This window comes from Zingiber officinale, chromosome 2B (genome assembly GCF_018446385.1).
Source record: "Zingiber officinale cultivar Zhangliang chromosome 2B, Zo_v1.1, whole genome shotgun sequence".
NCBI classification, from domain to species: domain Eukaryota; kingdom Viridiplantae; phylum Streptophyta; class Magnoliopsida; order Zingiberales; family Zingiberaceae; genus Zingiber; species Zingiber officinale.
In genome coordinates, this window is record NC_055989.1 from 108162643 (window position 1) to 108234731 (window position 72089).

The 72089-nt window shown below is 37.9% G+C and overlaps 4 protein-coding genes across 8 annotated transcripts; 2 read left to right on the top strand and 2 right to left on the bottom strand.

The window, feature by feature from the left end:
* Nucleotides 1-14921: 14921 nt before the first annotated feature.
* LOC122049402 (peroxidase P7-like) lies at nucleotides 14922-16140 on the bottom strand. Its single transcript, XM_042610787.1, has 2 exons — nucleotides 15880-16140; nucleotides 14922-15802 (listed from the first exon to the last, which is right to left on the bottom strand). The coding sequence occupies exons 1-2, from the start codon at nucleotides 16087-16089 to the stop codon at nucleotides 15059-15061; spliced, it is 954 nt and encodes a 317-aa protein (XP_042466721.1). The 5' UTR covers nucleotides 16090-16140; the 3' UTR covers nucleotides 14922-15058.
* Nucleotides 16141-17968: 1828 nt separating this feature from the next.
* Nucleotides 17969-22744, bottom strand: LOC122046725 (WAT1-related protein At4g19185-like). 3 transcript variants are annotated; one of them, XM_042607552.1, is made up of 7 exons: nucleotides 22437-22744; nucleotides 20843-20905; nucleotides 20647-20763; nucleotides 20278-20563; nucleotides 19567-19722; nucleotides 18516-18667; nucleotides 17969-18354 (listed from the first exon to the last, which is right to left on the bottom strand). In XM_042607552.1, the coding sequence occupies exons 1-7, from the start codon at nucleotides 22631-22633 to the stop codon at nucleotides 18162-18164; spliced, it is 1164 nt and encodes a 387-aa protein (XP_042463486.1). In that variant the 5' UTR covers nucleotides 22634-22744; the 3' UTR covers nucleotides 17969-18161. The 3 variants fall into 3 exon arrangements, with proteins under 3 accessions (XP_042463486.1, XP_042463485.1, XP_042463487.1); XM_042607551.1 differs by having other exon boundaries at nucleotides 20843-20914; XM_042607553.1 differs by having other exon boundaries at nucleotides 18212-18354; nucleotides 18516-18609; nucleotides 20843-20914.
* An 18025-nt stretch (nucleotides 22745-40769) lies between these two features.
* Nucleotides 40770-45475, top strand: LOC122046726 (ruBisCO large subunit-binding protein subunit beta, chloroplastic). Of its 3 annotated transcripts, none has more exons than XM_042607555.1 (16): nucleotides 40777-40917; nucleotides 41212-41275; nucleotides 41647-41895; nucleotides 41993-42118; nucleotides 42852-42989; nucleotides 43068-43163; nucleotides 43280-43522; nucleotides 43642-43876; nucleotides 43975-44144; nucleotides 44225-44302; nucleotides 44396-44467; nucleotides 44556-44660; nucleotides 44765-44857; nucleotides 44923-45015; nucleotides 45093-45216; nucleotides 45282-45475. In XM_042607555.1, exons 3-16 carry the CDS (start codon nucleotides 41653-41655, stop codon nucleotides 45293-45295), a joined length of 1830 nt encoding a protein of 609 aa, XP_042463489.1. In that variant the 5' UTR covers nucleotides 40777-40917; nucleotides 41212-41275; nucleotides 41647-41652; the 3' UTR covers nucleotides 45296-45475. The 3 variants fall into 3 exon arrangements, with proteins under 3 accessions (XP_042463490.1, XP_042463489.1, XP_042463488.1); XM_042607554.1 differs by having other exon boundaries at nucleotides 41650-41895; XM_042607556.1 differs by lacking the exon at nucleotides 41212-41275 and having other exon boundaries at nucleotides 40770-40917; nucleotides 41650-41895.
* Nucleotides 45476-45741: 266 nt separating this feature from the next.
* LOC122046727 (heat stress transcription factor A-1-like) lies at nucleotides 45742-56268 on the top strand. The gene is made up of 2 exons (XM_042607557.1): nucleotides 45742-46155; nucleotides 54796-56268. The coding sequence occupies exons 1-2, from the start codon at nucleotides 45883-45885 to the stop codon at nucleotides 56017-56019; spliced, it is 1497 nt and encodes a 498-aa protein (XP_042463491.1). The 5' UTR covers nucleotides 45742-45882; the 3' UTR covers nucleotides 56020-56268.
* Nucleotides 56269-72089: the final 15821 nt, after the last annotated feature.

The following is a 72089-nucleotide window of genomic DNA, read 5'->3' on the forward strand; positions in this document are numbered from 1 at the left end:
CTGGCTTCCACGATCTACTAAGTCTTTCCTGCCTAGCTTCTAACTAGGGCTTTCCCGGTTGAGTAAACAGCTTGCACACTTGGACAACTTGTTAGATCATAATAAGACTTAACTTAAACCTTTGGCAACATCAAAACTTAGGTTTGATTCTGGTGTAACCTACACTAACACGAAGTCCCGACAGGTTAAGGTTTATCATATGCTAGGCATGAGAAAGTCACAACAAGTCACAGTTTACCGAATATTGGGCAAGGGAACTCTAAACTTAAGCAAGTTAAGGTTAGTAAATTGATCAGTTGATTGATTGAGAAACTACTGCGAGCAAAGGCAGACCAATCGATCAGTTGATCAATTGTGGAGAAATTACGAGAGCACAGTGTGCTCCTTAATCAGCCAGTAGATTGATTGGACTACTCCAATCGATCAGCCAATCGATTGGAGCTGATTTTCTCACGATAACGCGAGGTAGTTGGAATCGATTGGTTAATCGATTCTAGAGTTTTTTTGTGAGAGCACAGAAGACATCTAGATCAATCAGTTGATTGATCTAGATGCCTCAATCGATCAGACGATCGATTGGGAGATGACAGTTGCGCAGGTTGTGACTTTTGGACGGCTGGGATTGCTTGGATCTCACATGGTAATATATTGGGAGTAACCAGTCGATTGGGAGCCCTAGATCATGAAGAATAAAGCCGTTAGCGAGGTTTAAACTCAACGACTCTTCAAACGATTCATCTTCAACACTCACCGCCGGTTCTTGAAGGTTTTTGGAGTAAAGTGTTGTTGCATTTCCAAATATCAAGAGGCACTTCCAGATAAGAAGAGAGCAAGCTAGGGTTTATTGTTATAAATCTTGTAAGATTTTATTTGTATTAGCTTATTATTTTCTTATGGTTGTATGTAAGTTTATATGAGATTTCTCCACCTCCAGATTATTCTGAGAATGAGTGTTTTCATAGTAGAGAGTGTACTTGGGTGTGGATCCTTGGATTAGTCACCTCTTCTTGAGCTGGATATCAAGTAAATCCTTGTATTAGCATTGGAGAAGTTCACTTCGAGGTTATCCGCTGTAAATCATCTTCGACAAAGCGAGATGAGCTATTTACCCCTCTCTAGCTCCAGGGTGTCCTTGTTGGTTGCTACTCGGAAAACCTATAGGTTCCACTGTACAAAAATTTTGTACAAAGGTCTGAACCTTTTCCTAGCTACCATGTGTTCTTTTAAATTAAATTTTGGATCGCCTGCGGAACTTAACACGTTTGATCCAAAACTTAATCTATTTGTTCTTTTAGGTTTTGACTTGGATCTCCTGCGGAACTTAACATGTTCGACCCAAGTCTCCTTAAGTTATTAATTCCATTAAATATTAATTTCCATAAAAGGTTCCCAGTACTGACGTGGCGAGGCACATGGCCTTCTTGGATATGGGAGCAACCACCACCGACTAGACAAAACTTTTAATAGAAAGCTAATATTTAATTTCCTAAAATAACTTTAGGTTAACCAAAGAGAACAATCAAATCACAAGGAAAAGAAAGAAACAAAAGAACACAACATCGAAAAACATATTCGAAATACTAGAACGTAAGCCTCTTGTATTTGGTATTATTTCCATAAATAACTAGCATGATGCGGAAAAGGAAAAACTACTAGTTATACCTTCTAGAAAGACCTCTTGATCTTCTACCGTATTCCTCTTCTAACCTCGGACGTTGTGTGGGCAACGATCTACCAAGATGAGAAACCACCAACCACCTTCTTCTCCTCCAAGCAAGGTTCGGCCACAAAGGAAAACTTCACCAAGGAGAAAAACCAAAATACTAACCAAGCTCCAAGAGATGCTAGCTTCCTCTCCTTCTTCTTCTTCTTCTCCTAGTAGTATCCGGCCACCACAAGAGCTCCAAGGGAGAGGGAGAGGTTCGGCCACCACAAGAGGAAGAGAAGGAGATGATGGCCGGCCACACCAAGGAACAAAAGAGGGAGAGAAATAATAGATGTTGTGTCTCATGAAGGCACCCTCACCCCTTCTTTTATATTCCTTGGCCTAGGCAAATTAGGAAATTTAATTACAATAAAATTTCCTTAATTTTCCTTGACATGAATTAATTGAGAAAAATAAAATAAAATTTCCCAATCAACTTGTAATGGCCGGCCACAATCAAAAGAAGCAAATTAGAAGAGTTTCAATCAACAAATTAAAACTTCCTAATTTGTTTCCGGAAATTTTTAAAATAAAATTTCTATTTAAAAATCTCTTCATGGTTAATAAAAGAAAATTTCTATAACTTTAATTTTATTAACATGTGAATAATTTTAAAGAGAAAATAAAACATCTCTCCAATCTACAAATAAGGAAAGAGATCTAATCTCTTTCTTTAATCTTTTGTAGATCTTTTACAAGAGAGATATTTTAATTTTAATTCTCTTTAAATTATATCTTCCACATAATAATAAAAATTAAAATTAAATTTATTTTTTAATTTAATTTGGCCGGCCCCCACTAGCTTGGGTTCAAGCTAGGGCCGGCCACCCAATGCTAGCTTGGCCGGCCCCCAATTGGTGGGTATAGAAGGTGGGTATAGGTGGGTATAGAACTCTATAAATAAGAGGCTACGATAGGGACCGAGAGGAGGAATTGGTTTTGGTCTCCCGATAAAATTAAGCATCCCGTGTTCACCCCGAACACACAACTTAATTTTATCAATGATAATTCATTCCACTAGAGAACTATCATTGAACTACCGTACCAATCCCAAATTACATTTTTGGGCTCCTTCTTATTATGAGTGTGTTAGTCTCCCTGTGTTTAAGATATCGAATGTCCACTAATTAAGTGAGTTACTGACAACTCATTTAATTAATATCTAAGTCCAAGAGTAGTACCACTCAACCTTATCGTCATGTCGGACTAAGTCCACCTGCAGGGTTTAACATGACAATCCTTATGAGCTCCTCTTGGGGACATTATCAACCTAGTATCTCTAGGACACAATTTCCTTCTATAATCAACAACACACACTATAAGTGATACCATTTCCCAACTTATCGGGTTTATTGATTCATCGAACTAAATCTCACCCATTGATAAATTAAAGAAATAAATATCAAACATATGTGCTTGTTATTATATTAGGATTAAGAGCACACACTTCCATAATAAGCGAGGTCTTTGTTCCTTTATAAAGTCGATAAAAGCGACCTCTAATGGTCCTACTCAATACACTCACAGGTGTACTAGTGTAATTATATAGTCAAGATAAACTAATACCTAATTACACTACAACCTTCTAATGGTTTGTTCCTTTCCATTTTAGTCGTGAAGCTCTGTTTATAATTTATAAGTCTGATAACATCATCTTTCGTATGTGACACCACATACTATGTTATCTACAATATAAATTAAATGAACAACTACAAACAAATGTAGACAATTTGACCAAATGTGATTCTTTATTCATAATGAATGTTTACAAAGCTTAGGCTTTTAGTATACACTCAACAATCTCCACTTATACTAATGACTCTTCAATTCTTCTCCATACATCCGACCATTCTCCTTCCCACTCCTATCTCGTATCTCCAAATCAAACTCCTGGAGGAGAAGCATCCATCTAATCAATCTGGCTTAGCATCTCGCATCTTGAGTACTTGCGCTCTATATGTTTACTTGCCTTATGAGCTCATGGTTCCTTCGAGTTTGCAACTGCACCTATTATCACAATAAATTGTGATGATTTTGGGCAAACCAGAATCACATCTAAGTCCATTAGAAAGTTTCGAGTCATACTGCTTCTTTGAGACTGCCACATACTCGACTTCCATGGTTGAGTCCGAACATTTCGCTTAACACTCCTCCATGAAATGGCTCCACCTCCTAAAGTAAACACATAGCTGATGTAGATTTTATCCCTATCCGATTGGAAATCAATTCGTGTAACCCAGAGGGCGTGTGCTTGGTAAACTAGCATATAATCTCTAGTCCTTCTCGGTACTTTAATATATGCTTTATCCAATGTCCTTGTTAGAACTATATCTACTGACCATGCCCACGGCAAAACAGATATCAGGTCTCGTACATAGCATTGCATACATTAGGCTTCCTACAGCTGAAGCATAAGGAACTACTTTCATGTCCTCAATCTCTTTCGATGTCTTTGGAGACATCTCTTTAGATAGAACTACTCCATGTCTAAAAGGTAAGAAACCTTTCTTGGAATCCTGCATGCTAAAACGAGCAAGGATTGTATCTATATATGAAGCTTGGGATAGACATAACATTCTCTTCTTACGATCCCTTATAACTTTGATCCCAAGAATGTGTGCACAATCTCCTAAGTCCTTCATATCAAATTGTTTGGACAACCATACCCTTACGTCTGATAATACCTTGACATTGTTGCCAATTAACAAAATATCATCTACATATAGTACAAGAAATACCACCACGTTTCCGTTACACTTCTTATATACACAAGACTCATCCGGACTTTGAATAAATCCATATGACTGGATTACTTCATTAAACCGGATGTTCCAAGATCTTAAAGCTTGCTTTAATCCATAAATGGACTGATTGAGCTTGCACACTAGATGCTCTTTGCCTTTTTCAATAAATCCTTCTGGTTGCTTCATATGGATGTTCTCTTCAAGACTTCCATTAAGGAAAGCTGTCTTGACATCCATTTGCCAAATCTCATAATCCATATGATGGATAAGAGTATCCGGATAGACTTAAGCATAGCTCTGGTGAAAAGGTTTCCTCATAATCGATTCCTCTTTACGAGTGTACCCTTTGCAACAAGCCTAGCTTTGATGGTTTCTACCTTCCGTCATCCCTCTTTTCCTTTTGTAGATCCACTTGCATCCAACGGCTTTTACACCATCGGTGGTTCTACAAGCTCGGACCTTATTAGAGTACATAGACTCTATTTGAATTCATTGCCTTTTGCCAAGATCTGCATCTATATTGGAGTGCTTCGTCATATGTTCGTGGATCAGGTTCATGTTTAGCCAAGTCCAAGACTCTCCCAAAACATGAATCTTCTACTTACAACCCTCCCACTCTGACGAGGCACTTTGTCGTGGTTGTGTATCATGTGTGACACGTGTTGCGTCTCTTGTGGTACTTCATCTTGTATTGTCGGTATTGAAGTAGACATGTCCTCTCTAAGTCCTTCTAAAACAACTTTACTCTGGGCTTGTGATCCATTATATAGTCTTCTTAAAAGCGGGCATTGGTGCTAACAATGACCTTCGGTCTTAGGACTATAAAATAAACCACCTTTCGTTCCTTTGGGATATCCTACAAACACGCGAACTTATGTACGAGATTCTAACTTATCATCATCTGCTTTCATGCTGGACTACACCAAATCCGAATATGTCTTAGGCTGGGTTTCCGCCCATTCCACAATTCTATGGGAGTAGAAGCGATTTAGAAGGTACTAAGTTCGGAATATATTCTTGTTTCTAGAGCATATCCCAAAATGAATTTGGTAATTCGAATAACTCATCATCGATCTAACCATCTCCATAAGAGTCCTATTCCTTCGTTCGCTACACCATTCCGTTGGGGTGTTCCAGGATTGAATCCCGGCCTCGATAAGTAATTCCTAAACTCTCCTAAGAGGTATTCGCCACCACGATCGGATCGTAGTGTCTTGATACTTTTACCTAATCGTTTTCCACATCACCTTGTATTCTTTGAACTTATCAAAGCACTCGGATTAGGTAAATATATCCGTATCTTGAATAATCGTCTATGAAAGAGACAAAATATTCAAAACCTCCTCTTGCCTGGACAGACATAGGACCACACAAATCAGAGTGAACCAATGCTAACACTTCTTTGGCTCTATACCCCTTGGCCTTAAAAGGCCTCTTGGTCATTTTACCTTCCAAGCAAGATTCACAAGTTGGAAAATTTTCCAACTCTAATGAACCCAAAAGTCCATCGTCTATAAGCCTCTGAATCCTACTCAAGTTAATATGACCAAGCCTTAGATGCCAAAGATATGTTTGGTTCATTTCTGAAGGTTCTTTTCTCTTATTTGAGTTAGAAGATGAATTATAAATTTCCATGTTTTGCTTTGTGGAAGAAATTGGATTTAAAGTATACAAATTGCCAACTAATGCACGAGCAGATAATCACTTTATTTCTTTTAATAACTACATCGTTCTTGAAAAACCGAATATCCATCTAAAAGCAGTTTAGAAACTGAAATTAAATTCTTTCTAAAAGCTGGGTACATAAAGACAATTTCTTAAAACCAAATTTTATTTCTACTAAAAGATAAGTAGGCGTCTCCCATGCCACCTTAGTAGCATTGCCCATGTAGACGGTAATCTCCCCTTGAGATAGTCGTCGGGTTTCTGGAACCCCTGCAAGGAATTGACATGATCGGTGGCTCCGTATCTACACACAAGGTGTTGGTAGATAACACCGCTAAACATGTTTCAACAACTAGAGCATGAGATATACCTTTGTTTTGGTTCTTACGAGGATCAGCCTTCAATGCCACGCGGATGAAGCACTTTCCCTTGACTTCTTCACTCCGACTTTAAATCACTGAGATTTATTCACTTTCTTTCTTAACCGACTTGTTTCTTCTTCTTCTTTCCTCTCGGTTTAGAAGTAGAACCATTTTCGATAGTGAATTTGAGAATTGTGACGAAATAATCCAAGTTCTGTCAGTGGTTCCCCTAATGAATAAATCCTCTTATTCATATTATAGTTCAGTCAGCTCAAAACTTCTAGGTAGCGTTTGGAGGATCATATCGATCCGGGTTTCCCATCATTTCTCCTCCAAGGATCTGTATCTCGTTCGGATAAGCCATCATCTCTAGGATATGATCCCTGGAGTACCCTCTTGCATGGTGGTTGTCATTATCTTTCTCATAGCTTCTTGTCTAGAAGCCCTATCACGATGACAAAGAGTTCCTTGAGATTGTTCATAATATCATGGGCTGTTATCTTTATGCCGATGTTGCAATACATTTGACATTGAAGCCAAAATGTAACACGCGCCATCATATGCCTTTACCCATCTCTTATGATATTCAATCTCCTCTTGGGTAGATTCACCATGGGTGTATCAGGACAAGGTTCGGTCAAGATCAAATTTATAGCTTTCAGCAGTCGAACAATATCAAGGTTTCTTTTCCAATCTATGTAATTTGGTCCAGTAAGTCTATTTTGTTGAAGTATGATGGACAATGGGTTGAAAGTCATCCTAAGAATCACAAATAACTTTTGGTCGAACTCTAAATTTAGAATAATATTGATTCCTCAAACAATACTATTTTAAATTAACCAACACCTCATAACACCGTGAATTTTGTATGCCACGTTAGTGTGGACGTATACAATTTCAACATTTGTAAAAGGAGGGTTTAACCCATTAATTTTATTATCTTGTCAACCTAACTTTTGACAAATAAAATTAATAGTTGGTATTATTGGTCACACAAATAATAGCAGTGACTCCGTTAGGGAGGATACTATTAGATGTGTCTAAGTGTACACCATTACTTGACACTAAGTCCATTAATAAGATTATGCCCCTTCCGTTGGGAAGATCACACGCTCTTATTTAACTTCCTATAGTCATCCAAAATGGAAGTCTATTCTAGTGATCCACAAACAAGCTCATTCGTTATGGAGGAAGGCACTCGAGCCAACGCGCAAGCTTGTTTGCATCACTTACAAACCAGTAATGGAGACCATGGGATTTACTTAAAATCCTCTCCCACTTAGTTATTTATAAATGAGGAATTTTAACTATGCTAGCCTACTAAACTTGTAAACTAACATGCACACAATATAAAAGCAATAAATAGAAAATCTAATTTTCAACTATTATGGCTTTTATCTTTAATTATCCTCCGTGTGTTGTCATCCAAAGCTGCTGCCATATTTGGCCACCGCCACCGGGTCTAACTGTCACATCCATCTTGCTCCTAGTTCCACTGCGCCTCTGGTCCTTAGAAGGTTCCACGCTTTACAAGATTCGATCCATGACATAAATAGAATTTTACATTTTGATCCTATATTCCATAAAAGGAATGTACATGTATCTAGATCAAAATAAAATCCTAATAAAACTAAATACTCTGCTGTATTTTAATACAATCATGCACACACATATAAATGCCCTTGACATGTCCAAGGGTCCAATCACACACATAATAACTAAAAGTCATAATAGTTGGATCCTGCATCCACAAAGTTAGCACATCCTACTATTAACCTACCTAAATTATGTATGACATGTGCATAATTAAACTAAATACCAAATACACAGAGGTAAAACCCTAGATCTGATACCAATTGTTGGTTGCTACCTATAGGTTCCACTGTACAAAAATTTTGTACAAAGGTCTGAACCTTTCCTAGCTACCATGTGTTCTTTTAAATTAAATTTTGGATCGCCTCGGAACTTAACACGTTTGATCCAAAACTTAATCTATTTGTTCTTTTAGGTTTTGACTTGGATCTCCTGCGGAACTTAACACGTTCGACCCAAGTCTCCTTAAGTTATTAATTCCATTAAATATTAATTTCCATAAAAGGTTCCCAGTACTGACGTGGCGAGGCACATGGCCTTCTTGGATATGGGAGCAACCACCACCGACTAGACAAAACCTTTAATAGAAAGCTAATATTTAATTTCCTAAAATAACTTTAGGTTAACCAAAGAGAACAATCAAATCACAAGGAAAAGAAAGAAACAAAAGAACACAACATCGAAAAACATATTCGAAATACTAGAACGTAAGCCTCTTGTATTTGGTATTATTTCCATAAATAACTAACATGATGCGGAAAGGAAAACTACTAGTTATACCTTCTAGAAAGACCTCTTGATCTGTTATTCCTCTTCTAACCTGGACGTTGCATCTACCAAGATGAGAAACCACCAACCATTCTTCTCCTCCAAGCAAGGTTCGGCCACAAAGGAAAACTTCACCAAGGAGAAAAACCAAAATACTAACCAAGCTCCAAGAGATGCTAGCTTCCTCTCCTTCTTCTTCTTCTTCTCCTAGTAGTATCCGGCCACCACAAGAGCTCCAAGGGAGAGGGAGAGGTTCGGCCACCACAAGAGGAAGAGAAGGAGATGATGGCCGGCCACACCAAGGAACAAAAGAGGGAGAGAAATAATAGATGTTGTGTCTCATGAAGGCACCCTCACCCCTTCTTTTATATTCCTTGGCCTAGGCAAATTAGGAAATTTAATTACAATAAAATTTCCTTAATTTTCCTTGACATGAATTAATTGAGAAAAATAAAATAAAATTTCCCAATCAACTTGTAATGGCCGGCCACAATCAAAAGAAGCAAATTAGGAGAGTTTCAATCAACAAATTAAAACTTCCTAATTTGTTTCCGAAAATTTTAAAAAATAAAATTTCTCTTTAAAATCTCTTCATGGTTAATAAAAGGAAATTTCTATAACTTTAATTTTATTAACATGTGAATAATTTTAAAGAGAAAATAAAACATCTCTCCAATCTACAAATAAGGAAAGAGATCTAATCTCTTTCTTTAATCTTTTGTAGATCTTTTACAAGAGAGATATTTTAATTTTAATTCTCTTTAAATTATATCTTCCACATAATAATAAAAATTAAAATTAAATTTCTTTTTTAATTTAATTTGGCCGGCCCCCACTAGCTTGGGTTCAAGCTAGGGCCGGCCACCCAAAATCATACCTAGGCCGGCCCTAGCTTGGTTCCCAAGCTAGCTTGGCCGGCCCCTTATTGGTGGGTGGGTATAGGTGGGTATAGAACTCTATAAATAAGAGGCTACGATAGGGACCGAGAGGAGGAATTGGTTTTGGTCTCCCGATAAAATTAAGCATCCCGTGTTCGCCCCGAACACACAACTTAATTTTATCAATGATAATTCATTCCACTAGAGAACTATCATTGAACTACCGCACCAATCCCAAATTACATTTTTGGGCTCCTTCTTATTATGAGTGTGTTAGTCTCCTTGTGTTTAAGATATCGAATGTCCACTAATTAAGTGAGTTACTGACAACTCATTTAATTAATATCTAAGTCCAAGAGTAGTACCACTCAACCTTATCGTCATGTCGGACTAAGTCCACCTGCAGGGTTTAACATGACAATCCTTATGAGCTCCTCTTGGGGACATTATCAACATAGTATCTCTAGGACACAGTTTCCTTCTATAATCAACAACACACACTATAAGTGATATCATTTCCCAACTTATCGGGTTTATTGATTCATCGAACTAAATCTCACCCATTGATAAATTAAAGAAATAAATATCAAACATATGTGCTTGTTATTATATTAGGATTAAGAGCACACACTTCCATAATAACTGAGGTCTTTGTTCCTTTATAAAGTCAGTATAAAAGAAACGACCTCTAATGGTCCTACTCAATACACTCTGAGTGTACTAGTGTAATTATATAGTCAAGCTAAACTAATACCTAATTACACTACAACCTTCTAATGGTTTGTTCCTTTCCATTTTAGTCGTGAGCTACTGTTTATAATTTATAAGGTACTGATAACATCATCTTCTGTATGTGACACCACATACTATGTTATCTACAATATAAATTAAATGAACAACTACAAACAAATGTAGACAATTTGACCAAATGTGATTCTTTATTCATAATGAATGTTTACAAAGCTTAGGCTTTCAGTATACACTCCAACAGTCCTAACATTTTATAAAATACTCTGAAAATTCAACAGACTTCAAGTTTTTCAACCTTCAAGTATATCCTTTTTTGAGACTAAAAATGTCAAATTTATTGAGGATAGTAGAACGATAAAGTTAGGAAAATATCATTTGAGAAAAAAATTGGTTATCCTAATATGGTAACCATTAATATAGTGATAGTGAAATGACTATCATTCTATATCCAGTTGAAGTTGCACAACCAGAAGGGATATGAACCATAATATTCCCGTATCGCATTCAATTCAAATGGAGGGGGTGTCAACTCAAATAGAGGTATTTCCTCCAACGATTGAGCACGACTCATAATCACCTCAAGATCAAGTGTCACTAAGGAGATCCATTAGAGATAAGTTATCAACAATGTCTTCTGATTATGTATATCTCCGAGAGCATGAGTTTAACATTAGGTTGGTAGATGATCCCACATCTTTTTAGGAAGTCGAACAATGTCCTCATTCAGAAAAATGAATCGAAACCATGAAGGAAGAGATGAAGTTTATGGCGGACAACAGAACTTATTGAATTGTCTGAAGATATGAAACCTATTGGTTTTAAATGAATAGTTAAAATCAAACGGGATTCACATGACAATGTTGGAAAGTATAAGGCTCGCCTAGTCATAAAGAGATTCATTTAGAAAGAAAAAAACATTGAGTATTAGGAGACTTTTTTGTCAATTTCTACGAAAGATTCTCTTAGGGTAATCGTGGCACCTATATCTCATTATAACCTCGAGCTACATAAATGGGCGTAAAGATTATATTTCTCAATGGAAAGATTGAGGAAACTATATACATTGTGCAGTCAGAGAATTTTAGTCAGGAGATTTAAAGCACCTAGTATGCAAACTAAAAAGTTCATTTATGATTTAAAACAGGCATCTCATCAATGGTACCCAATGTTTGATTAAGTGGTTTCTTGATACAGTTTCAAGGAGAATTCAATTGATCAATATTTGCATATCAACTTCAGTGGAAACAAGTTTATTATACTTATTCTATATATCGATGATATTTTCCTAGTAAGCAATGATAAAGATTTGTTGCTAAAATCAAGTCATTTCTATCGGATGAATTTGAAATAAACGATCTTGGTGATGTATTCTTTGTCTTAGGCATATAGATTATTCATGATCATTTAATGTACACACTTAAACTATCACAAAAGGCTTTTATAAAAAATATGCTCATTCGATATAACATGCAAAATTGTGCTCCTAGTGACATACCTGTGTTAAATGGTGATAGACTTAACTTGCAGCAATATCCGCGTCATGAACTTATGATTAAGAAAATACAATAATTCTCTTATGCATTGGCAATAGGGAGTTTAATATATGCTTAAGTATGTACGCGTCCAGATTTTACGTCCATTATGGGGTTGTTAGACAAATATTTGAGTAACACTGGAATAGAGCATTGAAAAATTGTAAAGTGGGTTATGCGATATTTACAAAGAACTAAGGATTACATGCTCACTTATCAGAGATCGCCTTCATTTGGAGATTATTAGATATTCAGACTCTGATTTTGTTAAATTTTTAGATAGTAGGAGGTCCACTTTAGGTTATGTCTTCATGCTAGTAGAAGGGTTATATTATGGAGCAAGTCAAATAAACGTTAATAGTCACTTCAACTATGGAGCCAAAATTTATAGCCTATTATGAATCTTCCAACCATGAGATATGGATGTCGAATCTTATCACAGGTTTACAAATCATTGGTGGTATGACAAATCATTAAGGATCAACTGTGATAACAAAGTTGCAGAATTATATTCCAAGAATAATCGTAGTTTGTCAAAGTCTAAACTCATCGACATAAAATTTCTGATGGATAAAGAAATAGTTCAGATTGGTCAAATTATAATAGATCATATAATGACATATTTTATATTAGCAAATCTGCTTACCAAGGGTTTGTCATCCAAGATGTTTCATCAGCATGTGCTGAATATAGGGGTTCTTCATTTTGACGAAGTACCCATTTGGTAGGAATCTATATTTGGTATAATGCTCTATATTAAATGAACACATATATTTTTAACTTATTGTACGTACTAAATTTTTTATATGCGTATGAGATTTTGACTCTATAATATAAAGACATTATGATTTACTATTACAATTTTGCATACGATATTTATAAATATGATGTAGAACTCAATTTTGAGTTATAAGGTTGAATCATAATTTATCACTATAGTTTAGTATAAGGTAGTGGTAAATATGATTTAAACCTATTTTAGATCATAAAGAGAACTTATTGAGAATGGACACATACATATCACATTTTGTATCATTCTTATACTACACATTCATATTTTTTTTAGTTGACACTAGACATTCAGCTTACGCAGACTAATCTTAGGGGTGATCGGCCCAACTCGATGGAAGTTTTCCACCGACCACTAAAGTAAATTAGGAAGCGCTAGTAGAGGACGACTCATTAGCTCTGCATTCTAAAACCAACTGTCCATTAAGGAAAATTTATCCATTAATTTATTGAAGCTGAGACTTGATCCTTAGATGACTTGAAACTGAGAAGGCGCCATGTAGCTGCACCATTGCCCCAACGGGTACACATCTATATTTGATCTATGTTATTAATGAAATTAGTATCATGATTACTATTGGATTTTGTTATAGTTATAGTAACTTTAATTTCTTTAATCTTGTACTAATTGAATTAATAGATTAAATTATTTAAACAGGTATTTAACTCATCAAGTTTTGATATATTAAACTGAGCTAAGATGTTGTGTAGTGTATATGATATCACGCATAGCCCAAGTGGAAGATTGAAGGATTAAATCTTCATTTGGTGGGCTAATACGAGATTAATAACAACACACAACAATATTATCATTAATTAACTAAACCTCAATTAAGTAATTTAATATATTTTGTATGAGGGGGGTTGATTCTATTTGGATGTGGATTCAATATGTATATCTAATAATCTGGTTTATTAATATTAATGGACTATTAACGATTATGGGCTTTTACGGTAGATGATCATTTCAAGATGTGCTTGGTATATAAGAAGAGAAGGTTTTTTCAATTGGGCATGTTCTGATTTGGCTCTCTTCTTCTTCCTTAGACTCTTCCTCATTGAGATCAAGCTTTAGTTGTTCCCCACTCCTATAGAAGACTTCCGCTACATTATAATAACTCTTTCGACAACAAGTAAGAGTTACAATTGTTTTAGTGTTGGATTCAGGTCAACATTTGGAATGTCATTGTTTCAAACTTAGTTTAGATTTTGCATTATTGTAAATGATAACTAGATCTTGTAGATGCATCATTAATTTAATTCGACCCACCCCCTAATCAACTTGGCGATCGACTATAACCTAACTCCATGATTTACCTCTCTTCATATAACCTGGGGACGGACTGTGAGGGGCGTCTGAAGTGAGTGTAATAATCTTATGCTACAATTATTGATTTAGTTCGAGCTCCACGGATTGACACAATTGGTATTTACTTATGGTGTTACTGCAATAGGTCACAAGATCAATTTTCAACGTGTGCGAAATAATGTAAAGGGTCATTGTGCTAAGCGAAACCTCTTTAATTTATCTCCCTTTTAAATCGTATGGGATAATCTCGAAGGATCTTCGAGATGAAGGTTATCAAAAAATGATCCACCCATGAATGACACCCTTCAGGGAAAATCCATCTTGGTAAAACACTGGAAGAACCCAAAGAGTCTAGAATGACTCCTCAGGGATTTAAGTTAGTGTTGATTTGAATTTATATAGAAAGGATATAAATAACTCTTTTTGGATTTTGGAGGAGATAAATTACTCTTTCCCACCCCACAACTCTGCATTTCAAACTGGAGAATGATACAAATTGAGCTTTATAGAAGGATCCACTGTTGAAATTATACATGATCTTGTAATATAACGGAACCCGTGATGAGAGATTTTATCAAAGAATTGAAAACTGCATCGGCTAAGTAGTCTAATTGGATGGCTGAGTAGTTCGGTATGACAAAGTAGTTTGAGTCTAATTGGATGGCAAACTAGTTTGAGTGAGGTACGGCTAAAGCTTAAAACCCCCAATAAATGCTGTCGGAGATTTTATCAATGATCCACCGGGTTATCTCCTTTTAGCCGCACTTAATGATTTAGTTGGACGTATCACTATTGATTTAAGTGGCTTCAAGAATTTGACAGAAAAGATGTCAAATAAATAATTTATTGTTCATATGATTTACAAAAACAAATTGCAATTTATCGACACTTCGATCGTGATTTATTGAGAAGAAAGAACTTGCCAAAGAAAGCAAGCAACACTTGATAAAAATAGCAATTCAGTTAATTGATCCTGTTGCACTTCCGCCGGATCTCTCCCTTCGTCCCAGGACGCGGAAGGAGGGCTCCCATCTTGACCATCGCCGCCGCGAAGTCCCTCTCAAACGCCGCCGCGTCGGTGCTGTACCGCCTCACCAGTTTGTCCTGCGACCCGCCGTTGAACAGCTCCTGGTCGGAGTGCAGCAGCCCCCGCTTCGCCACCAGCTCCTGGTAGAACGCGTTGTCGAACCGGTACGGCGTCCGGCTGTCGAGCGGCGCGCGGGCGCCGCCGCGGCCGTTCGCCGGGCAGGTCCTCCGGAGTCGCGCGGCGAAGCCGCCGTCGATGTTGCGGTCCTCGTGGATGCGGGGGGCGTAGGTGAAGCACTGCGCCTGGCCGATGGTGTGCGCCCCGGAGAGGGCGGTCATGTCGCGCGCGTCGAGGCCCTTGGCGCGGAACAGGGCGACGAGCTCCTTCAAGTCGTCGAACGGCGACGGGATTTCCTTGTTGGCGGCGGTCTGGAACGCCGCCCGCGAGTCCCGGCGACCCAACTCCACGGTCCACGTCGGCCCGCCGAGCAAAGCGACGCCTTCCTGCGTGGAGAGCGCGAGCACGTCTGCGCACGAGACGGTGGCCGGGCAAATCGCCTCCACCCTGGCCTTGATGGCGTCGACCAGCTCGAACCCGCGGGCGGAGTTGTTGTTGGGGAGAGCGAACTTCTCGCTGGCGAACGCCGCCGTGCTGTCCAAAAGGATTGATCCATCGCACCCCTGCAAACACACGCACACAGAATAATTAATCGATCTTAACTCATCCCCAAAACTAAACCAATCAATCTTCGGTATACATTGACGAAGCAGTCGTGGAAGAAGAGGCGGATCAGGAAGGCGGCGTTCCTCGGGTTCTGCCGGACGGCCTCGGCCATGGCGGAGCGCACGGTTCGCCGCAATCCGGGGCACGTCGAGGAGTAGAACGTCGGAGACAGGTGGCCGGAAACGAGTGCAGTCGCAGAGACGAGGAGAAGGAGAAGAAGAAGAGACGACGATTTCAGTGCCATTTTTGTGCTCGTGATCGATCGATGGAGGGAATTGGATGTCTAGGGGAGAAGATTGAGGCGTATTATATAGATTATGCTGTGCATCCGCATGCATGGAAATGTTCAGCTTTGTATGGGATACGGAGGAGGAGCAGGTGAGATGGAAACGCCGACTTTTTCAAATATTGACTTAGCTAATCAGTCAACGTTTACAAGTCAATTATATATATTACTGCGATTCCATTAATTTTCCAGGGGTTAGTTAGTTCATGATTGCGTGTATCGTTATCTGAAAGTTACCGAAGGAATGAGTCGCGCACCGTACACGAAGGACAATGAATAAAGTGATCGAGCATTGTCCGTAAAGCGAGTCTCTTAATATTTTAATATTTCAAGTTGATTGTTTAAAATTTTGTTCAAAAATTCAAAGGACGCCTACTGAATTAAGAGACAAATCATGGACTTCTTTAAAAAAAAAATAATCAAAAATATAATCCAGCATAACCGATGAATTTAAAATTTAAGATTTTAAATTTATATCATATAAAAGTTACTGAATAATACTAGTGCTATTCGGTAATTGTTATAATATATTTAAGATAAATTTAATATTTATGATTTAGAGTAGAGTTGTAAGAACATCCAGATCAATTTTTCTATTATTATATCTAAAATTTAGGATAAATAATTCGTTTTATTAAATTTAGATAATCATTTTTCACTACACACTACATCAAATACCTTAAAATATTCATCTATAATTTTTTTATTATTTTCTTCTCTTTCTTTTATTTTTTATTATTATATTTATGGAATGAGTGGAAATGAGAGAGATTGAAAAGATTGAGTGAAAATGAGAGAGATTAAAAAGAAATATTATTTTATTTTTAAGATAGAGGTTTCATTCCCTAAATTTAGAGAATTACTATTCATCAAATTTAAATTTAAGGAATGGATAGAGTAACTGATACAGAGAGTTTTTAATTACCCTATCTAAAATTTAAGGTAAAATTTTTGGATAGAGTAACTGATGTAGATGTTCTAACAATTATAACATAAAAGCTACCTAGTAGTTATTTTAAAATAATTTTGATGATAATTTAAAATTTTTTGATAGCGTTAAATTTTAAATTCTAAATTTGTAGTAGTTACTAGGTAGATTTTACACATTATAATAACTACTAGGTAATTTTTACACAATATAAATCTTAAACACTAAATTTTAAACTCACTCTTAACACTTTATAATAATTACCAGATACCTTCTATATATGTTACAAAAACTACTTGATAACTTCTACATATTATAAACTTTAAATTATAAACCTTAAACTCACTATAAAATTTATAGTGTATCAATCATCGAATAATTTTTATATATTATAAACTTTAAATTTTAAATTATAAAGTTCACTCTAAATATATTATAGCAATTATTCTGTATCTTCTACGTTATAGTAATTAATTGAAAATGAAATGCTCAGGCGACAATTTTGCAAATAATGAACGCCCCTTTAATATTTTACTTAAAATTTTTATATTTTTTAAATTTATTTGATTATATTAAATCTCATACATTGAAACTTATCATTACTTTGTAATTTCAAATTCACGTGTTTAGTCCAAGAAAACTTCAATTTCGATAGTTCTCCCTTCCTGCTGAAGGATGAAGATTAATATATATTATTTGGGTGGCAAATATTAAACTATTATTTCTATTAAAAAGTCGAGATTTCTTCTGCGTTTCACATAATGAATTTTACACTTCGTGAAATAAAAAATGGATAAATTTCTGAAACTAATCATTTAGTTTGACAAGATTTTGTGAGCCCACAAACGAGGACTGACTTCTTGCAGACCAAATCTTTCAGGTTTTTGAGATAAACAAAAGAGAAGAGCATGAAGCAATAACTAACGTGTGTTTGTAACATTCATTATAAAAGTCTTCATAGGAATTGCTCATTGCACATGTTTTGTTGATTTTGTTTCAAAGAGAGAACGAGATTTAGAATCCATGAATAATGTGTAATTTCTTTCTCATGACAGCCCAAAAGCAGAAGAAGAAGAAAAAGAAGTATAAACAAGAACTCTCTTTATGTAAACTCTTGATCTGAAGTAGTATTTAGAGGGATAGAAGAATCATCCTGTTTTTTCTTAAGCGATATCTCTTTGAGAAACGTCACCGTGTCGCCACCGATGAACCCTGGCACTGATTCTGTCATCTCCTTGTAGCGAGCCCATGTGACCAAGTATAAGCCAATAATGATCAGAACTCCTCCCAAAATGCTGTAAAACAAGAAAGAAAAGATCAATATAGTGACCATAAGTTTATTATGAATTCATTGACCAGGAAACCTTATTTTTTTCGTAGTTATAGAAATCTTTTGTGCAGCACATGAAATAGCCAAAAATTGAGTTATATATATATATATATGACTGTGAATTACCTTCCAAGATATATAGCGCTTCCGAGGAAAATCATGGATAATAAAGTGGATGATGCTGGTTGAAGTGGATTGTACAGGGACACCATTGAAGGCCCTAAAATTTTATTGGACCATGTCATTATCCAGTAGTTCATAGCAGAGGCAACAATTCCCTGAAAAAGTTAAATAAATTGCTATAATAAAAGGCTAACTTGAAAGCAATGTAAACCATTAAATAGTATTTCCCTTGTTTGAGTAGTCTTACATAACATGATCGAGCATAGATGTCAGCTATGAGATGTAGTCTAAATGTAAATGGCTATTCCACAATCATTTGTAAGCCAAGAAGAGGAACAGAGAAATACATGCCGATTGAGGAAGTTTGAAGAATATTTGTTCGCTAGAAACCTCATATACATATATTTTTTTCCTATTTTTAAATGTTTCAGAATGTATGGTGAAGAGTATCTGTTTCCTAGAAATCTCTATATACATATTTATTCTATCTTCAAACATGTTAGAACGTAAGGCCCTTTGCCATGCCATGCCGTACAACCAGCAAGGCTTTAATCCTGCAAATTCGATATTGAGCACCCGGATGGGATTAAATCCCTCTATACCTGATTCATGCAGCACAGCTGCATACAGGACATGTAAATACTTGCGGCCCACTCTCCTCAGCTTCACCATTTATGAAATCAGATTATGGCTCCTGTGGTCTAGTTACCCATCTAAACATCCTAAAACATCTACCAAGCCTTTTTTTTTCAGGTACAAGGAAATAGGCAATTACTATCTCAAATGGAAAATGAATAAATTTGACTGAAAGATTCCAATCGTCTTTTTATATAGTTGTTGGCAGCCCTAAGGCTGCAATCAGATTGGTGCTTCTATGGAACATCAAAGATAAATTACAAAGTTACACTGGTTGGAATGCGTGATCCATCAACAGCGCCCCAAGTCATTGTAGGTATATAAAAAAAGAACAGTCCTTAATAGCTTTCAATAAGCAATGCATTTAAATATCCACTAAAAACTTTTGCATAAAAAAGGATCAGAATCTGGGCCTTACAGCATATGTAACAGCAATTATCTCTGGAAGCGTCAACATCCACTCAGTGTAATCACTAGTTGCAAACAACCCAGTGACTACCATCATTATAGCCCCAAAAGCGTACGAGTATGCTGTCAAGGATAAACTAGCGGGATATTTTACCAGCACTGGAGCCTGAATAGTAAACAGCTAGTGAGAAAACAAGTTATACACTAAAATAACACAAAAGAAAACTGTATTAGATACAAACTAATTGTAAGAGAAAAAAAGGGATTGCCATTGACAACCAACTTACAGTTGAACACTAAGATGAGCTCAAGTAAAAGATGTAAGTATATCCTTTACGTGTTCCAAGCACATTGTCATTTTCAACAAGATTTTCACAGAAGATACCTCAAAATAAGTGATAATAATCTTAGATAAGCTGTTTAATGCAGTTTCGTTGGGTAAATATAATCTATATCACATTTTTAGATAGTTTCATGCATCACCATTGGGATATCGTGACAGTTGTCAGTTTTGCATTGTGCAACAATAAGCCATAAATCTCAACTATTTAGGGTGGTTAATGGATCTTAACAACATCCAACTCCATGTATGGCTATTCGGCAACTGCATTTTTGCTTGGGTTTATCATATGTTTTAATTTCCAAAAATGCATAAACAATAAACCCCTAAAACATAATGTATTAATTCCAGTAAGAAAGATCACTGCAACTGCTAAAGTACCTGCAAAACAAAATAGGTAGCCATACAGACACAGTTTCCAATTAAGCATAAAACACCAACATGCCATTTCTCTAGACCAAATCCAAGAAGACCAGATGCTAACAATCCAGCTGGTTCAGGTTGAGACTTCATGCCCACTGCAGTATAATTAGATAGACTATAAATGCTGGATCCAATTATAGCCGGACCACGGTAAAAGACCATCAATATAGCACCAGAAACACAAATAACGGTCCCGACAACCTTCATGCGCCCTTCATTAGCCGTCAAGTTTACTGTCTCAAGACTGAAATATTGAGCATCTAAATAAATATGAAAAACACATACGTTGATGATGGGAAATGCGAAAGAATATAAAAGAGAAATCACCCCAATGCTACTGCCAAGATGAATGTAAATACTGGTATGGAAGGCTGAAAAGCTGATGCATAAGTTGGATTGGTGAAACTAAGGCCAAGAAGAAACAAAAGCTGGTTCGCGTATATCCTGACCAAAGTATATCAGCAAATGATCTCATATTTCAAATAAGCTAAAGTTTACCTCTAATGTGAATAATGGAACTTACCCAGTGAGACCAAGAAGGAAAAATGATGCAAAGAGGCGCTGGTTCAGTTGAAGACGAACACTTCTACCAACACTAACAAATAATTCTCGTCACTTTATGAACTAGAATAGGGTAATAAAGAAAACAATTGTGTAGTGATGAAATGTATTTTAGTGTATGAAGCAATAACTTAATAGGACCAGATTGAAAAGTAATTTGCAGTCCAAAGGAAAAAAACAGGCTCCGGTTTTCAATTTGTTACTGTGGTAAAGATTGAAAAAGTGACATCAAAAAAGTTTCCCATTTGATATTCAAATAGAGAAAGTTTATTTCCTAAATTACTATTTAACAAATAGGTTATGAGTTCAGACAATCTCCTTCTCTGTGTGTTAAGTCTCTGCTAATGTGGCTATGAAGTGCCTGCAACTTGGTCCTTCTCAAGTATAAAGTATCATAGATGAAGGCTTCATTAGGAGATATATTGTCTAGGGTTGATCCAGTGATTATCTTTTCAGCTTACCAAATTCTTCATCTTTAATTTTGTTATTGCATTTCCCAACTGTCAAATTCATTTGAAATTACCATTATTATTGATGATTTAACCAAGAAGATGCATTTTCAACAAAATTTTGATTATATAAGATTCCTAAAACCTTAAAGATCATAAATGAATTAGCCACTAGGCAATCTCTTCGAATTACAAAACATTCCTTGCAATTCACCAGTTGTTTGATGTCACTAGTTCCTCCCAACTGCTACTATAATATAGCAGTCAATGATTGATTGTTTTTTCAGTTCTCTAAGATGGTGTGTTACTCAATAATAGTCCTAATTGCTTCTTATGAGATCATGACCCTTTGTTTTAAATTCCCTTTGCACAATAATTACTTTCATCTATGCCTAAATTGGCAATTCCATCTTTTATTATCTCAAATATCCTAATTATATTGTGTGGTAGGGTGCTGACATTTAATAATACTTACTAGCTTATAGTGCGCCACCCGTTCAAAAAAGAACAGATTTTTTTTACATAGGAATCATGAACCAAGAGCATTGTACTAGCTCTTCTATTTATCTCTGCTTTTCAAAACCTTTCTTTTTTTGAAAGTATCTCCTGAGGCTTAAGGTTGGAAAGTTAACATCTATGTTATTGATATATCCCTTTTCCTAATATTTAAGCAATACCAAACTGATGGAGATTTTCCTCCTGCTTAAATGTGTACCTCTTCTAACAAACCCACCTACCATGATTCCCTATGACGATTACCTGCGCAATCACCAACTTTTAATTCTTGCGTATGAATTTTCCTTCCTCGAAGAAGAATTTTTTTTTTCCCTATAAACCACAATATCCATACAATCTAACCAAGACCCTCAATTTTCACCTAAAAGGCTAACCTTTCGCAAAATAACACTGGAATGCAACAGGCCAATTAACTTCGCCTAAGCTTAAGTAACACGAGATATAGTCTCCTGGTCAGGAAATCAAATCTTTGACAGAAACCAAATGAGTAAAATTATTTTCCTCTCGCAAAATTAACGCACGGATCCAAACACGGAGGGGGGAAAACACTATTCTTTTTGCTCGAAAGTTGGGTAGAAAGAGATAAGAAACCTGCGGTGCTGGAGGAAGGCGAAGGGGCCGAGGATGGCGAGGGCGACGAGATCACGGTAGACGCAAAAGACCACCTCGTTCATGCCGACATTGAGAACGGACTTGGTGAGGACGTGGTAACCGCCGTAGGTCATCTGCACCAGCGCCATGCCCAGGTGCGCCCGCAGCACCTCGTTCCTTCTCGTCAACAGCACCATCACCGTCGTCCCCTCCTTCTCTTCTCTTGTCCAGTAGAGCCTTCACTCGATAGGAAGGTGAAGGCTCTAGGGATTTAAAAAGAGGGACGGTAACTTTGCACCTACGCGTCCTCGTGGGATTGAGGAGAAGGGTTGACATTTATTTACTTGACCTATATATTTACGTAAATTAAAAAAATTTGTAAGTATAAGATCGAGCAAATAAATAATAATATATATACGTCTTAAATATAATATTAATAAAAAAATATATATAATTTTTAAAATTAAATAATAAAAAATAAAATATATTTTTAAAAAAATAGTAGTACCAGTATTAGAAGAAATATACCAGGACTCGAATACGACATGATGTCAAAATTAAAATTAGTAGCTAAGAATATATTTGGTGAGTCGAAAAGATGTACATTACCAAATAAAGAATCTTGATAGTAGAATGAAAATATACGGAAAAAAGTGAAGGAAAAATGAATAACCTATAAGATATTATATATTTATAAGAATAAGAAAAACTTAAAAACATATGTAATACTCAATAAAGAGATTAAGAAAATAGTGAATGAAAATAAAACTTTGAATGTTTATATTGAAAATTGAATGTAAAAAAGGGGGAAAATATTTACAGAATAGTTAAAATAATAAAGAGGATGACAAGAGATCTTATCAAAATAAAATGTATTAAAGATAAATATAATAAAGTACTAACAAATGATGAGAAAATAAAATAATAGTAGAAGATGTATTTTCATAACTTCTTAATGAAAGTTTAGATAACCAATTTAACTTATATAATTTAAATAGGTTAAATGAATAAGAAATTTAAATTTTTATAATAAAATTCAAATTTTAAAAATAAAACAAGCTTTAAATGATATGCAAAACGAAAAAAAAAACAGTTGAATTAGATGATATTTTGATCGAGGTATAAAAGTGTCTAGGGTAATAAAGTATTAAATGACATAAAGTTATTTAACCTGATATTAAAAATGAAAAAAAAATATTTGATCAATGGAGAGTAAGTACGCTAGTTCCTTTACATAAGAACAAAGGAGATGTATAAAATTATGCAAATTATAGGTGTATTAAACTAATGAGTGATACCATGAAACTTTGGAAAAAAGTAATAAAAAAATTAAGATAGGAGACAACGGTGATCAAAAATTAATTTGAATTCATATTTGGAATGTCAAAATAGAAGTCATACATCTTCTCAAGAAATTAATTAAAAAATATTGAGAAGAAAAATAAGATCTACACATGATTTTCGTTGACTAAAAAAAATTATCATAGTATTCTAAGAGAAATTATATGAAAAATTTCAAAAAAGAAATATGTTAGTGTATATATATTGAACTAATTAAAGATATGTATAAAGATATAACAATAAAAGTGAAGACTTCAGATAAATTAATTAAACTTTCCCATAAAGATAGAGTTATATTAAGGATAAACTCTAAATCTCTATCTTCTTATATTAATCATGGACCAACTCACTAAATACGTCTATGAACATGATAAGACATGGTACTATGGTGTATATTGTTTGCAAATGATATTATTTTATTAGATGAGACACATGAAGTAGTAAATGCTAAATTATAGTTTGCATAAGAAAAAGGATTGTTTGGGATAAATTATTAGAGAAATTTTTATTTTAAAATTTCCGGAAACAAATTTAGAAGTTTTAATTCTTGTTAAAACTTTCCTTGTTTGGGATTATGAGGTGGCCAACCACTTGATTTAAGAAAAGGAAATTGTTTTTAATTAATTAAAATTTTCTTTTCATGGCAAAGAAAATAAGAAAGATTTTATTTAATTTTTCCTTATTTGCCAAGACCAAGGATTATAAAAGAGGGGGTAGGGGTAGCTTCATGGCTAACAACTCTATTCTATTTTTCCTCCCTCTCTTCCTTGGTGGTGTAGCCGGCCCTTCTAAGTTTTCCCTTCTTTTTTTCTTTCTTCTCCTTGGCCGAAACTCTTCATCCTTTGGAGCTTGGAAGGTGGCCGGATATTGCTTGGAGAAGAAGGAGAGAAAAGAGGCTTTGTTTCTAGCATCCCTTGGAACTTGGTGGTGGTGGTCGAACCTCACATCTCTTGGAGTTTTTTGTGGTGGCCGAAACTAGCTTGGAGAAGAAGAAGCTTGGGTGGTTCTCGTCTCAGTAGATCGTCGCCTACACGACGTCCGAGATAAGAAGAGGAATACGGTAGAAGATTAAGAGGTCGTTGCATACAAAGAAAGGTATAACTAGTAATTATTTTCCGCATCATACTAGTTTTTCTTTGTATGAATTACAAACACAAGAGACATATGATTCTAGATTTTCGGATTAGATATTCGAATTTGTGTGTTTTTGTTATTTTTCGAATTTGTTATTCGATTGTTCTTTTTGGTTAAACCTAATGTTATTTTAGGAAATTAAATATTAAATTTCTTTAAAAGGCTTTGTCGAGGCAGTGGTGGATGATCTCATACCCAAGAAGGCCTAGTGTCTCGCCATGTTTGACCTGGGAGCCGATTTTAGAAATAAATATTTAATCAACTTTGTAACATAGGTCGGACTTGGATCAATAGTGTTAAGTTTCGCTTGCGATTTAAGTCTAAATCATTAAGAATAGATAAGTTAAATTTGGAATCAATAATGTTAAGTTCCGTTTGTGATTCCTAATTTAATTTCTAAAGAACACAATAGGTTGTTTAGGAAAGGTTCGACACTTGTACAAAATTTTTGTACAGTGGAACCGGTACGATCTTCGTAGGACCAACCAACATCCATAAGACAAGTAAACACAATAGAGCGCAAGTACCACCCAATACAAGACATCGTATAACGAGGAGAAGTTGTTGCCGCCTAGATTGCATCAGGTGATAACCTGAGAGATCCTTTCACTAAGGCCCTTAAGGCAAGAACTTTTGATGGACATGTTGAAGGGATGAGAATCAGATGTATGACAGGGTATATGGCAGCATAGTCTTTTAGTATAAGTGGGAGATTGTTAGAATGTATACTAAAAACCTAGTTTTTGTATAAATATTTACTTAGAAATAAGAATCATATTGGTCAAATATCTATATTTATAAGCTAAGAGTAGTTGTTCAATTAATTTATATTGTAGATAACATAGTGTGTGGTGTCACACACAGAAAATCATGTTATCGGTTCTTTATAAATTATAAACAGTAGCTCACGACTAAGATGGATAGGAACAAACCATTGGAATAGTCGTAGTGTAATTTGATATTAGTTTATCTTAACTATAGAATTACACTAGTACACTCTGAGTGTATTGAGTAGGACCATTTAAGGTAAAAAATTTTTATACTGACTTAATAAAAGAATTAGACCTTAGTTATTATGAAAGTGTGTGCTCTTAATCCTAATATAATAACAAGCACATATATTTAGTATTTATTTCTTTGACTTATCAAAGGATGAGATTTAACTCGATAAATCAAAAGGCCCGATAAGTTAGAAAATGATATTACTTATAGTGTGTGTTGTTGATTATAGAAGGAAACTGTGTTCTAGAAATCTAGATTGATAATATCCCCAAGAGGAGCTCATAAGGATTGTCATGTTAAACCCTGCAGGAGGACTTAGTACGACATGATAATGAAGTTGAGTGGTACTACTCTTGGAGCTGGATATTAATTAAGTGAGTTGTCAGTAACTCATTTAATTAGTGGACATTTTATATCTTAAACATAGGGAGACTAATACACTCATAATAAGAAGGAGCCCAAAATATAATTTGAGATTAGTGCGGTAGTTTAATAATAATTCTTTAGTGGTATGAATTATTATTGATGAAATTAAGTTGGGTGTTCTGGGCGAACACAGGAAGCTTAATTTCATCGGGAGACCAAAACCAATTCCTCCTCTTGGTCTCTATCGTAGCCTCTTAATTATAGAGTATTATATCCACCCATACCCACCTTCTTATACATCCTAGGTGGCCGGCCAAGCCATGTTTGGAGCCCAAGCAAGGGTCGGCCACATAAAGGCTTGGATGGGATGAAGTGTGGCCAGCCCTAGCTTGAACTCAAGCTAGGTGGGCCGACCACAATAAAATTAAAAAGTATTTTATTTTTTAAAATTTTTCTTATGTGGATTCCATGGTTTTAAAAGAGAGTTAAGTGAAAGGTTTGAAATATTTCCTTATTTGTAGTTGAAAGGAAGATTTTAATTTTTGATAAAATTTTCCTTTTATGAAACCATGTTCATGATTTTAAAAGAGAGTTTTAAAATTAAATTTTTTCTTTTATAGTTTCTACAAAAGATTAAGAAAAGATTTGATATCTTTCCTTATTTGTAGATTGAAAGGAGATTTTAATTTTAGAGAAAACATTCCTTTTTGTAAATCATTCACATGTTTTTATAGAGAGATTTTAATTTATAAAAGTTTCTTTTTATAACCAACCATGAAAGGAATTTTTTAAGAGACTTTTTTATTTTAAAAATTTTCGAAAACAAATTAGGAAGTTTTAATTTTGTGTTAAAACTTTCCTTGCTTGAAGGAAGAGAGGTGGCCGACCACATTGATTAATGAAAGGAAATTGTTGAAATTTTCTTTCAATGTCAAAGAGAATAAGGAAGTTTTTATAAAACTTTCCTTATTTGCCAAGACCAAGGAATATAAAAGAGAGGGTAGAGGTGCCTCACCTCACAACTTATGTTCTAGTTTTTCTCTCTTCTATTTCTTTAGTTGGTGGCCGGCCCTTCTCATCTTCTTCCTCTCCTCCTTTTCTTCTTCATTGGTGGCCGACGACATCAACTCTCAAGGAGCTTGTTGGTGGCCGAATTTTGCTTGGAGAAGGAGAGAAAGGAGGTTTTGTTTCTAGCATCCCTTAGAGCTTGGTGGTGTGGTCGAACCTCATCTATTCTTGGAATACTTGTGATGGCCGAAACTCACAAGAAGAAGGAGGTAGCTTGGGTGGTTCTCGTCTCGGTAGATCGCTGCCCACACGACGCCCGAGATAAGTAGAGGAATACGGTAGAAGATCAAGAGGTTGTTGCTTACAAAAGGTATAACTAGTAATTATTTTCTGCATCATGCTAGTTTTTCTTTGTATAAATTCTAAACACAAGAGGCATATAATTCTAGGTTTCGAATTTATGATTTGAGTTTGTGTTTTTTCGAATTTGTGATTCGATTGTTCCTTTTGATTAAACCTAGAGTTATATAAGGAAATTAAATATTAGATTTCTTTAAAAGGCTTTGTCTAGGCGGTGGTGGATGATCTCATACCCAAGAAGGCCTAGTGCCTCGCCATGCAGTCCTGGAAGCCAATTATAGAAATTAATATTTAATTAAATTTATAACATAGGTGGATTTGGATCAATAATGTTAAGCATCGTTGGCGATCCATGTCTAAACCATTAAGAACAGATAAGTTAAATTTGGAATCAATAATGTTAACTTCCGTTTGTGATTCCGAATTTAATTTCTAAAGAACACAATAGGTTGTTAAGAATGGTTTAGGACTTGTACAAAATTTTTGTACAATGGAACCGGTACGATTTTCCTAGGACCAACCAACGGTGGATGGTCGAGGAGAGGAAGGCCTAGCCAATGTAGCTGGTATGGATCCCCCTCCGGATCGATCTCTTTCTTAACCACAGGAGTTTTCCCTCAGTCAAGCCCCGATCGAGCATATGAAGGAATGGAAGGGGCACCCTGGGATTGTGGTTCTGGAACAGATGCTGCAGCTAATAGGGGCACCTAGGTCGTATGGAGGCCCTGGCCCCATGGCCGGCCTTAACAGGCCTGTGCCTCGGCCGACGCAAAAGCGGCTGATCGTCTGAGTCTGACCCCTCTTCCGAAGGAAGAGGGTGACGAGTGAGAGGAACACGAGGAGTTTGCTAAGCAGGTTCAGGGATAGAGCTACCAGGATGTGTCACGGGAGGGGCGGCAGGACGAGATGAAGTACTATCCACGACCATCCCGAGAGCGGTCAGATTGGAAGCAAGGGGCATCGCCTGCTTAGGATTGTTCACCCTTGACGATTTATTTCTAAAGTGCTCAGTGGAAGAGGCACGATCAAAGATGCCCTAGCAAGAGTGTCCACTGTAGCAAAGTGAGGGTTAGGATAAGAAGGCAAAAGCAAATTAGGACAAAGGTAATACTTACCAAGGGAATGTGGAAGCTCCGAAGGAATGACGCTTAGCCTAAACAGGTACAACACATCTTCTATCAGTAGCATGCGCAGGTTGAAGTGCTAGCCCGCTAGTTGTGCCTCTGCTTTCATAAACATAGGGTATGCACGATAATTGCCCAAGAAAGACGCTGAAGGAAGCAAGGACCTTCGCTCGGTGGACTAGTCTACGCCAGAGGAAAAGCGAAGGAAGAAATACTTTACTTTCCACTCAGACCCTAAAGAGGATAAGGGAGTGAAAAGAGTGGTCCTGATGTAGGCCTAGAGGCGAAAAAAGCTCTCGGTAGGACATCGAGGGGAAAAGAAGTAGTAGAACAAGCGAGGGGTCCAACGAAGGTCACATAATTTACAAACAAGAACGAACCCACACAAAATCCGAATGGAGTTAGGGGTAAGCTAACAAAGGGGAATGCAAAAATAGCGACTCACTTCAGAGAGGAAAGGGTGAATAGGAAAATTGAGGCCAGCTACAATCTGTTCTTTGAAAAAAAGTCACATAACCCTGAGGAGGCCAGGAAAATTTATGAACCTTAGACGGTATGATAACGTGCATGGCTACGGACACTTTGTAGTTGAAGCGAAGATCATCCAAATCTACACCGTTGAAGGTCGACACGCCAAGAGCGGGCATAGGTATTGAAAGATCCATGGAGAGCAAAAGGAATGTGAGAAGGCAAAAACACAGAAGGAAGAAGAGAAGGGAGGAGGGCTCAAACTAGCAGTAAAGAGTCCGAAGGAGATGTAGAGTAGACTATTTATAGTTGTCAGGAGGGACGCTAGAATAAATGCCTCGATATCAGCGCCAATAATGCGATCCATAAACAATGTATGTGGTGTCAGGTGTAGGCGCGTAAGTGATGTTGGTCGTTGGATCACTTTAGAATACCGTGTAAAAGGGTCTTGTTAGAAAAAGCTGGGTCGAATGACACATGATAAAAAAAAGGGTTGGAAGTCTTTATGACATCGGAGACAGGCGATGCTACAGTAATCCCTACTCGGACAGGTGGGAGGACCATGGAATCACTGTTGCTTGCGACTGATCGAGTAGTTATACTACGTAACTCATTCGGGAAGATGGAGTGGCCAGTAAGGATTAACGCTCGGTCAGGTGAAATGACCCTTGCTGATGCCTGCCCAGGTGATAACCCGACCAGACATCCACGAAGGGGGCAAACACTTAATAAGTTACTTAATCATATAAGGTGAAATGTCTAAGGGTCTTGGACGGGCCCAATAGACATTTAAGCACCACATTGCATACTGATAACATGTTGATTTACACAACATCTTAAAGGGATTTAAGTTCAAAGTCATGGAGAGGTTTGAAACCTTACATCATCATTCAGAATGGAGGAAGATAATTATAAAATAGCACAAACTACTCAAAAGAAGGAAAGACTTCGTTAGGTAGCTCGTTGAGGAGACGGGCCCGGTCTAGGAAGTTTTCAGGAGGAGTCGACCGGGGCAAACCTTTCTCCTACAGTTGCAACAAAGCCCCTGGGCCACCATAACAAATCATCTAGTCGATGAGATGACCTATCTTAGTTTCAAAATCTTTAGAAGCTAGAAAGGAGATCTTGTGAGTTGCTAGACGAGAGCCCTCGCCCGCCTAGTAGTCTTTCAGCTCTTCCCTGGCCTTGTCTACGTTGTCTCGTGTCAGGGCACACTCTTGGTGGGAATCCGCTGTCTTTTCCTTGGCCGCTGAGAGCTCCGCCTGTATAGACTTGAGGGCAGCCCGAGCCGCATCCAATTGCTTTTGAAGGGGGCCTCCCGATTAGTGCTGGCAGACAGATCTGCTATTTTAGCCGCCAGGTCTGTCCGCAGGGAGGCATGTGCCCTTTGGAGGTCCTGTAGTTGGGAGGAGAGATTGGTAACCTCTATGTCCCTCGCCTCTAAGTCGGCCAGGATTTGAACTCGCCTTATGCCCTTAGACTTAAGCTTGGACTCATTGGTCTTCAGGGCAATCTCCAGGAACTTCACCTTATCGGACTCAACATAGGCTAGGCCCCGAGCAATTCGAGTTTTGTCCTCTATCATCTGTAGGTGGGATTGAATCAAACTCTCACGGGTCCTCAGGTCAAAAGGCGACCCGCGATCAAAGGGGACTCCATCCCCTGAATTCGAATCCTCAAAGACTCATTCTCCCGATGAAGATCGGCTACGTACTAGGAGAGGCCCAGCCCCATGACACATGTCTATAAAAAGTGCGGGCAGGATTAGCAGTATTCCAAGGACGTGGAGAGGGAGCAGATAAAACTTACCGACACTGATCGTTGAGAGAATTGGTCGACCAAGTCCAGTTGGGGGTATTCCAAAATCTGGTCGACATTGCTCTTCCATGAATAGGCCAGGGCACCATGGAGTTGCACCTGACCGTAGTTGGGGGGAGTGCTAGAAGAAGGGGTTGGACCCATCACTTGGAGGGGCGGTAGTTGAAATGAAGAAGTGAAGACATACCTTCCTTTGGATCGCTCCTAGAGGCGAGAAGAGGATGCAGGAGCCGTGGGTGGTTACTGGCTCAAGGATTGAGGAGTAGAGGGTGTAGAAGTCCCGGACTGGCCTTCTACCCGGGAGGTTATCTGCTCTTGGACTGGGATGGAGACAGGAGAGGAGGCTGCAGCCTCCGACGAAGCTGGGGTGCTTACCCGGGCAGGAGTTTTGGTCTTATAGGATGCCCGTGACATAGGAGGCCTCTGGGGGGAAGATTGGACTGATGGAGTAACACGCCGTCTCTTGTGTTGAAGGTGCAAGTGTTGCTCGGGAGCCAGAGAGGAAGCCTTCTTATCGCAAGTTGCCTCGATAGGAAGCTATTCATCTTCAGGGGTCTCATGGTCCCCCGATTGTTGAGAGGAGGTCCCTGCTGAGGCGCTGGCTTGAGGAACCTCTTTGCCGGACATAACCTCTCTGCCTCGCTTCCGCAGGATTTCGCTGGGCATTGCGGAGGAGTAAAGAAAGAAGGTTTAGAACATGATGAGTTATGCAGGTAAAAGAAAATACCTCAGTTAGTGAAGATATGAAAGGAGAGTCGGGTAATCTTACCAAAAGGTGCACTCAAAGATATCTGGATGGGGCTCAACCCGAAAGTGTACAACACACTCTCCTATAGTAGAGAAGAGAGTTGAAGTTGCACTCCATCCAATTTTTTTCAGAAGCAATGAAACAGGCGGGCTGATGTTGATGATCGCTCAATTCAAAAGGAGGGGGAAGATTGTGATACCATTCAACAGGTTAAGTCATAGACTCAGGCAACTGGATATAGAAAAAAATGAGACTTTTAGCCTTTATTGGAAGAAGGCATGTCTCGAAAAATTTATACCCGGTCCTGAATTACACCATGAAAACACCCAACTTTGATCGCTTATGGGAATAGAAATGGTAAAAAAGGTTGAGGAATCAAAGGAATCTCATACAAGCGGCACAGAATTATCATTCCACACATGACACGGAAGGCATTGGGGGCGAACTGGGATAAGGGGATACCAAAATATTGATTCAAGGAGAAAAAGAAGGAAGGGATAGGAAAGCGGAAACTGTCGAGAAGCTGGTCATTGAAGAAGGTCACGAAGCTAGTGGGAAGAGGACAAGGGTCGTCATCGGGTTCTGAAAGGTGAAACTTGTATGCTTTAAAAAGCTACAAGATAGATTGTATCGACCTGAGGTCACTCTTATAAAAATCAGAACGAAAATACGCGTAACACGGTACTATCGTTTCTCCGGTCATTATCAAATCGAAAAATGAAGGAGCAGAAGATGAGGGAGAAGAAACACTTACAAAGGAGATGCACCAAGGAAAAAGTGAACGAGCAGAAACGAACAGAGAAGGAAAGGTCGAAGGAAGACGAAGGACTGATGAACAACTATTGGAGGCCATTAGGGGTTTTAAACCAAAACCCTTAAGGAACATAGGGATTTGAGCCGAACAATCAAAACACCAAGACACACAAGAGCCGTCAGATCAAGGGAGAGAAGAGTCATCGGGTCACATGCAGAAAGCGTGTGTCGGACATCATATCAAGGGAAGTTTGTGTGACATGTGTTAGCTTCCTATGAAGTAGCATTTATGATGGAAAGGACAGGGAAATCATAGAGTTGATATGGGAACAGTGGCACTAAGCCTCACTGGGACCATGCCTCCAGGACCATAAATTCCATACGGCTACCTCGGGAAATGGAGTAGGAGGCGGCGGGAAGCATTGATTAAAATTTATCGCCTCATCCCAACCTCGGAATTAAAGTAAGATTCAAATTTAACTAATATCTTATGTAATACGTTTCATGATCACAGGTGGATTGGGCTAAGTCCACAGGTGCATTTCCTTCAATCTCCAACAACATTTTAGTCGGGATTCCAGACTCTCGCCCTAGCGCAAGTTATAAATGAGAATGCTTTCAATCTCCAACGACCTCTCGGTCGAGACTCCAGACTCTTGCCCTAGCGCGAGTTATAAGTGAGCATGCTCTCACGTCTAACGACCTCTCAGTCGGGACTCTAGACTTTCGTCCAGCACGAATTATAAGTGAGTATGCTCTCACCCCAACGACCTCTCGGTCGGGACTCCAGACTCTCGCTCCAGCGTGAGTTATAAGTGAGCATGCTCTCACACCCAACGACCTCTCGGTCGGGATTCCAGACTCTCATTCCAGTGCAAGTTATAAGTGAGCATGCTCTCACACCCAACAACCTCTCGGTCGACTTTCCAGACTCTCGCATCAACGCGAGTTATAAGTGAGCATGCTCTCATGACCAACGACCTCTCGATCGGCGTCCCAGACTCTCGCCCAGCTCGAGTTATAACTTAGCATGCTCTCACAACTAACGACCTCTCGGTCGACATTCTAGACTCTCGCCCTAACGCAAATTATAAGTGAGCATGCTCTCACGACCAACGACCTCTCGATCGGCGTTCCAAACTCTCGTCTCAACACGAGTTATAAGTGAGCATGCTCTCACGACCAATGACCTCTCGGCTGGTGTTCCAAACTCCCGTCCCAGCACGAGTTATAAGTGAGCATGCTCTCATGATCAACAACCTCTCGGTTGACATTCTATACTCTCGCCCCAACGAGGGTTATAAGCGAGCAAGGCCTTCACCAACTACCTTTTGGTCAGTATTTTAAACTCACCACAGTAGGGGTGATAGACGGGCAGGGCCCTTGCCATAGCTCAGAGAAGTAGTTTTTCGGGGGGGGGGGGGGCACTTAAAGTTGCTATCGTCACGTAATTCATGGATATTCAAAAATGCCCTTTTTATTAAAGACGTCTGCATGAAGCAAGGGAGTTCCAGTGGGAAAAAGGTAAAAGGACATGAGTAAAGATTGAAACCCGATCAGGTCTGTATTTAATTGATAAATTACAGGGGAGCGCTCCTCAAAATCTCATTCTTAAATCAGTGAGAACATAGAGGTCATCTAAGTGCTTAAAATTCTCTGCTAGTGATAGCGGGGATTTGGCACCCTGGGCAAAAGTGTTCTACTTGACTTACTTTTTTAAGATGAAGTTGAGCCTGTGCTACCTTAGCTTGAGTCAACTGAAGAATGCGCCATTGTTGAGCAATTGTTTCATTTTTAATCTTTGCTTCTTTCTACATATGGGACATGGAAGAGGCGTGTTTATCTTTCAAATAGATCATGAATTGAGCCTGACTCTCCAGGTCTGAATAGGCTTTCTGTTTCAGCGCTACCTCAGCACGTGCCCGTGATTTAACAACTAGCAAGAGTTCTTCAATTTTCCTATAAAGGAAAGACTGAAGATCCCTCTTCTGTGCCATCTCGGCTAAGATTGTATCCTTCTGGGCAAGCAGTTGGGTCATATGTGTCAGTTGTTGGCGAATGTGTTGTAGTTCACTAAACTCGACGTTCAACTCCATGAGTAATGGACATTAGTTAAAGGAAAGTATGTATATGTGGGTGAGGGTAAACTCTTTTTAAAGAGGAAGATGGGAAAAGTTGCCTTTTGCAGAGATTAAAGTGGCCCTTCACCTGAGGTTGATTGAGCAATTAAACAAGTTACAATATCGATGGTCTAGGTGTTGGAATATATACTAAAAACCTAGCTTTTTGTATAAACATTTATTTAGAAATAAGAATCACATTGGTCAAATATCTACATTTGTATACAAAGTGTAGTTGTTCAATTAATTTATATTGTAGATAACATGGTGTGTGGTGTCACACACAGAAGATCATGTTATCAATTCCTTATAAATTATAAACAGTAGCTCACGACTAAGTTGGAAGGGAATAAACCATTGGAATAGTCGTAGTGTAATTTAGTATTAGTTTATCTTAACTATAAAATTACACTAGTACACTCTGAGTATATTGAGCATGACTATTTAAGGTAAGTTCTTTTTATACTAACTGAATAAAAGAACTAGACCTTTGTTATTATGGAAGTGTGTGCTCTTAATCTTGATATAATAACAAGCACATATATCTAGTATTTATTTCTTTGACTTATCAATGAGTGAGATTTAGTTCAATAAATCAAGAGGCCCGATAAGTTGGGAAATGATATTATTTATAATGTGTGTGTTGTTGATTATAGAAGGAAATTGTGTCATAGTAATCTAGGTTGATAATGTCCCCAAGAGGAGCTTATAAGGATTGTCATGTAAACACTACAGGTGGACTTAGTCTGACATGACGATAAGGTTGAGTGGTACTACTCTTGGAGCTAGATATTAATTAAGTGAGTTGTCAATAACTCATTTAATTAGTGGGCATTCGATATATTAAACACAGAAACATTAACACACTCATGATAAAGAGGAGCCCATATAGTAATATGGGATTGATGCGGTAGTTCAATAATAACTCTTTAGTGAAATGAGATATTATTGATGAGCTTGAGTTGGGTGTTCGGGGCGAATACGGGAAGCTCAAGTTCATCGGGAGACCAAAATCAATTCCTCCTCTCGGTCTCTGTCATAACCTTTTATTTATAAAGTATTATATCCACTCATATCCACCTTAAGGTGGCCGGCCAAGCATAGCTTGGAGCCCAAGCTAGGGCCGACCAAACCAAGGTGGGTTGGTTACATTAGGTGGCCGACCCTAGCTTGAACCCAAGCTTGGCGTGGGCGGCCACAATGAATTAAAAGGTTTTTTATTTTTTAAAAATCTTTCTTATGTGAAAGCCATGATTTTAAAAGAGAGTTTAAAATTTAAATATTTCCTTTTATAGTTTTCTACAAAAGATTAAGTGAAAGGTTTGATATCTTTCCTTATTTATAGTTAAAAAGAAGATTTTAATTTTTGATAAAACTTTCCTTTTTTGTAACCATCCTCATGATTTAAAAGAGAGTTTTAAAATTAAATCTTTCCTTTTATAGTTTCTACAAAAGATTAAGAAAAGATTTGATATCTTTCTTTATTTGTAGATTGAAAGGAAGATTTTAATTTTAGAGAAAACTTTCCTTTTTGTAAATCATCCACATGTTTTAATAGAGAGATTTTAATTTATAAAAGTTTCCTTTTATAACCAACCATGAAGGGAATTTTCAAAAGAGGAATTTTTATTTAAAAATTTCCGGAAATAAATTAGGAAGTTTTAATTTTGTGTTTAAAACTTTCCTTGTTTGGAGGGATTAAAGTGGCCGGACATATATAAAGTTTGAAAGGGAAATTTTATTAAACTTTCCTTTCATTGGCAAAGAGAATAAGGAAGTTTTAATAAAACTTTCCTTATTTGCCAAGACCAAGAAATATAAAAGAGAGAGTAGAGGTGCCTCACCTCATAACAATATCTCTTCTATTATTTCCTCTCTTCCTTGGTTGGTGGCCGGCCCCTCTCTTCCTCTCCATCTCCTATTCTTCTTCCTTGGCCGGCGACATCTTCATCTCAAGGAGCTTGGTTGTTGGCCGGATCTTGCTAAAGGAAGAAGAAGAGATAGGAGGTCTTGTTTCTTAGCATCCCTTAGAGCTTGGTGGTGGCCGAACCTCATCTTCTCTTGGAGTTCTTATGATAGCCGAAACTTGCTTGGAGAAGAAGGAAGCTTGGGTGGTTCTCGTCTCGGTAGATCGTCGCCCACACAACGTCCGAGATAAGAAGAGGAATACGATAGAAGATCAAGAGGTTGTTGCTTACAAAGAAAGGTATAACTAGTAATTATATTCCACATCATACTAGTTTTCTTTGTATAGATTTTGAAATACCAAACACTAGAGGCATATGATTTTAGGTTTCGAATTTGTGATTCGAGTTTGTATTCTTTTGTTTTTTTCGATCTTGTGATTCAATTGTTTCTTTTTGTTAAACCTAGGATTACTATAAGGAAATTAAATATTAAATTTCGTTGAAAGGCTTTGTCTAGGAAGTGGCGGATGCTCCCATACCCAAGAAGGCATAGTGCCTCGCCATGTTTAACCTGGAAGCCAATATCTGAAATTAATATTTAATTGAATTTGTAAGATGGGTGAATTTGGATCAATAATGTTAAGTATCGTTTGCGATCCAAGTTTAAACCTCTAAGAACAGATAAGTTAAATTTGGAATCAATAATGTTAAGTTTCGCTTGCGATTCCTAATTTAATTTCTAAAGAACACAATAGGTTGTTACGAATGGTTCCGGACTTATACAAAATTTTTGTACAAGAGAACCGATACGATATTCTGAGTATCAACCAACACTAGGAAAAGAAGCAGCATTCATAGTCATAATGGCGAAGTGAATGAAACTCAAGTTTGAGTCTAGTCAGTCGGACTTGAGCCTCCTTCGACTATATTTGGAGGGGAGGCTTGTGATACGATGCATAAAGGTAGGGCCCGATAAGGCCAGACAGTTAGAAGTCAAGGGGACATGACAGTCAAGGGTGGTTAGAAGTCAAAGGGACGTGACAGTTAACAGTTAGGAGGGGAAAGGAGTTAGACCGCCTAACGTTATTGGTCGTATAATTCCCAGTTGGGTACAGACAGAGTGGAGTCTCAGATCTGAGACATAAGATGTAGCCTAGAGTAGTGCCTGACCTACCCTGACTGGTCGGACTTCCTCAGCTCGGGTCGCATAGCTAGGTCTGGTACTTTCAGTAAGATAACTCCCGGTCGACTTTTCAGCGATCCAAGCATGAAAGATGGGGCCCACGCCACAGCTCATCTCCCTCATCAAGACTCAAGTCAAGGGGCTCACTCGAACGGTCATCCCTGTTGGACCCCGTGGTAGTTTTGATGTGATCAACCAAGTTAGTTAGGTCCTGCTGTGTTTGATCCCTGTGTCTGAGTGTGCAGGAGCTTAGGAGCACAGGAAGTCGAGTGGAAGACGCAGCTAGCGAGAAGGACGACACGGGAAGGGAGCCGACGGGCTCGGTGCGTCCGAAGGACGAGAGAGCTGTGGAAGAGTACTCCGGTGGGCGTGAAGAGCGTGCGCGGCGTTCGAGGGACGTTAAGCCGGGACGGAAGGCTGCTCGAGGAGAAGGCCGGGAATTGGGTTCGGGTGAGCCCTATTCTGGTTGGCCGCAATCACCCAAAAGAACGGAGCTTCGGAAGCCAAAGCGAAGAAGAAAAGGAGTCAAAAGAGGCTGGAAATTACTGTAGCAGGTGTAGCTTGAAGGCGCCTTAAACAAGCTTGAAGGCGCCCTTGAAGGCGCCTTCAAGCCTGTTCAAGGCGCCTTCAACAGTCTGTTTTGACCGTTTGCGCTGCGGATAAAGTTTTATCCGCTGACCGAGCTGGAGGCGCCTTAAACCTTGTTGGAGGCGCCTTAGACCCTCGGGATAGACTTTCCAGGAGCTATAAAAGGCCCCTGGAGCTAGGAATTCAATAACAACTTTGACAATCAACTCTGTACTTAATTCCTAGCAATAGTTCTGAGCCGTTAGTGTGTAAAAGGCTTCTCCGCCTTCAGAGAAAGAGATTCTTCTAGTGAGCTTTTTCATCGCCCTGGATTAACAACCTCCTTGGTTGTAACCAGGTTAATTGCTGAGTTTCTTTTTACTTCTGTTAATTTAATTGTTATTATTTTACTATTGCTTTTCTGAGTTGAAATCCGAGGAGGATATTTTTATCTTGTGTTTTCAGCAATTCACCCCCTCTTGCCGGCCTCCGCTGTACCAACAATCCCGAGCTGTCCGTAGCTAAACTAAGGCAGGACAGAAAGCACTAAGCGACAACATAATGTTAGGGAATCGTAACCTCCTATAAGAGAATAACTGTCATGTGTCAAGGAATATTCTAATGGTCTGCTGTTGCCTGCAAATGGAACCTTCCTTCCACCAATAGAAGGTCATCGTACACCTTCTCTCACCTGACAGGCACTGACACCCGACATTCTCTGACAACATGCAGCTCTGATGGTATGCAACGTCATATAAAAAGGGAGGTCATCTCCCTTAGTCAGGTATGCGCACATACACACTCATCTTCTACAATTATTTTTTCCTTTGTACACTGTTCTTTTAGGGAAAAAGTACCTGACTTGAGCGTCGGAGGACCTGCGCCTGAGACTTTTTTCCTAGTTTCTGATCTTTGATGTCCCGTGTGCTTGTCTGAGTGTGTACAGAGCTAAAGTGTTGCCGGTCTTGTTACCACTGTCGAGGAGTACCATGTGGGGGTTCATTTTTCTAGTGCACATACGCTAGGTGTGTCCAAGTCACCTCTCCATCAACGCCAACACTATCTCATTCAGCCTTTGTCTGACTCAGATTCCGGATAGGATCACCGGGCATACCCAGAGATACTTAACTTTATATATAACTTTTAATAGGCGGTCGGTCGGATAGATGCCGAACGAACATGAGGTTCTATGTGAACACTCGGCCGGTCAATGCCCAGGGGGGTCCAAAGGTGCTCAACCTTATATATAATTTTTAATATACGGTCGACCGAGTAAAGCCCGAATGAATTTAAAGACATGTGGCCTTATAAAACTCTTGGTATAAGATCGACCGGACGAAGATTAATCAAACACAAGGCCTCCTTTGTATACCCGACCGGGTAAAGATTGGGCGGGCTTAAAAACGCTTATCCTTAAGAAACTCTACACGTATGCTCGGTCGGACACAGGTCAACGAGGTTTAAGCTAATCTATGTCACATTGTCCTTGAAATAAAGTTATAACGTGCATGATCTGTCACATGATTTCTTGAATAAAACTTTGGTAAATTGTAGGCATTATATTAGTTTCTGAACAAATTTCTACAACATGCAATATATGATAGAGCAGATTGATATTATGGCAACAATACGGTTGGCCTTGTGGACCGACCGATATATATTCAACAGATTAGCAGCAGACAACATTATGACAAACTGTTAAAACTTGTCGGAGAATATTCCTTTAGGATTTTCTTCGAAGGTTATTATGTTTCTCATATTGATTGTAGCAGCATATTCTCTTAACCGTCTCAATAAGGGCACAATGAATAACGACAAAGGAGGTACATCTTGGGTAGAAAAAAGATTTCTTGGATTATACGAAACATTCAGGATGTACTTTCTTTCATTTTCTAACAAACTATGAGGTATCGGGGACCACCTCACGATCGCGGAGGTTATGTGAGGTGGTATAAAAGAGGATCCTTTCCGTTGGCAAAGTATATAAGCATTTGCATCTGAATCCTATCCTCTTGCAAATAGTTTCCTTATTGTTCTTCATCTACCTCTTGTAGTGAGAACTGACTTGAACGTCGAAAGACCTAGTCAAGAATCTCACCTCAATCCTAGGTCACCAATATTTTATTAGATCGTATGATTATACATAAAATTATTGAAGAGTTTTTTTAATCTTAAAAAATCTTCTATCTATCAATAAATTATTCATTAAAATTCTTATATCATCTTCTCAGTCTTGAGATATGATCAAATATACTTTAATTTTAAACTTTACCGAAAGTTAGTAAAAAATTCATACTCTTAATAAAATAATAAGATTTAATAATTCTATGTCCCACCTCAATCCTAAACCCTAAGATGAAATAATTTCATCGACTTTTCTAGATAGTACCACAAATCCATTTAAAGGGATCGTCTCTCGAATCCAACGGCCGAGATGGTTCCGAAGCTTCTCGAGCTGAACCGGAAAGAAAACTGTTTTCTCCCATAAAACCTCATCCGCCTCCCCTTCCGATCTGTGTCGCCGGTGGTGGAACTCTCGCTCAAATCCCACCGGACCCAGGTCTTCAAGCTCGCGTTTTAAGGTGAGATTTTCGCTGCCTTTCCTTCTCTTGGTGAGGTCTTGTGCTCGGTGCTTGCACGGCCTTCTACCTTGATTGCTTAGAGTTTGACCAGACACTTGAGCTGGTCAGCCTTCAGGGTTTTGGTTCAGATTTTTTTCTTAACTCTCTTGACCCCAAAACAAAATTCGATTCTTTTGCCATTTCAGCTCACTGCGAGTGACTTAATGTATGCTTTATTTATCGAAGATATTTTTGGAAATGTTTATGGCTTGTATATGATTCTAAAAGTTACAAATTTGTTGCATTTGATTGCAGAGGGGATTGGTGCTTGAACTTCGTTATGAAATCTCTGCTTCTTGTGTAAAATGAAACGAATTTAGTGAGTATATTACTCAGTAATATTGCTTTGCTCAGTAGGAAACATTTTTGCACTTTATATCTTTTTTGCTTTTTAGCATTGTGCTGTGTCTACCAATTTATTTTAATATATACATTTGTTAAATGGCGTATTCTGCTTCTGTCGTGCGAAATTTGAATATTTTGACGAAGTACTGATATTGCACTACTAGAGATCCTTCTATGAACCACAAAAATAAATAAATAAATGCTTGCACATCATTCCCGGACCACTAGATGCCGCTGTAAATCTGATTTCATATGTTTTTAGATGGCCCTTTAAACAACGTAGTTGGAAATTTTAGAATTTTCCCCTTTATTTTTGAGATAATATAATGTTATGTTTCTCATCAGCAGACGATGGCTTCAACTTTCTATGCAATGTCTACTTTTGGTGCTATTGCTTCTCCTGGAAATTTTGGAGCAGACAAGAAGTTAACTTCTAGACAGAAGCTTTCTTCTGTTGTTTCTATATCACCTAGTTTAGTCATCAGTAGCAGGAGGCAAAGCTTCATTTCTTCGAGGAGAGACAACTTTAAGATTAATGCCATGGCCAAGGAATTATACTTCAATAAAGATGGCTCAACAATTAAAAAGTTACAAGTATGTTATATGGATAGTAAATATTTCCAACTATGTGACTTATTGAGTCCTAAATACGTGCTTTTTTGTTTCTAATACTCCATTCTGGTGTCATCAGACTGGTGTAAACAAGCTTGCTGATCTTGTTGGGGTTACTCTTGGCCCAAAGGGCAGGAATGTTGTATTGGAAAGCAAGTATGGATCACCTAAGATTGTGAATGATGGTGTTACAGTAGCAAAAGAGGTCGGAAATCCTTCACTTGATGATACCTAATGTATCATGTTACTCTCCGCACTTTGTTTGATATAGTGATTATTAACTCATATTCCTGCCTTATGAATGATTCATTTCTGTGAATTTCATATTTGGTTTTGCTTTTTCTTGACAACTGGTCATCATGATCCATGTTAGTTAAGGTGGCGTGGCCTATGCTATTTAATATTTTCTGTATTTTTTGATACAGAAGTCTCTTTTCTCACTACTTTTTAACTTCTCTTGAAGACAAACAAGCCCTGCAATGTTTTCATGCTAAATTTACATGGTCCTTTGCAAGGATACAAATGTCATGTTGGGAACTCATGCATTCTCACAGTTGCAAGAGAAAGAAATTATATCGGATGGTATAGTATGCAATACTGCTCGCTTCATTGAAGAATGTACCTTCTGATATATATGCCACTTAGATGTTGGTCTTTCTGGATTGATACATCTGAATAGGAAACATTGTGTAGTGCAATTTTATTTGTGCTGCTTGAATTCCATGAAAATGCTTTTGATTGATGTGTATTGGCAGCATGACTGACTGTCATAGCTGATTATTCTGCCCATAATATTATAGTTGCTACCCTTCACAAGTGGAATTTTCACTTTTTTGTCCATTTGATGGCAAAACATTTTGATAATTGATGCTTTACTTGTTGTTTGATATTTATTATGTTATGTGATATTTATCCTTTGTAACTCCAATTGAAAATAGGTTGAGTTAGAGGATCCTGTCGAGAACATTGGTGCCAAACTAGTAAGGCAAGCGGCTGCTAAGACTAATGATTTGGCTGGGGATGGGACAACTACATCTGTTGTTCTTGCTCAAGGAATGATTGCTGAAGGTGTTAAGGTACACCATCATGATCAAATTCTGTAGCAGCTTGTGGATTAATTGTCCCAACTGGTCACTTATGTGTACCTCTTTCAGGTAGTTGCAGCTGGTGCTAATCCTGTTCAGATTACCCGTGGTATTGAAAAAATTGCCAAAGCTCTAGTTGCTGAACTTAAGAAGATGTCTAAGGAGGTAAGCTGAGCTTTTTGTCAGATTGTATCAGTCATCTCCAAATGTGAAATCAGACTAGCTAGAAATTATGTTAGCAATGATATCACTAGTTTGAATTATGCAGTCTTGTGATACAGGTTGAAGACAATGAACTTGCAGATGTTGCAGCTGTTAGTGCTGGTAACAATTATGAAATTGGCAATATGATTGCCGACGCAATGAGCAAGGTTGGGAGGAAGGGAGTAGTTACTCTTGAAGAAGGGAAAAGTGCTGAAAATAATCTCTATGTTGTTGAGGGAATGCAATTTGATCGTGGATATATTTCCCCATACTTTGTGACTGACAGTGAAAAGATGACTGCTGAGTATGAGAATTGCAAGGTTTAATCTCATCACAAGTATATATATATCTATATATATTTTGTCATGGAAAGTTCCTTTCTCAGATTAGTGTATGACTGAATGCAGGGTTGCATTAACTTATATTTTGTATTTTTCAGTTGCTTCTTGTTGACAAGAAGATCACAAACGCAAGGGATCTAGTCAATGTCTTGGAAGATGCTATACGAGGGGGGTACCCAGTTGTCATAATCGCAGAGGATATTGAACAAGAAGCTCTAGCAACGCTGGTTGTGAATAAATTAAGAGGGGCATTAAAGATTGCTGCACTTAAAGCCCCTGGATTTGGGGACCGCAAAAGTCAGTACCTTGATGACATCGCAATACTGACGGGAGGTTGATTTATTTGCTTTCCTCATATAATTCAGCTACCATATATTCTGCTTGCAATGCATTATTCTTTCAAAGATTCTTATCTGATTTTGTTTATGCAGGTACTGTGATCAGAGATGAGGTTGGTCTTTCCCTGGATAAAGCTGACAAAGAGGTTTTGGGTACTGCTGCCAAGATTGTGCTTACTAAGGATTCAACCACCATAGTCGGTGATGGGAGTACACAGGAGGAAGTCAATAAAAGAGTCGCACAGATCAGAAACCTGATTGAGGTTGGATTTTAGGGAAACAATATACTTTACTTTTACATAATAAAAAATTCTAAATGAGTAACTGCATTTAATATACACAGGCTGCTGAGCAAGAGTATGAGAAGGAAAAGCTCAACGAGAGAATAGCAAAGCTATCTGGTGGTGTTGCTGTTATTCAGGTAGGCTGAAGCTTGTTTTTAGTTTCTTTTTTTGTGCCTATATGCCTCAATGTTTGACTGGCTTGTTTTACTTTGCTTCTCAAACTTGTGCAGGTTGGAGCACAGACGGAAACAGAACTAAAAGAGAAGAAATTGAGAGTTGAAGATGCCCTTAATGCTACGAAGGTGAATTTTATGGCTGTTTATTTCGCTGTTCTTAGTATGCTCTATGTTTAAGATTGTATTCTAATCACCTTTTGTGCTTTATGTTCAGGCTGCTGTTGAGGAAGGTATTGTAGTTGGTGGCGGTTGCACGTTGTTGAGGCTTTCACTGAAAGTTGATGCCATCAAGGAGTCTCTCGAGAATGATGAGCAAAAGGCAAGCATTCCTCCTGCATAGAAATGCTTCATTCATGTGCATGGGCAACACGAATCATGTCAAGGTCTTCTATGCTAAATCTTTCCTCGCGATACAACTTGCAGGTTGGGGCAGATATAGTAAAGAGGGCTTTGAGCTACCCTCTGAAGTTGATTGCTAAAAATGCTGGTGTCAACGGAAGTGTAGTCACCGAAAAGGTATGCGATGCATTGATTTCCCAAAGCTATTTTTGACCCACTCATGTTTGATTTTCAAGCTTTAGGTCTTGTCAAATGATAACTTCAAATTTGGTTACAACGCCGCAACTGGCATATACGAGGACTTGATGGCTGTGGGGATAATCGACCCCACCAAGGTTTGTTTCTTTTCATGCGATGCACACAACATTCTATTGCTCTCATTGATACACATAAATGCAATACTTAACAACAGGTTGTGAGGTGTTGTTTGGAGCATGCTGCTTCAGTAGCGAAGACTTTCCTCACTTCTGATGTGGTGGTTGTCGACATCAAGGAACCGGAGCCTGTTCCAGCAGGGAACCCAATGGACAACTCAGGTATCAACACTGAAACAAGTTTAGAAACAAGTTGTATGATCTCCTTACGAGTTGCTTGCTGGCAGGTTATGGCTACTAAACAGAGGAAGAAGGACGTAGGGATCATATACACGCTTCATATGCGGAGTAGCTTAGGGCAAAAACCCAACATACGGTTTGGTTTGAGAACCAGTTTGAGCAGAGGGAATTTTTTTTCTTCAGAATGTCGATGACTAGATGTTTTGTTTCCAACTATTTACATTGAGAGAATGTTCGACAATTGGATTTGAGCTTGCTGGCTACGTTATTAGATTGGTCTGTGGGACCCATTTGATCTTCCAATCAGAAGCCAGGGGAAAATCCAAGGAATTTAACGAGGCTCCAGCGGTCTCTCGCTGAACGGGGGCCGGGACAGGATTTTATCCCATCCTAGAACGAATCTCGATCGTCGGTGAGCCACAGCTGCTCCATTCAACGCTCGTGATGCGAATTCTAAAGCGAACTTGCATATCTCCTTGGAGAGGAGCAGTGCCATATATATATAAATATAAACATTAAACAAATCAGTTTTCGGTTCTGAGCTCCGTCGTCTCCTCTGCTGTTCATTTCCTCGTTTTCTAGGGTTTCTCTTTCCCATCTAATATCTCTTCTTAAACCCTAACCCTCCTTTCGATTCTTCCGGGAGGCATGGATGGCGCTGGAGGAGACTTGGTCGGAGACTCTGCGAAGGGAGCCACCGAGACGACGGCCAACGAGGTTCTTAGTGGCGGTGCCCCGCCCCCGTTCCTGAGCAAGACGTACGAGATGGTGGATGACCCGGCGACGGACGCCGTCGTCTCGTGGGGGCCTGCCAACGACAGCTTCGTGGTGTGGAATACCACCGAATTCGCCAGGGACCTCCTACCTAAGTTCTTCAAGCACAACAATTTCTCCAGTTTCGTCCGCCAACTCAATACCTATGTACGCTTCTTCCACTGGTTCTCTAATCGTCTGCTTTTGATCTCGAAATCTTCTATATCGAACATTCTTCTTGAGAAAATAAGAAGAATCGATTGGTATAGCTGAAAATAAGAATTCTTGAGAAAATAAGAAGAAACGATTGGTGTAGCTGAAAATAAGAAAGTATTACTAACTATCATCTCCAGATTGGAAAGTTTCTGGGAGAATACATATGAACAACCTGATAACTTAATCAAAAGGAAGTTGAACACTCTCCTATCTTGGGTTAAATGGGGAATTTATTCGTTTTTTAGTTTGTTGAAGTTGGGAATGTACCCTTGAGTTTCTTGTTGGCAGTCCTGGTATTGGTAGTTGTTTCCTTGCTAGGTGGTTTATACTTGGTCAAGGCACTTAAGGTGCAAGTGTTGAGTTGCTCATGCAATTTAACATTTTGGACATGTGCATGAGCATCTTTCAATTTATGAAATCAAGTAATGAAATGTGATCGAAGTATATTGTAATCTTATTTCCACCATTTGAAAACCTTTAATTGAATATTCAGGCTAAAGCATCTTATAGCATAAAAAACATCACTTGAATAAAGTGAAAAGTGCCTGCTGTACAATTCATCATATCCTAATGCCTGAAAATATTTGAATGAAAATTTACTTTATGATTATTGGTATTTTATGAACTTATCAAAAATAAAGATTTACTATTATTATGAACCAAGTATGAATTAGAGTTTCGAGGCTTGCATGTGTGACGTATAAGCAGGTAGTAGCGGTTCAATGTCTAGAAAACTTGTTATCTCATTACTGCATTATCTGAAATTTTGGGCATCAGCTGGTAGTGGAAGCTCAATGTCTAGAAAAACTTAGGGGGTGTTTAGTTGATGGGTTTAGGAATGAGGGAATGGATGATAGTGAAAGATAGTGTTTGGATTGTGGGTTTGAGAATGACAATTTGGGAATGATTTCTAGATTTATAGGAATCAACCAAACCCATATAATTAGGTGGGTTTTATTCCTATTCCCATTCCACCTTACTATCAAACCCATACCCATAGTCATTCCCATCATTTAATCAAATGCCACCTTATTATCTCAATACTGTATTCTGTGAGATTTTGGCATTGTTTGGACCTTGCCCAGAGAATGAGGATCAATAATTATCCATGACCGCTGTCATGAGCATCTATAATTCAGATTGGATAAACTTAGACCTTGCGCAGCCCACCATCTAAACTACTAATGGGAATGGGCGAGTCAAATAATAGGCATCTAGAATATATATTTAGGTACACTATTCGGTCTACTAAAATGTAACACTAAAAATTATACAAGTATTGTATGGTAGTGTTGAGCTTGGTTCTGAAAACTATCATGTACTGGCCAATGCACATTCCAACATTTCTAAACCAATCAGAGTGTAGCAGTTGAATTATCAAAAGTGTTGTTAATGTCACGTTTCGAAGGAGTTCCTGCCCGACAAACGGATAATATCTCCCCCTTATGATAATATATGAAATCTGGATACATTGTCACATGGTTATATAAGTATAATAATTATAGCCCACACGGCTAGAATCATATACAACCGCGCAGGGTAAATAACAGCCCACACAGTTGGAAGAAAAAACACAGTGGAAGACATAAGGACAACTCGCATAAACCAAAAATGACAGATTGCGATCCGTCTCGGCTTACACAACTACCACCAACAACCACAAAAGGAGTCATAAGGCTGAACACCAAGTCCTAGTCAATTTATTACAACACTATGTCTATAAAATCCAAAGAAAATGCTAGTAAGCATAAAACAGAGTAAAAGTCGTCCTCAGATATGATGCGGGATCGACAAATAGGATACCCCAAGACAGGGGCGGAACCAGAAAAAAAAATTCAGGGGGGCTGAATTGTACAGATATTTTTTTTACGACTAAATAAAAATATTTAATAATTAAAGTTTTACATCAACTCTTAGTCTCTTACATAATATACGATACTGCAGAAACTATACATATGAAATCTGAAATCTAACGGACAAAGGAGTTAAGCTCTAGACTCGTCTATTCATTTCCACTGTGCTGATCCCTCCAAGGCTCCAACTCTTGCATAATATATGTTACTGCAGAAATTGCAGCCAAATAAACATGAACGTCACTCATATAAATTGTAATATGCACAGAATTTTTATGAGAGAGAGCGTAGAACAGAGCAAAAAAAAGAGGTTCAGAATTTTGAAGAATCAACGATGAACAAAGAACAGTTTAATAGCAAATGTTTCTGTCAATATAGAAGCAATAAGAAATAGGTCTACATCTCATTTTGCAACCCACTTGATGACTAACAACATAAAACACTTCTCCATGCAAAAGCTATTAGCCATTTAGCCTATTAAGTTAACCACAACCAATTGATCTTATTGAACACTTAAGATTCTCATTTAAACCATATAACAGGCTGCAATACTAATACTTACAATATGTGATTGAAATGATATTGTTAGAGTTTACCAAGAGTCCAAGATACTAGAACTCGAGAGTCTTTCCATTGTCCCACTTAATACTCGACTGATTCTCCATAACCTGATAAAGTAACATTGAGAACATTTAATCTAACTTGCAAGAAAAAAAAAACTAGAAGTTTAGGAAAGATTAGTCTACCTTTCTTCCATAGGGCTTCATTTTCTGGTTGGCACAGAAGTCTGCGACTGCGACGGTCGACGAGTCGATACAAGAGGAGGCAATTGGATTCTACGAGATTGCATTTGTTGAAAATGTTGTAATATTTGCTCATTTTCAATTGTAGAAAAAATGTCCTTTTCAATGTATACAACTAGACTGTCATTCATCCATTCATCTCCCATTCTATTGCGTAAATCAGTCTTCACAGTCTTCATTGCAGAAAAAACTCGTTCAACCGAAGCAGTTGCAACTGGTAAAACTAATGCCAACTCTATCATACGATAAACCAATGGGAACACCAAATGTTTTTCAGTCTCAACCAATTTCTGAGCAAGAATTCCCAAGTCATCAATTGAAGAAAAGTAAGGATCATCCCGCAGATTATAAAAGTAACTCATAAGTTGTTGTTCCAAAAATAAATAATCAGTACCACAGAAGTCCTCGGGATAAAAATCAGCAAGATGGATGAGTTTGTGAACATCAAATTGAGAGAAAGAATTTCTTGGATGAAGACATGATATGCAACCAAGCAAATCCATACTAACTTCTGAAAATCGATTATTCATCTCTTGTATAATTAAATCAACAACCTAGCATTCAAATTTACAACCATGATAACATTAATACTCAATGAAATCTCTTTAACAAAAAAACAAGATTTTTAGAAATAATACCTGACAAAAAATCTCCACACGATAATGATGAAAATTGGTGATGAGTTGCCCTCTACGCCTACCATGACCACGAGTTAGCATGTTGTCCTCCATATCAAGTATTGGAATCATATTCAATTCACAAAATGTGTTAACTTGTTCCAAAATTATCTGCCATCCATCTTCCCTGAAGTCTTGTAGTCGACATTTCACACTTCTAACCAAGGACATGGCTTGAACAATATTTTGATCCCCTTGTTGTAGGGAAAGTGATAACTCATTTGTAATTCCCAATATATACTTCATCAAATGTAACACAAAAACAAATTGATAACTCTCCATCTTTTCAATTAAACCCGCGGCAACACCTTTATTCGCAGAATAAGAAGCATCATCATGTATATTTCCTAACACTTCTATCACTGAAGACCACATAGAGCATAAACGAAGTAATGTTAAGTAGTGTGATCCCCAACGAGTATCTCCAGGTCTTGCTAAACTAGTTTCTTGATTTTTTCCTTTTCCACTAGTAATTTCTCCACTTTCCAATTCAGCAATTATCTTATCATGTTGAATCTTTCTAAGTTGATCTCTCCTCTTACAAGATGCTCCAGATATATTCACAATCATGGTTATATACCCAAAAAATTCACTCACAGTAAAATTGTCATGGGCAACAGCAACAAGAACTAATTGGAGCTGATGAGAGAAACAATGAACATACATTGCAAATGGATTTTCTTGTAGTATCAGGGATTTCAATCCATTAAACTCGCCACGCATATTTGAAGCTCCATCATATCCTTGGCCTCTCAATCTAGATAATGATAAACCATGTTGCACAAATAAAGTATCCATAGCCATTTTCAAAGAATGAGAACTAGTGTCAGGCACATGCACAACCGCAAGAAATCGTTCAATTACACATCCTTCTTTATTCACATACCTCAAAACAACTCCCATATGCTCCTTCACTGAACTGTCCCGAGCCTCATCAACCATCAAAGAAAAGAATTTATCTCCAATATCATTGATTATAGCAAGTGTGATCTCTGAAGCACAAGCACGTGTTAAATCCTTTTGAATTTTTGGGGAAGTCAATTGATTGTTTGCAGGAGCATTTTGTTTTATAACTTTAGAAACCTCTTCATTTCGTTGACTATACCATTCAAGCAACTCAAGAAAATTACTTCTATTTGAAGAACTAGTTGACTCATCGTGTAAGGTAACCCCTGCTTCAATAAAAAGCGTGTCACATCCAACATTGCTGTTAAACGAGTGCGATAATCAATTTCCATATCGCGACTATGTACTCGTAAAATATTCTCCACACTATGCCTTTGATATTGAAAAACCTCAAATTGTATTCTAGCTTCATTGTGACAGCTATTCACAGTCCCCATATGACGATTGAATCTTTCTAATGCCCTTTTCCAATTGTTGTATCCATCTTTTATAAAGGCATTATCTACATTTTCTTTATTTAACGGTTTGAAAAGATAACACCAAAAGCAAAATGCAGCATCTTTTGATATGCTATACTCTAGTCATGTATATTTTTTATACCAAGTTCCTTGAAAACTTCTTTCTTGATTACCAAAAGTTGTTTTCGGATACACATGACCATTTGGTTGACAAGGCCCTCGGAGCACATACTCTCTTCGAGCTTGATCTCGAATAGCAATATCAAAGTCTTCAATTGGTTTTCGTAATCCCGGATCACTAATAATATCATCCAAATTTAATTCTACATGGGATTGATTTTCCACTTGTTCAATAACATTCGGCTCATTAGAGGAGCTAGAGCCGGAAGGCCCGGAACTACGAGTTCGTTTAAAAAATCTCTCCATATCCTATACAAATAAATAACTAAAAATAAATTATGTAATGAAAAAATATATATTGAACTAAAACTTTAATAAACTACCACTACAAATGCAATAGAAAACTAAACTGTATATTAAAAACTAAACTGCAATAAACTACCACTAAAAAATGTACAAATACGATTCTGTATATTAAAACTAAAACTTTAATAAACTAAAACTTTAATAAACGTTAATAAATTATGTAATGGAAAATGTACAAATACAATTCTGTTCATTAAAACTAAAACTTTCATAAACTAAAACTTTAATAAACGTTAATAAATTACATAATGGAAAAATGTACCAATGCAATTCTATACATTTTACACAAAAAAATCAAATAATAATGGAAACTACCAAGTACCCAAAAATGGTATTCTGTACATTTTCAAAAAAAATCAAACTATAAAAAATAAATAAAACACAACGAATCTAAATTCAAAGTTCAAACCTTATGGAGAAATGACGTTGGAGCTTGGAGCCTTAGAGATCCAGTTGCCGGTTGGAGAATGGAGACTACTGCCACCGCAACGCCGCCGCCGCTTGCCTTAGACTCTAGAGTCTTGGAGTTGGAGGAGAGTTGGAGTGGGAGAGGAAGAGATTAGGGATTTAGGCCTTTAGGGTTTTCGCTGACCACCGCCGTTCTGTGAAGTAGCAGCGAAGAGGTAAATCGGCATCAAATTAATGAAAATAAAAGAAGATGTCGTGTTTAATGTTTTCACTTTTTTATAATTATTTTATTTATTTAACGTGGGCCCACTTTCCACTAAGTTATATATTATTTAATTACAAAAACTAAGGAAGTAAGAATATGAAAAAAACACCTTGTTATCTCCGTCACCCACCGCACCTGCACCTCAGCACCTGGCCCACCTGCACAACGCCGACGCGGACGCACCACACAAACGCCGAACGTGACAAACGCACAGTGGCGAATGGCGATGGCGATTGGCAAGCAGCGCCGCAGGCCCGCAGCGGCAGGGCAGCGCCAGCCCCGCACCGCCGCACCGGTACACAGGCAGCAGCAAGCGCCGTGGGCAGCGTCTTGTGTCCACTGTCCAGGTGGGGGAGGCTGAAGCCTCCTCTCATCCTCTTGCGTCGCTCGGAAATTTTCTTATCGTCCGGCGATATCAATGGACGGCAGCCACGTTGGGGGGGGCTGAAGCCCCCCTCAGCCCCCCAGTCGGTCCGCCTCTGCCCCAAGAGACTTTGCAACATCTACATGTTCCCTGAGAAACATAAAAGTACAAATAGGGGTGGTGAGTCCGGGTGACTTAGTGGGTAATAAACATGATAGTGCATGGTTAATATAAAACATGGAGATCAAAGCATACAGTCTTAGTACGGAAATAAGAACATGGTCATATACGATATAATGAATGCAGATATTCAATCTGGATCTAAGACACACGGTATAATGATCAGTAAACTCACTAGGAATCAGCAACATATATGCTCGTAGCACCTGAGCAAAATTAATGAACATGTATGAAGCATGACATCCATATGTAACAATCATAGCTTAATCAAATGCAACATATCACAAATATATACAGATATATATCCAAAAGATGCACAGCGTACCATATGCATATGAACATGTATGCATCACTCCTACACTCCACTCTAGCCGCCACTACATTTGAGTGACCGAGCGGACAGGACTGTGACGATTGCTCGCGTCTCCAGCTGCCACTACATTCATGTATCTGAGACGGGCAGGATACAGAGTAGTTATCTAGCTACATAACAAGGAGGGGTCATTGTCTGCACGACTCCAGCTACCATTACTCAGAATGGCCGAGCGGGCACAATAGGACAAGCTGAACCCAACTCTAGTTACCACTCCCCTTGAGTAGCTGAATGAGCGCGAATATGCCTGACGACTCTCTTACACAATAAGGGAGACAATGACCATCAACATGCATATAGTGTAATGATGAGCATGATGTAAATAATCATGATACAGACACCGTCAACGATGATGAATTGAGGACGTGAAAACCAGCGATCGAAGTGGACGGTGGCGTCGGACGAGGAGATCGGGAGGAAGAAGGGGATTGGGAGGGATGGAAATGAAGGTCACAATTACTCCACATATATACTTAGGGGTTAATTAATTATACACTAAGTTAATTCCTCAATTAACTCCCACTTAAATAGTTATTCCAAACAGGTTTCCTCTAAGTCTAATAGATCCATCCGCTTAAAACGTGTCATACAGACTCCGTTTAAATCCCAAATTTTTTTTTAAAAATTCTCAAAAAATTCTATAAGGTTATTTCTTCACTAACACTTATTATTTAATTGCCGTATCTTACCATTAAAGTTTTTTTTTGTTGTTGTTTGTTTTTATCTTCTCTTTATATATATGTCACCACTTCTCTCTTTATGTCATTTCTTCTTTATTCCCCATTACAATATTGCCTCTGCACCTTATCTTATTCTCTCTTGCTTATCGTTCTTTTACTGTTCTTTTTGTTGCACTATCTTTTCCTACATGACATATAATGTGCCATTATATTTATCATTTGACTGTAATATTTGACATAGGCCAATATTGAATAATAGGTTTGAGACTGTCAAGGATTTTATCTCAGTGATTTGCAATGCGTTTATTGAGTTCATCGTATCTCTAAGTTATTTATCCCTATAAATAGTTAGATTTTGTTTTCTGATAGAATGCTTCTGGAGTTACCATTATAACCTATTTTTTTTAATGCTTCTCAACTCTTTGATTTTTATTGATGTCTCCTAGTAATTTTATTCTTTCATTATCTTCTCTTTTTGTTAGTCTTGGAAGTATTGTGAGAAACTTAGAACTAAAGGTTTTAAGTAGAGATAAACTTGACTATGTGAAATCTTGTTTTAAAAATAAAAAATTTATAGAACAACTAAGATAGATGGACATGAATTTTTTTAGATATTTTAGTTTATTATTCAAAGAAAGATATGATAAAAAATATTATTATTAGGGCAAAGAGTGGGTGATTGAGATAGAGAGAAGCTCTTGATGTCTTTAGTCATTTGCTCTTTTAGGATAAAGGAAATCATGCAAGTCTATGGTACATTTTATCTGAAAACAACTAGATTTTCTGTTATCTAAAATTTTTTCTTATAACACTTTTGAAAAGTTATATATCTGATAAGTCTAAATAACTAACACATAGGTTGATGGGAAAAACAACTATGCTAGATTAAAAAGGAACATTTATTTTATTGGAATTTGCATTTGGGTCTATTCTCTGAATGAAACATACGAACAGTTAGTTACTGGTATTAATCATGAATAGAATGGTTATGCTAATAGTAGTTGCTTAGGATTGTTATGTTGTCGTTTGGAACCTAGGCTTGCTGTTTAGAATGGTTGTTATCTGGGTTTGATTTAAATAGTTTATGCGTTTAGCCACTAACTTTTATAATTTCTTGGTTCTTGTTCAACCTCGTTCAGGGTTTTAGAAAAGTTGATCCTGATCGATGGGAGTTTGCCAACGAAGGCTTCCTGAGAGGGAAAAAGCATTTGCTGAAGATGATCAATAGGAGAAAATCAGCTCATGCACAAAACCAGCAGCAGCAGCAGCAGCAGCCCCAGACACAGAATACAATTGAGGTGGGAAAATTCGGTATAGAGGGGGAGATTGAGAGGCTTAAGAGAGACAAGAATGTGCTCATGCAAGAACTGGTTAGGCTGAGACAGCAGCAGCAAAGTACTGATCAGCAGCTAAACACCATGGGCCAGCGCCTCCAAGGTATGGAACAGCGCCAACAACAGATGATGTCATTCTTGGCAAAGGCCATGCAGAGCCCTGGATTCCTAACCCAGTTCGTGCAGCAAAATGACAGCAATAGACGCATTGCGGGAGTAAATAAAAAGCGGAGATTGCCTAGGCAAGACCAGCTGGATGTTGAAAACACTATGCAGGATGGCCAAATAGTTAAATACCAACCCTTGATAAATGAAGCAGCAAAAGCAATGTTGATGCAGATTTTAAAATTTGACACGTCACATAGGTTGGAGTCTTTAGGAAACTCCCAGAATTACTCGATTGACAATTGTCAAGCCCCTCTTGAAGCTTTTGATAGCAGAAGTCCGCTAAAGAGGATATCAGGAGTTACACTGTCTGAAATGCCTACTAGTTCAAGCGAGTTCTCTTTACCTACTAGATCTGAATACTCAGCATTGCCCTCATTATCAGTGCCATCTAAAATTCAATCTTCTAGTGTACCAAATATCACTCCAACTGAAAAGCCTAAAATGAATTTGCCTGGGTTTGCCACTCCGACCCATACTAACATTGGTGTCTCACAACTTTCTCAAGTCTCTTCCATGATTCCAAATGGACATAATCATAGCTATGTAGGACAGAATGAAGGAAGCATTCCTATGAATCCTATTCCAGATTTCATGGATGAGTTGTCAGAAATTGAGACTGATCAGCTTGCTTCTGATGCTGACATGGACATATTGAATGATATCGAGAAGCTTCCAAGCATTAGTGATCCTTTTTGGGAACAATTCTTGACGGACAGCCTACCCTTGGGAGATGCTGAAGAGGTTGATTCAGGCATACATGAACCTGAGGAAGCAACGCTAGAGTCAGGGAATGGTTGGGACAGTACTCATAACATGGATCACCTCACAGAGCAGATGGGGAATCTCGCATCAGATCAATAGGTAATACTGAAGATAGCCTACATGAATCTGAACTTTCTGAAGTCTGACCATTAGTAATGGTTTGATGCAAGTTAGCAACTGTGATCGTAATCCTGCTTTTGATAAGCTACCTAGTTTCCTGCTTATCAGTGAGTCAAGAGGTATGTGAAAGAGTGTGTTAATAGTTTGTATAATTTTTAGGCAATCAACCTCTTTACTCTCGCAGCTGAAGAATAGTCTGCATAATTTAAGATATCATATTCCACTAAAGTTGATCCAATCTTCTCTACCATCATCTCTCTTTATCTATCTTGAGATTGATAACTGCATGAACATCTGAGGTTGGTTGCACGTGTGGTGTCCTGCAGTTTGGTTTTTGGCCATTTAAATAGCTGGTATATAGCATTTAGACATGTTTTCTCTGCATGAATTCCAGATAAAATGCTTTCAATCACAATTCCACGTGAATTGTCAAATGCAAGCATTTCTATAATGGAATCACCTAGGAATCCTGTGTAGGAATCCTGTGAGTTTTTAATGATGATGTGCTCCACTAATAACAAGATGAAGAAACTGTGTTCACTTGTAGGTGGGGACTATGGACATTTTCAATACTGCAATAATGGGCATAATGTTTAGCAATGGAAATTATCTTCCTTGTTAGTTCTAATCTCAATTTTTGCTACAATGTATAAAACTGTGATAGGGGATTGAAAGAAACGAATTGGATTATGTGATTCATCAAGAGTAAGCATGCATTTATCTCATGATTTGATATAGTGTACTATCTATAAACTGCACGACTCTATAAATCCAACTAATATATCCTGCATTCAAATTAAACTTTAGATACATCAATCATGCCTATAAGCAACTGAGTCTTAATCTGAGTCTTGAGATTTTCTTGGCATTTCATATAGAAAAAATATATACATTGGATGACACTGCACAGGCACTGGTTATATTCATGCAGATGCTTCAGTTTGTGCTTCAATCACAATTTTTTTTTGTTGGATTCTGACCGAGAAACATTGTTTCTGCATGTGGCTTTGAATTAGAAACATTCTAAACCACTATAAGCAACTGGTTGACGAGCATTCTTGAGTCCGATATATCTGCTTCCTTGATATATCGAACACAATACATATGTTAACAACTTAAAATATGTAGTAAACATGGTGCAGAATGACTTGTAGAAAAATTAACAATCCTTGGGACTAAAGTTTAAAGCATGATTTTTTTGCTGTTCTTTGGTGCATACTCCACTTTCAAGGAAAGATTTTGATTTATCAAAGTAGTTGCTATATTTTCCAAGTCTCTTGTTTTTACATATCATCCATCTTTGACGTTGCACGAGGTTGAATGTGATCGTCATGCTTTACAAATATCATCATAGTTTTCAAGCAATATCTGTCTCAACTGTTTTGAAACCTTCAGAACAATCTTTGTTTGCAGCTTTACAGGATCATGGCTGCTACTCTCAATTACTGATTAATCATAGAAGCATGTGAACAATATCATTCTTTTGGTGCCTTGCATCATTTTTTATCGCCTAAACTTCACTTGCAGGGGTGGAGTTGATACCAAACTCACTATTCAGCTTATGAATAATATTATTTCAATCAACTTTTACTTCTTGCCTTTTCTTGAGTTCTTATGTGATTCTGCTCGATCAACCAGAACTTCATTGATGAGTTCTTTTTCACGATCAATTGCTTCAAGGAAAGTAACACAACTGGTGCACACTGTTTACTGCAATGCATTAGAGTTCTTTATACAAAATGAGTTGACTTCCTAAATTGTCCCCTACTCAGCGTTGGTCAATAAAATAGAACAAGCTGTCTAATATTTTTACATGTTATATTATTGTTTCTTCCTATGTTAATTAGATCTGCAAATGAATGAGGATAATATATAATAAATAAATACTTTGGCAGACTTTTCAAGAGTAAAGCGTTGATGGTCAAAAGTCAAAACTTAATTAAAGTACGAGTTGATCACGAGTATCATTTTATTATTTAATTGCAAGCCGGAGAGCACATGTCTGCACGCGAGCCGGCCATCCCCATGACAACTTATTTTTCTTAATTACATTACATGTATATATATCGACACGTGCGCCTCAGAAAAATATTAATTTCTATAATGCTTACTTATTAAGTTCGCCCAGCGCCCTTTTAAGGTGATTGGGTCCACCTTTCGTGATCCTATACCTCAGAAATCTATGAAAACTTGGCATCTCAATTAACATTGTTTTAAATTGGGGATTTTTTAATTGATAAGAGTAGAGCCTGCGCAGGTGAGGATTCGAACCTAACACCTCAGTTAATGGACAATAACATTATAATCAGAACACTCCTAGTTCAATTGTTAAAACTAAGGTAGAGTAAATTTTTTAAAGTGATTGGGCCCACCGCTTTGCGGCCCCATATCCCAGAAATATCCAAAGAGATTTTTTGGGGAGTCTCAATACCACATATCTAATGGATAAAGAGTCGATAAGAAGACTCAAACTCGGCACCTCAGTTAACATTGTCCCAAATTAGGGACTTTTTAATTAATGAGGGACTTGAACTTGATACCTCAATCAATGGATAATAACATCATAACCACAACACCCCTAGTTCAATTGTTATTATATATATATATTAATTTTTTTTGAATGTTTTATTACTGTAATACACTTATGGAGTCACATGTGAAATAACTACTGATATTTAAGGTGTCTCTTAACGTACGTTTGGTTCAAGTTACCATATATAATTTTAGTTATATGATTATCAAATAATCACATAATTAAGGTTATAGGGAATAAAATATAATCAAATATTATTTGGTTCAACCTATGTAATACAACAAAAATATGTTTGTTTGAAAATTTTAATGAATAACCTATTTTAATATTTTACTATATTACCCTTAGTTACAAAATTAACCATATATCATTATTATTATTTTAAATTTTACGCTTTTTATTTTTTCTTTTTCATGTTCTTCTTTATTTTTATGTGTTTTTTTGTTTTTTTATTTCTTTTCTATTTTTTAATTTTTTTTAAGTTTTTAATTTTTTTAATGTTTTTAATTTTTTATATATTTTTTCTATTTTTCTATTTTTTATGTTTTTTTTTATTTTTTTTTACATTTTTCTATTTTCCCCCTTTCTTTATTATTTTTTATTATTTTTAATGTTTTTTTTAATTTTTTAATGTTTTTTTATAATTTTTTTTATTTTTTAAAAAGTTTTTATTTTATTTTTTTCTTTACATTTTCATTTTTTTTATCATATTTTTCTCTTATTCGAGGGTATTTTGGGTAAATTTTTTTTTATTAATCCCGAAATCAAGATAAGCTTCAGTTGTCCAAGGTTTTCCGATTTCGGATTACATACCTTTTTTTGTTGACGTGTCGAGTATGGAACATTACTCGAGAATCAACGATTACTTAAACCAAATAAGATTTTCGTTGATAACCTTAAATGGATAATCAAATTATCAAGGATAACCCTAAACCAAACGCATGCTTAATGTTATTTTTTATTTTAAAACTACTTTAGAACTTATATATATATATATATATATATATATATATATATATATATATTTCATTTGAAAAATGAATGTATATTCGTAATTAGAAGTTATGCCCTAATCGTTGTCTACACGACTACACCCCCACCTTAATCACGATTAACAAATTGTATTATTTCATTAATTATTGCTAATGCCAATTCAATTGTAAAATGCGGGACACAAGGACAAATACTGCCTTTGACCAACTTTTATTTTTACTAAAAAACGCATATTTATTTTCTAAAATATTCATTTCCTTTTGATAAATAAAAATATAACCCTTTTTTTAATCAAAGGGCGAATTAAAGTTGCAAATTTTGCAATAGACGTATTTAATTTTTAGATTTATCAAATGATGCATTTATTTTTTATTTTAATTATTTTTTATTTTTTTCGTCCATCACTATGGTTTTTTATTTAAAGAACAAGGTGGATTTTAAGAATAATATTATTATGATATTATATTTTAAAAATTAATATTACTGTAATGTTTTATTTAAAAAATTAGTATAATTATGCTATTGATTTTTAAAAATACGTACTATTTTGATATGGTATAAATCTTAAATTCAACATTATTTTATTTTATTATGTTGATTTTTAAAATTAAATATTATTGGTCTTTAAAATTTAATATCATAATGATACCGTTCTTTAAATGTGTTTAATCAGAAATAAGTGGGTTTAAAAATTGGGTATGGCTAAATAGTTAGAATCTGACTATATGGCCACATTAATTATATGCATGTCCATACATGCATTTTAATTCGGAGATAAAGATTTTTAGCTGGTCAGATTCTCACCAGTAAGATTTACTCTTAGAAATTAAGTATGTCATTTGAGAATTTTATAATTTTAAATGCGTTTTTGTTAATTACCGAAAAAACCTTTTTAAAAAACTTCGATGATGAAACTACGAGCATTTATGACTGCAGGCTCGGTGGCGACCACTTGCCTGCAATTTTGCTGCCCTCTAATGACATGATGCAATCCGTGCACGTTTAACACGAGGAGGTAGTCGGGCGGCGGCAGCAGTGATGCGACGGCGGCATCGTATGCAATGCAAATGCATTTGGTGATGAAGATGATGAGACAGAGCGAGAGACAGGGAGGAGGTGGCGGCACTACAGATGGCTGACCGGGGCCTCCTGCCGCCGCCGCGTCTATCCATGGCGCTCCCTTTCAGGCTCGAACACCGCGCTCACGTGCACCCCACGCGACACTCTTTCTTCTCCTTTAAGTTATATAATAAATAGCACACATAATATTCTTCTCCTCCTTGTTTGATAATTGTCTCATTGCGATCCAAGAAATATGACTGCACTATAATATTTAAGAAAATAAATAAGACAATTTGAGTTGGAAAGTATGGATGAATATTTTAAATATCTCTCAATGTATTGGACGGCAAATTTTAGATATTTGAATTATTAAAAAAAGGGAGAATTGTGACGAGTGCTAAAGCATATAGAGAAACAATTAAAAAAACTCAAGATTTGAATTTTAAATAGGTAAAATATTTTAGAAACTAACTTTCAAATGCACTGTGTTTTAAATTTATCAAGTAAACAAATAAAGTCATCTAGCTATCTAGATTATAAAAAAAAATCATGAATCTCCAAGATTAATTGAGGGAGGGTCAGACACCTTAGTTATATTAAAAAAAAAAATAGAATTATAGATGAGTCAAGTTAAAAATAAAATAAACCAAACGATTGATTTTTACTAGCTCGAGCTCCGTTTAAATTTTTAGATCTGATTGAACTCTCAATTTGAGATTATTTGATTGTTAAAAGTTTTTCATTTTTAATCTTATTTAGTTAGTAAGCTTCATATGCTAAATTTATTTGGTTGCTTTGAGAACGGTACTAAATTTATAAGTTTGATAAAAAATTTATTAATAAATATAATTTATTAGTTTTACATAGATATTGTTTATAAATAATTCATAACTTTTATTCATGAGTATTAATGAGGAGCATATACATGTTAAAATTTATTTATTTAGTTGAATATATTATTTAAATTTATTTATTTAATTGATATTATGTATATTGAAAAAACGTAAATAAATTTTTATCAGTTCATTTACAATTCTATCTAATAGATGTGTCAGGACAACATAATTAATTATGTTAGTCTCTTTTTTAAATAAAAGGTAAGTTTGTATAAAATAGAAACGTGTATGATACGGTGAATAAAGGTGCGACCTGATCAAGGAGACGTAGCAGTCAGAAGTCAAGAGAATGTGACAGTCAGAAGTCAAGGGGACGTTGCAGTTAGAAGTCAAGGGGATGTAACAGTCAGAAGTCGAGGGGACGTGACAGTCAGAAGTCGAGGAGGCGGGGTATTGAGTCATGGGGGCCGTGACCCATCTAACAAGGGGTCTGGAGTTCCAGATTAGGAGTTAAGGTAGGTTACACGGGTAAAAGGCTCAGGTCAGAAGCTTACTCTGAATGCTCGATCGGAAGTTCCAGGCCAGCAACGCATCTCAGCGACCCCCGTCAACGCAGACGACAGAACAGCCGACCTCCGTCTGACTCAGCTTCCAGACGGGATCAGTGTACAATGTCATTCTTAAATATTGGTATAATTATTCTTGCGTAAGGTTGGTAAGGTTGACAAGTTTGACTAAGCTTGAATTAACTTGAACTTGAGTTTTGATATTTGGATAATATGTGTGAACGAAAAGTTAAATAGATCAAGGTTGACCGGAAATTTGAATGGTAAAATGCTAACGGGAGGTTAGGTAAATTGAAGTTCTAGTGGGGCTAGACAAACCTAGTTGGGAGCTAGGTTAAGTCCAACGCTTGGCACAAGTGAAGTCCTAGTGGGACTGGGCAAACCTAGTTAAGAACTATGTTAAGTCCAAGGTGGGTTAGTTGGGAGCTAAGCACTTGGCAGTGAAGTCCTAGTGGGACCAGACAAACCTAATTGGGAACTAGGTTAAATCCAAGGTGGATTAACTGGGAGCTAAACACTTGGCACAAGTGAAGTCCTAATTGGAAATTAGGAAATGGAAGTCCTAGACGAGCTAGGCAAGGGAAAGTCCAAGTGGGTCAAAAGTTAATCAGACACTTGGCGGTTGTAAGTCCCATAGGGAGTTGGCATAACACGATGAAGTTCTAACATAGCAAACTTTCGAAGGCCATAACTTTTGGCTTGGATATTGGAATGAGATGATCTTGGATGCTAAATGAATCTTGTTTAGAGCTCTAACATTTTTACTACATACCAATCGATTGGGGGAATCAATTGGTTCTCGAAGCACAGTACAGAAGGCATGGTAATCAATTAAAGCCAATCTAATTGATTGGTTGATCGATTGAGAGCCTCTTTCACATGAAATCAGGAGGGACAATGCTCCAATCGAGTGGGAGATTGTTTCTTTATGAGGCATGATTGGGAATATGCTCAATCGATTAACTAGGTATGTCATGAGAGAACAATAGGGTGCCAGATCGATTAGCTAACTGATTGGGGCAGACTCAATCAATTGGTAGATCGATTAGGCAGTGTATCTCGTGAGAACAAAAAACTTTTAAATCGATTGGGCAATTGATCAAAATCATCTCCAATCGATTGGGTAATAGATTGAGAGAAATTATGAGTGAACAGTAGCTTCCCAGATCAATTGGGTAATTAATTGGGAAGGTTTTTCTTTGAGAATAAAAGCATTCTTTATCGATCAGCTGATTGATTAAGAAGCTACTTATTCGATTATGATGGGGCTTAATCAATTGGGAAAAGAGCTGTTGCGAGTTTTGGATGGATGGATTCGATCTGATCTAACATGGTAATCAATTGGGGGTAAGGTCAATCGATTGAGAACCCTAAATTAGTGCAATATAAAGGGATTTCGTGAAGGATTCAAGTATCCCCTTCAACACTCTTCTCCACCAATTCTTGAACTTTGGGCGACAAGTGTTGTTGCACTTTTCAAGCATCAAGAGGCCAAGCAAAGCAATAAAAGAGCAAACAAAGCAAGGTTCCTCATTGTAATTATTTTTTATTTCTTTTGTAACCTATTTTGCATTTCTTGTATTTGAGCTTGTACGAGCCTTCTCTACCTCCAAATTATTTTTTAGGAGTGTGTTCATAGTAGAGTTGTGTGCATAGTGTGGATTCTTAGATTAGTCACCGTAAAAAAAATAGAAAATAAAATAAAGGTGTTAGCATTGCTTTGAGTTTTCCATTGCAACATCAACAAGGAGAAGCGAAAGAAGCTATTCACCCCCTCTAACTCTCTATGTGCCCTAACAAGTGGTATCAGAGAGAGACTATTCTTCATTGGACTAGTCGTCGAAAGAAGCAAGAGCTAGGGGAAGAAGAAGTTGAAGATTTGAGCCCTAATTTCAGCAAGTTAAAAGGCTAATCATCAAGGGAGCTCAAGTTTAAAATGGAGTTTAGAGATGGATTTGGATATAATAATCGAGCACCTCCACCATTTGGATTGGGAAGCTTCGATCTTTGAAAGTAAAGGGGTCAGAAAAGTCAATGGTCAAGAACAAGAGGGTTCAGAGGTTAAGAGATGCTCAACATTCGAGAATGAAGTTGAAGAGACATTCACCTTGGGGATTGAAGGGAAGCGGAGTTCAATAACACTATAACAAGAAGAAACCTCAACATTTGGATCAAATGAAGGATCATATACCTTATCTACATTCAAAGGTATAACAATTTCAATTGTTACAAATAAAAATCATATCATATGCTCTGAGTGTAGGAAGAATGGACACTACAAGAACAAGTGTCCAAAATTGACCAAGAAGAAAGCTCAAATGACTCTTAAGATGAAGAAGAAGCCAAGAGAGGTCGATCCTGTGATACGAAAGTGCAAGAAACACATTATGACAAAAGGGACATTATCAAAATCAATGTCAAAGGGGAAGGAATTTGACCAAGAACAAAGAAGGAAATTTAAATCAAGATGGAGCTTTAAAGAGAAAAACTAAGGTATTATTAGTTAATGATACTTATTTAAATCATGATAAAATGCATGTTAGAAATATTTTTTTTATCATTTAATACTATTTATCATAAAAATAGAAAATATAAAAAACCTAGGAAAAATTATAAATCATTTCATGCTAGAACTATCTTACCTAAGTATAGGAAGGCAGAAAACCATTTAGGAAATTTTTTTAAGGAAATTAGATATATGCCTAAAAGGAAAAACATCCAAGGCAGTAAGGGAAAAATCTAAGTTTGAGGATTTAAGGATAGAAATCCAAGTCTTGAGGTCAATATTTGATAAATTAGAGAAGATCCTTAAGAAAATGATAAATGAAGTCATAGGGGTCAAAGAAGCAAAACCTAGGATTAGATAGACAAGATTCATTCAATTGAAAAAGAGGTTTGGAATACAAACCAAAGGCTAAAGAAAATGTGTCATTTTACCATAGAGTTACATATAGTTATAAAACCAATAATAGGTCTAGGAGTCAAGTCAAGATTTCAATGAAAGTTATTACTAGAGTTAACCTTGAGAAGACTAATGACTAAGGCTTTTAAGAAGCCTAAGAAAGTTATTAAGAAGGTTACAAGGGAGGTTATCTCTAGAGTTGATCTTGAGATGACTAAGACCTCTAAGAAGTTTAGGAAAGTTATCAAAAAGGTGTCTAGAAAAGTTATCCCTAGTGAATACCTAGCACATCCAAGGAGCACTAATAGGTTTTGGATTCATAAGAGTGTGTTCGCTACACCCTAGGTAGATTTAGAGTATGTTAACTCAAATTGGAAGGGTAGCCCAACCATGGTGAAGTTGACACTTTAGAAAATTTTCAAGGTATTGTGATATCTTGAGAATAAGAAATGGATTTTTACTCTTGAATAGTAAAGTTATGTCAATCAAAATTTGTAAGAATTGAGCTTGATCAAATTGGATAAAATTCAAAGAAACGTCAAGTTGAGATTTTGACATTTTCTAGGGAGATGAGGGTAACTTAGGTTTATGTTTGACTTAGCGATTAGTTGATAATACTTAGATAAAAATATCTAGGTATTTTCTTTATGCTAAATTACCATTATTGTGTGGCCTATCACATATCATGACATCATGATATACATATTGACATTACATCTCGTCATGATATTTGATACATGCCATGTCATACGTGCATCATTATTTATGATAGTCTTTCTTTTGAAAGTATGCATTTGATATATGTCATAATCAGTATCATGCATAAATTATTAATTATTTGTAATTAAGGACAATGATATTAATTGACATCCTATGTAAGATGATCAAAGCTAAATTGCCTAGTTAGATATGCATGATCCCTTAATTTTAGAAAAAACTTATTTTACATCTCATAAGACCATAGGCTTGACTTGTATGTGAGACATATTAGATACAAGTAAGATGTTAGAAAGATAAATAAAACTCAAGATGCTGATTTAGTACATCTTTTTGAATTTTCGTATCATCAAAATAATGATTATGTGAAGTTTAATCATAGGAAAAGCTAGTATACAAGTCATGTGCATTTAACCCAAAGATCATGGTTAGAAATTATTTTCTAAAACCATTTCAAAATTATTTTAGAAAACCTTGGTGAAGTTTATCTTTTCATAGGAGTCAACCATTAATTAAGTGGACACTAAGTTAGAGTGAAACATTGAGGTTTTCAATGGTTTTCAATTTTATGTTAATATTTTAAAATGAAATATATTTTCATAGAAAACTATTTTTCCTTAATAGTATATAGGGGTGAGTATTCGGCTAAAATCGAACCGAACCGAATTAACCGAATCGAATCGAACTGATTTTTTTTTAAACAACCGAACCGAACCGATTTTTGATAAAAACCGAACCGAACCGAACCAACTTTTCAATAAAATCGAACAAATCGAACCGAACAAACTGAATAAACCGATTTTTTCTAAAAAGTTGGTTTGGCTTAATAAAAATTTGATTTGGTTTAAAATTAATGGTGTAAAAAACTTATTTGGTTAAAAAATTCGATCAATTCGGTTTAACCGAATAAAAAAATTCAAAACCGAACCCGAACCGAATTAACCGATTTTTTGGAGAAAAAGTTGAATTTTCAAATAAACCGAACCGAATTTTTAAATTCAGTCAGTTTGATCGGTTTAGTCGATTTAACCGAACTTTTGCTCACCTCTAATAGTATATGACATAAGTAATGTCTACATAAAATTTTATGATTTTTTGATAATCATAAAATTATTTATGAGTTTCTAAAATTGAATCTGAAATTGAATTAAAAAATTAGAAACTCTAATCGATCAAGACGTGGCTTAATCAATCAGGTGATCGATTGGGATAAATCGTAATCGATTGAATCCCAACTCATTCGATTGGTAAGCCATTTTTCTCAACACGGAATGGTTCTTAATCGACCAGATGATCGATTAAGACATTTCAATTGATTGAAGACGGTTATCAATCAATTGAGAATTGATGATTTCAACTAGAATAGTCTGATTTCAATCCATCAACCTACACTTAGTTAACCTAACAATCTCACACACTTTGAAATACTTATACAAGTATATTGGGGTAATTTTCATAGTGAAAATGAAAAGGGGGGAGGTTTATGATGAAAATCATGGAGTTAAGGGAGAGGTTTAGATTCAAGATTGAATTTTTAAACCTCATGACTTCATTTTGAGTTTTCCTAAAGATTTAGGAACTCAAAATTATTATTGGTGTAATGATAAAAGTTTGAGTATGCTTTGAGAGGGAGGTCTTCCTAAAAGGCATAATTTTTTATGATAAGGATGAGGAGACAATGAAAGGTTGAGAACCTTCTTTGTGATGAATGCTCAAGGTTGATCATATGATATAATGAAAGGTATGAGACTTTCATTGAGTTCCATTGAACAAATTGACTCTCGGGAAGAGTTTTTGATGTGTGTCGAAGGGGGAGAAATATGAGGTTTAAGTTAGAAACCCCCATTCGTGCTTTGGCATGGGATGAATCTATGGAAGTTGGACTAATGGGTTAACTTAACTTAAACATATTGTCAAATATAAAAAAGGGGAAGATTGTTAGTGCAATCGTGCGTGAGTCAAGGTTGACAAGTCTGACTAAGCTTGAGTTGGCTCGAGCTTGAGTTTCGATGTTTAGACAATATGTGTGAATGAGAAGTCAAGTAGGTCAAGGTTGACTAGAGACTTGACTGGCAAGGTCCTAACTGGGTTAGGCAAATTGAAGTACTAGTGGGACTAGACAAACTTAGTTGGAAACTAGGTTAAGTCCAAGGTGGGTTACCTAAAAGCTAAACACTTGACACAAGTGAAGTACTAGTGGAAATAGACAAACCTAGTTGGAAACTAAGCAAAGTTTAAGGTGGATTAGCTGGGAGCTAAATACTTGGCACAAGTGAAGTCCTTGTTGTTGGTATAATTAGCACCGATGGTTAAACTCAAGTTTTGATGAATGACAAATAGATTAAAATTAGATGTTATATTTTCTAACCTATTTACTAAGTGTATAGGACTGAAAGACTTGATGAGACTTGACATCAGGCTGAAGTCCAATTAGGTTGATAACTAGCACGAGAAGACCCGATCAATTGATATCTAACAGGAAGTCTAGTTGAGTCCACGAGTTCTGATAACTGGCTGAAGACCAGATGGGACATCTAGCATGAAGTACTGGTGAGTCAAGGTCAAGTAAGTTTGTAATGGTAAGTAAGGTAAGCACTGGAGGAGAGTGATCTATTGAGGACGAGTCCCAGTAGGGTTGTAGGAGCTGGTCCAGTTTAGATCTATTTTAGAAGTCTAAGTTGAAACTATGACTAGATCCTGATCTTGGTAAGATATGATCTAATTAATAATGTTATTTTATTTTTATTTCACTAACTATATTTTATAGGGTACATTTGTTATTTGGACTAACAGACTTTTATAGGCGCTAAGTGCAAAAATAAGTCTAAGATGAATAGTATTTGAGGCACCTCAGAGCTGTGGGGAGGCGCCTCGAAGCTGAATGAAGGCTTCCTGCATAGGGAGGAGGCACCCTCGTGTGGATAAAGTTTCACCACGAGGAGGCACCCTGGACTACATTGGAGGCACCTCAGAGTGTGTTGGAGGCGTCTTAGAGTGAGTTGGAATTGCCCTCTTGCGGAAAGAAACTAATGACTACAGATCGAATAAGCACTGTTGGAGGAACCGTGGGTTGTTGGAGGTGCGTCCAACACTATTTATAAGGAGGTTATCAACATCCCTCAATACAAAGATCTTCTACACGATTTCTCGACTGTTCTGTTGCTATATTCTTGCGCTATTGCTGTTCTACTACTTGTCTACATTGGAACGCTGCAAGTAGACCAACGTCAACACTTGAGCTTCCACACTTCGACATCATTATGTTGGGTAATGTTTATTTTAAAAATTATTTGCTTTATTGCTAAGGAAAGTGTAGGGTTATTACACTTTCCTATTTCTCTATTTCTACTCGATTACTGATCCGGCGGTTAGAACCGGGGACCCCTATTTTGAGGGGTCAACGCCCCGCGAAAGTCAAAGGGTCAGGTGGCCGACCGGAGAGCACAGGCCGGCCGACCGAGGAATATCTGACGGTAAGAGGCACCCCGGCGGGAGTCGGGGTTCCGACGCTCAGTGGAACAGTAGCAAGGAGCCGAGCGGAAGGCCTAAGAGAAGGTGATATACTGTTAACAGTCCTTACATAGCACCCTACCAAAATTCTCCCCAGCGTATCGAAGTAAATGGCAGTCCGGACGGGAGGGGAGTTCCGTCCGGCCAGGGCGTGAGATGAGGTCTGTCCGGCCGGCGCGTGAACTCCCCGTCCAGCTAGACGAACGGACGTCCCGACCTGTGGTGGGTAGAGATAGACAAGAACACCTTCTGACAGCCGTCAAGTCCTATGGCTAGGCCATACTCCAAGTCTGACAACGAGGTGTTTTGTTGTCCCATCGAGGACACACTCGGACTGTAGCAGTATGGTGTCAGGTAAGCTTTCTGACAGACACATACCGAGGTATGGGTTGCGGACACGTATGCACCTCGGTGGACGTGCAGGAGCTCTTTCACCGCTCTATATAAAGAGTCGCATACTTTGCCGGAGGTACGCGTTCAACACCTCTGGAGCCACTTTCTTCACTGTTTACTTGCCTGACTTGAGCGTCGGAGGGTCGCCGCCGGGAACCCCTTCCCGGCCCGACTTCTGTGCAGGTTCGCCGGAGGTTCGTGCAACCAGTCGAAGATCCACGTCAGCAGCCGGGAGCGCCACGTGCCCAGCGTCCGTTGATTCAGCATTCGGACAGGATCAATTTGGCGCCGTTTGTGGGAACGCTCCTGCATCCGAACGGAAACAATGGACGAGGCTGGACGACAACACACGGTGACGCTTTCGACGGAGGAACTCGACGCTCTGGTCGAATTGAGGGCCGCCAAGCTTGTGGAGCAAAAACAGAAAGCAGCAGCCGAGCGGCCGGAACAACAAGCAACGTCAGCGTCTGGTGGTCGAGCGGAAGCACAACCGGCTACCGTTGCATTTCATCGAGCCCTATTCCGCACCCCCGAAGCCGTAGCAACTCATAGAGATCGGGGATCTTCTTCGGACGAAATGCCTAGACAAGATGACAGAAAAGGAAAAGTCCCCCGAGCGGATGCATCGCCCGAGAGGATCAATCGCCAATTTTCGGAGGCTATTCTACGAGATCCTCTGCCGAAGCACTACGTGCCTCCGAAAATCGGCGAGTATAATGGGACAACCGACCCAGATGATCATCTGGGTAAGTTTGATAACACAGCTACGCTCCATCAATACACAGATGGAGTAAAATGCCGAGTTTTCCTTACCACTCTATCGGGATCAGCTCAACGGTGGTTTCGGAGGCTGCAGAACGGATCCATCACAAGCTTCAAGGACTTCCGAACGGCCTTCCTCCATCATTTTGCAAGCAGTCGGCGCTACCAGAAAATGAGCGTGAGCCTGTTCGCCATCAAACAAGAAGCCCGTGAATCGCTCTGAGCTTACATCCAGCGGTTCAACAAAGTGGCCATGGACATTCCAACGGCCACCTCGGAGACCATGATGAATGCCTTCACACAAGACCTAGTGGACGGAGATTTCTTTCGATCGCTCATCCGAAAGTCGCCCCGAGACTATGATCACATGCTACACCGGGCCAACGAATACATCAACGTGGAAGAAGCGCAAGCGGCCAGGAAAAAAGAAACTCCAACCGAGCGGGCTCCTCCTGCCGAGCGGAAACAGCACGCCGCTCATCAGCCGCCCAGAGGACCGAGAGCCGAAGCAATCCGATCCCCCCATGTCAGGTCCCACGTGCAAGAGGTAGCTGCCGCCCGGCCCAAGCCAAAGAAGAAATGGACCCCGATGTTCTGCTCCTTCCACCGGACGGATACGCACAACACTAGGGATTGTCGAAGTCTTCCCTTCGTGGCTCATCCCGTGCCCCGGAATGGCGGCCGACGGTCTCCCTCAGTCGACAGGCGACAGAGAGCACATGAAGCCGATCAGACGCGAACCGATAGGCGACAGCAACAGACTCCCGATCGGCATCGTTCTCCAAGGCAGGAGAATCGCCGAATGTCACGAGAAAGGTCTCGACCATCCGCTCGGGAAGAAGAGAATAGAAGTAATACTTCCCGAGGCGAGATCAACATTATTGCTGGCGGGCCGACCGGAGGAGACTCCAACCGAGCAAGAAAGGCGAGCGTTCGGCAGCTCCAAATCCATGCAGTCGGCTGTAGCCAAGAGCGAGCGAGCGGACCCGAAATCAGTTTCGGACCTTCGGACTTGGAAGGAGTTGAAGTACCACACGACGACGCTCTCCTCATCAAAGCGGTAATAGCCAATTACACTATTCACCGCGTATTTGTTGACACAGGAAGCTCAGTCAACATCATATTCAAGAAGGCATTCGATCAGCTACAAATTGATCAAGCCGAGTTGCTACCCATGACAACCCCCCTATACGGGTTTACGGGTAACGAAGTTCAGCCGGTCGGACAGATCCGGCTGGCTATCTCGTTGGGAGAAGAGCCGCTCAGGAGGACGAGGACATCAAACTTCATGGTGGTCGATTCTCCTTCGTCCTACAACGTCATTTTGGGACGACCGGCGCTCAGCGAGTTCAGAGCAGCTGTTTCCACCTTCTATCAGAAGATCAAGTTCCCCGTGGAGGATAAAGTGGGTGAAGTACGAGGAGATCAACTCGCGGCTCGGCGATGCTACGTCGAGATGATCCGAGCAGAAGCCAACTCCGCTCGGAAGGCACCCCAGATCGAGGTAAACGCCATAACTGAAAAGCCACCCTCTTTAATTTATGAAGAAAAGGAGGAAGTGCAGATTCATCCAACCCGATCGGAGGCCACTACCTTTATTGCGTCCGATCTGGAGGTGAAGCAGAAAGAGGAGCTGATCCAATGCCTCCGAAGAAACCATGATGTCTTCGTCTGGTCGACACATGAGCTGCCCGGAATTTAGCCGAGCATAGCGTAACACGAGTTACATGTCCGACCGGACGCTCGGCCGGTAAAACAGAGAAAAAGAGATTTCA

Bases quoted from the DNA above. Each gene is read 5' to 3' on its own strand.
- LOC122049402 (XM_042610787.1), bottom strand. From the start codon at position 16,089: ATGGCACTGAAATCGTCGTCTCTTCTTCTTCTCCTTCTCCTCGTCTCT. The intron at 15,803-15,879 runs GTATACCGAAGA...GTGTGTTTGCAG, and splicing joins TCCACGACTGCTTCGTCAAT to GGGTGCGATGGATCAATCCT.
- LOC122046725 (XM_042607551.1), bottom strand. From the start codon at position 22,633: ATGGTGCTGTTGACGAGAAGGAACGAGGTGCTGCGGGCGCACCTGGGC. The intron at 20,915-22,436 runs GTTTCTTATCTC...ATTATTTGTTAG, and splicing joins GCCTTCCTCCAGCACCGCAG to TGTTGGTAGAAGTGTTCGTC. The intron at 18,668-19,566 runs GTAAGGCCCAGA...TAACTTTTTCAG, and splicing joins TAATTGCTGTTACATATGCT to GGAATTGTTGCCTCTGCTAT.
- LOC122046726 (XM_042607556.1), top strand. From the start codon at position 41,653: ATGGCTTCAACTTTCTATGCAATGTCTACTTTTGGTGCTATTGCTTCT. The intron at 44,145-44,224 runs GTTGGATTTTAG...TAATATACACAG, and splicing joins AGATCAGAAACCTGATTGAG to GCTGCTGAGCAAGAGTATGA. The intron at 45,016-45,092 runs GTTTGTTTCTTT...ACTTAACAACAG, and splicing joins GGATAATCGACCCCACCAAG to GTTGTGAGGTGTTGTTTGGA.
- LOC122046727 (XM_042607557.1), top strand. From the start codon at position 45,883: ATGGATGGCGCTGGAGGAGACTTGGTCGGAGACTCTGCGAAGGGAGCC. The intron at 46,156-54,795 runs GTACGCTTCTTC...AACCTCGTTCAG, and splicing joins TCCGCCAACTCAATACCTAT to GGTTTTAGAAAAGTTGATCC.